Raw genomic sequence first — 72,089 nt, forward strand, 5'->3', positions numbered from 1 at the left:
TTTATAGTGTGAAGAGTGCAGATATCGGTCTTTAGTAGAGTGACCGAAAGTTAATAAAAAGGGATTAATTTAATTAAAGAGTTTAATTAATTAATCTTCTATCATTGGAGCTTTAATTTGTAGGCCCATAAGGTCCCCTTTTAGCTCAATAAAGATTGATGAGAATCAAATTAATTTTGGATTAATTTGAATTTTTCAAATTAATAAAAGGGAATTAATTGTATATGATGCAATTAATATAATGTATGTGATACATTATAATATAAAGTTTTAATGAGAGAAATAAATATTTGAATATGACTCAAATATTAATTATATGAATATGATTCATATAAAAACTATAGGTTAAAATTAATATGAATATGATTCATATTAAAACTATAGGTTATATTGATAGATTGTAAACTATATGTTATATTACATGTGATATAATAAACTATAAGCTATATATTATATGAGATATAATATATAGTTTAATTATATTAGATGGTTAATATAATTAAAATTGTTTTTGAATTTTTGAATTTAAAAACAATAACTCATCATGAGTTATTTTGATTTTGGGGATTTATTCCCTTATCTCTCGTAAGTGTGCCAAAGGGGTTAGAGGAAATTAGAACGTGAAATCATTTTTCTTGGACATAAGAGTTCTTTCCATCCTAGATCTCCTTTTGCTCTGCAAGTTTCTCTCCAGGAAACTTGAGACTTTGACATTTCTACAGACATCAACATTTTAAACATTGCATGATATGCTATATTATAGTTCAAAAATAAATTATTTACACATTTTTTTTCTCTTTATTCCACATTTATTTTTCTTAGAATAGAAAGATTCAAATCTTCGACCTCCTAGAGGTGAATACTTTTAACTATAGTTTGTTTTTATACATAACTACATTAATTTTTGAAGTTTTTTTACACTTGTACGATAACTTTGAAAGGAAAGATGTGAAATAATTTATTGAAAAAAGCCATATAAAAACCATTAACTGCACATTTTAAAATACTATTTGGAGATCCAAAATAAATTTATTCAGTAACATTATTGTTGTGGCTTAATTTTTCTACTAGTAATTTTATTAACAAAAAATGAGAAAAATAAAAACTAACAGGGTTTTCTAAATTTAAGTTCCATCTATAAAAAAACAGAACAAATTGTCTATTTAAAAGAAGCCTCTTTTTTTTTCTTTTAAATATATAATTTACTACCATCACCATCATCGTCAAAAAAAAAAAAAAAAAAAAAAAAAAAAAAAAAAAAAAAAAAAAAAAAAAACAAGTTAGGAAGGCTAATACTTTTATTGATAGTAATCTAGAGTGCATAAAACCCACTCATAATTACAAACATCACATAAAGTTGATTTTAAAACTAAAAACTATAATCAATCTCTGCTTAATTCTACATAATTACCCTAATATAGAATCAAACCAAAAGATTAAAAAAAATTAATGGAAACAATAATAAGAACAACAAATTAGAAGAAATAATTCTTAGGGACAAAAACCAAGTGTTTTCCCCTCTAGAAATCATGTTTTATAAATAGAATTTGAAGCAGCCAAAAGAGCAGCCCCAATGCCAGAGCCATCCTTGGTATGTTCAATGGCGACATTCTTAGCCAACTCTGTCCCCAAAAGTTCTGTTACTCCTTCTTTAAGGTACCTTCTGTATTGTGGATAATTCTCATACAATCCTCCATCCATGGCCACAACTCTCCTCTTTCCAACCTTTACATCTTCAAAATCTTCTATCTTCTGCAAGATTCCAACAATTCCTGCCCCTGCCAATCGCCCCCCTCGCTTTGCAATTGTGTCACACACCTCTACGACGATTTTTCTTGCACTTAAATCTGACTCGACCTGGTTTCATTCATCCAATCAGATTCAGAAAACTGAACAATATCTGGTTGGTTATTAACTCTTATGTTCTTGCATATTAGATCATCTTTAATTTCAGAACTGGTTTGCAAAGATTCGACGAAACTGTTTACCCCGAAAACATTGTACAAGATTGATCCGACGGCTTGAAGGTCATTGGAGACATCTTGTTGCATAGCACATATATCTGGTGTGCTGCATCAATTGTTACGCATTACAAGGGAAGATTAGTTCAGTTCTTATTTACACATTGAACATGTGTTAGAATGAATTCGTTATGAGGACAATATGAATGGAGGATCAGCTGCTAACAATACCTGAGGATGAACTGTGTTGACAACTTTTTGGGAACGGATTTGCCGAAAAGAGGGGAGAATTCAGCCATTGCCAAAAGCACTCTACGAGTAATTTCACCGAGGTACATTCCAGCTATTGTCTTCTCAAAGATCTGCCATCAGTCAAATACATAAATATATTACACTTACATTTAACTCCAAAATTAAAATGTCATAAAGATAACCATCGTATGGAATATTATTAAACTTCAATTTCACCTGCTCCCCTGGATTGATACTGGCAGCATCCATCTCTCTATCAAAAACAGTAAGAGGAAGACCATTTGAATATGCTCCCCACTCTGTGTTGATAATCTGAAACGAGCAAGTTTTTGTCAACAAAAAAACGATATTAAGTTGTGGCCGATAAAATAATTTACTAAACTAGAGGAATAGATGTCTCGTAGGTATTGGCACATACTGTTTTCCCTGAAGAAGATGCCTGGCCTTGCAACTTAGGAATAGCATTTTTTCGTTCTATATAACAGGCATTGGTTCCTGTACCTAAAATCACAGCAGCCACAACATCATCGTCGTAGTATCTTGCTCCAGCCAAGGTTCCAACCGTATCGTTAACCTGTTTTCAAATCAACAATCAACAATGCATCAAATGAGAAAACATTTTCCAAGGTTGGTTATAGGTGCAAGAGCATACAAGGGCCGAAACGCGCGTATCTAGTCCCCGCCTTTCCATAGCTTCATTTATACAAGCAACAACATCTTTCCCGGCCTATTATAAGTTTGAAACAATCAGTGGCAAGGTCACTTTGACATTGACAAATTAAAATCCTTCCATATTGACATTCCTGAAGTGAAAATATGGTGAAAATGATACCACTCCAGAAACAGCAAAACCTTTAGTCCACTTGATTAATATGCCAGAATCAATGGAAGTTTGTTTCACAGGGAATGAGAATGTGAATCCAATCTCTCTCTTTCTTCCAGGACAAAGGTGGAATCTGTCACCTTCACTCTCTACAAATTTTTCCAGACCAGAAGCAATGAAATCAAAGAGCTCCTTCAGAACAACAAGGAAGTTCATAGTTAACAGATGATGCTAAAGATATCAATAAATTATTAAATCCAGTTTAACATGATATTCTCTCCAAATTAATATTGATTGAGTTCTTCAAGTTTACGAGTATCCATAACCAATCTATTTATAGCTTTTTGATTCGGTGGTAGCTTAAAGTGTTATTTGACTTCTAGTAATGTCATTTTCCCCTCCAATTAGTATTAACAATCTTTTTTGAGTTTTATGCTAATTTTCAAGTTTACAAGTGACTGTAACCTATCTACTTAAAACTTTCTGATTAAGTGGTAGCTTAAAGTGTTATGCAACCTCTAGCAATGTCATTTTTCTCTCCAGTTAGTATTGACATTCTCTTTTTGAGTCTTGTGCTACTTTTCAAGTTTACGACTGACCGTAACCTATCTACTTAAAGCTTTTTGATTCGATGGTAGCTTAAAGTGCTGCTCGAGCTTTAGTAATGTCTCCAATTAGTATCGACATTCTCTTCTTGAGTCTTGCTAATTTTCAAGTTCACGAGTGACCATAAACTATCTACTTGAAGCTTTTTGATTTGGTGATAACTTAAAGTGCTATTTGACCTTTAGTAATGTCATTTTTCTCTCCAATTAGTATTGACATTCTCTTTATATTATATAAAATACTATTTTTTGAGTCTTATGCTAATTTTCAAGTTCACGAGTGACCGTAACATATCCGCTTTAAGTTTTCTGAATTCCATAATAGCTGAACATGTTGGATTGGATAGATGAAAATATGCTAAAATTTTGATGCAGAGTAATTGAAGAAGCAATGAACCTGAGATGTGGCAAACATTAAGTGCTGAGGAATTGAAACTTGTTCAAATTCAGTGGCAATGACACGTTCTTCTTTGCCACCCAATTGCACTCTAAGCACTCGAAAATTGGTGCCACCAAGATCCAATGCATAAAACAATCCTTTCTCATTCCTTTTCAAAAAATCCCATCAACAATCAATTTAAAACGACGCAGTTTTAAGCCAAAGGTCCGAACTTTGAAACTTACCCACTAGGGAGAGTGTCGACATAGCTAAGAATCATTTTCAGATCGCTGCCGCCATCGACGGCAAGCCCAGCTCGCATATCGTCGGCCATTGCATCGGCCACGTGGCGCAATACCGGCAAAGGGGTGTCGCAATCCTTCTGAAACTTAGTCAAAATTGGGGAAACAGAGACCGCTTTGGATCGGAAGGCCATGGTGAAGCGAGGGCGGCCGATCCACGTCGGAGATCTTAGTAGAGAGAAAGATCCAACGGCGGCGACCGACATTGTAAGAAGCGGTGGAAACCAGGGAGAGAGGAAAGGGGAAAGAGTTGATACAGTTGCAACAACCAACAGACAAGGAGGTGTTTTGAGGTGGGGTAGTTGAAACAGTTAATGTTACTGAAAAAGATCAAAACTTTGATTAAAGATCTTAATTTTTTAACATGGGTTCGGTCAAATCTAGATTTTTGGAAAGATGCAAGGATATGAAAAGAGGGGGCGGAGAAGACGAAGTGGAGTGGAGTTTTCAGCATATTTGGTTTGGTCAGTTGGAATACAAGACAAATTCTTAGAGCTTTTCGTTGGTGTGAATTTGTATGCATCTTCATGAGGTGTTTTGTGATCCACTTTGTCTCTTTTACAACACACTATCTCTCAATTGTCTTAATATGTTGTAATTCCAAAGTTTTTGTGATATGTTTAGTTCAAAGAATAGTTGTGATCGTTAACTCACTCTATTCATACATCTCACGACTAGAAAATATCAATACTTATTAATTCTTTATATTGTAGATTCTACAATTAAACAATTAAGATTTAACAACGGTCTAGTGTAAATAACTTTACTTTTTCGTCTTAATGTCGATAGAAATATTAAGGTATACCCAAAAATAGATTACAAGAAAATCTCAACAAACCCTATTTCATATAATTATTAGCTAACACCCTCCCTAAATATGTGGGTTGTCGAGGGTTTCTTGTAATCTATTTTGGGTATCCTTGTGCATATAAATACCCTATCCTTGTACTTACCAATATACAAAAATATAGAATACTTTAATATTTCTACATGGTATCAGAGCCCAAATTAAGCTTAAGCATACCATTGTGATCCATGTCCCCATTTGTTGCCATCAGTCCTTGGATTTCGTGTGTCATTTGTGACCCAGCATCTGATTTTTTTTCGGCTCCATTCATTTCAACCGGACCCCGTCGTTCGCCTCTATCAGATCATTTCACAGCTCAATCTCTCGTCCAGTAGATCGTGACCCACCATTTCGTCCGCTCTCCATTCTCCATCCGTTCGTGCATGAGCATCTCGGTTCGTGAGGATCCGTTCGCCTGTTCGTGCACAGCTTCCGTTCTGGTTTGTTCCGTTCGTGGCTACCATCACAAGATCTAATGGAGATCTGACTACGTTCTAGATCCGATTAGATCTGTCAGTTCTTTCGTTGTCGAAGTACTCGTTGTAGTGCTCTTTTGTCGAAGCATCTACATGTGGAGATCGCACCGAAGTCGAGCCATCCCTTCAGCTAAGCCGAGTCACACCGCACCATTCGAGCCAAGCTTTCTTTTCCAACCAAGCCACATCTTCTAGCCAAGCCGAGTCGAATCTCTCTAGCTGACCCAAGCTGAGTCAACTCGAATTGAGCTCGAGCTGTGCTGATAAGTTGCCCATTTTGTTTAACCCAGTTCGACTTAATCAGACCAATCTGGTTCAATTATCCGTTTCCGTTTGGTCTGGTTTATTTTTTGGTGCACTGGTTTGATTCCCAGTCTTGACTACATTAGTTTGCCCGTGGTTGCTCCACCATTCTCTTTTATAATGATGAAGCCTTCTGCATTACTTCCGTACAAAAATTGTGCATTATATGGTCACAACGTTGTTAATTGTCCTACAATTGAGTGTAGGTATTGTCATAAACATGGTCACATTTTGATCGATTGTCCTACTTGACCACCTCAACCCCCAAATAGATCCATCAAACCAAGAGATATGTCTCACGCTGATTCCTCACCTGTTGCTACAACTGCCTCCTCCTCTCTTGACTCTTCTTCTCTTAGGTTTTCAATCCATACCACTCCAGACTTCTTAGAACAGGTAATTTTCTCGAACTCTTCTGCTCTTGCAGCCAAATTAGGTAAAAATCTTGGCTTCTTGACTCTACATATTGTAATCATATGACCTATGATATTTCATTGATGCCTTCTCCCACTCATGTCCCATCTTTGCCTTCCATTTATGCTACTAATTGGAATTGCATGTCCATTTCTCATATCGGTGATGGTGTTAGTCCAACCTTCAATCTTCCACATACCTATCATGTCCCCAATTTGCTTTTCAACCTTGCCTCTGTTGGTTAACTATGTGATCTTAGTTTAACTGTTTCTTTTTCTCTTCATGGCTGCAGATTCAGGATCCGCAAATGGGATGAATAGTTGGTATGAGACGCAAGGTTGGATGGTTGTTCGAGCTCACCTCTCTTCAGCTTCTTGCTTCTCGATTTGTCTCTTCTATTTCTCAATCTATCTCTGCACCTGTTACAAAATCTGCCTTATATCAATGGTACCTTCGTATTGGTCATGCCTCTGAAAAACTTCGCAAGTAGTTTCTATCAGCAATTTAGATAATGTTTCAAAATTTGCTCCCTTTGATTGTGTCCATTATAAACTTACAAAACAACCTGCTTTATCTTTTCCCCATTCCTCTTCTTCTTGTGATGTACCTTTTGGCTTAATTCATTCTGATATTTAGGGTCTTGCTCCTACTACCACTATCAATGGCTATTGGTACTTCCTCTTGTTCATTGATGATTTTTCTCGTTTATAGGATATATTTTCTAAAAACTTGTTTTGCTTTATCCCAAGTCTACATTGATTTTGCAATGGAGTACAAAATCCTTCATACAGATAATGCAATGGAGTACAATGACTCAGTTCTTCTTTCTTTTCTCGCTCAACAAGGCACTCTTATTTAACGCTCCTACCCCACACCTCTCAACAAAATGGTCGAGCGAAGCGTAAACATTGTCATATTTTGGATTTTGTCCGTGTTCAACTTCTCTCTGTTTCTTATTCTGAGAAATTTTGGGCTGAGGCTACTCTTACTTCTGTTTATGTCATCAATTGTATACCTTCGTCTGTCCTTCAAAACAACTTCCCTTTTGAATGTCGCTACGATACTTTTACCTCTTATTCTCATCTTAATGTTTTTTGTTATGCCTGTTTATTCTTCTTCACCCTCACGAGCATACTAGACTGAGCATAAAGGTTTTCATTGCTGGGATTCTGTCTCTAAATGGTTACGTATTTCTCATTATGCTACTTTTTTGGAGCATTGTATGTTTTCCAATATCTTCTCCTTCCATACTCCTCTGTCTAATTCTCCTTTTTTCTTTACTGATCCCTCACATGCCCTTTTTCCTAACCTTTACCTACCCCCTCTATCTCTCCCCTCCCCGACCTACCATTGGATCCTACCCCTATCTTTCCTCTTCCTAACTCAACTTTGGATTTCAATGATACTTCATCCTCTCCCACAACCTCTATGCCTGCACAAAATACTCCTCTTCTTGATCATCCAGTATCACTATCTGTTTCTACTGTTGATTCTGCTTTCTGTCCGTCGCTCCACCCGAGTAAGTAGACCTCCGTCTCATCTTCAGGATTTTCACTGTTTCTTCACTATTCATTCTTTAGTTGAATCGTCATCTTACCATGAGGCTAGCACTAACTCTCTTTGATAATGAGCAATGGTTGAGGAACTTCAGACGTTATAAAAGACGATACTTGGGATTAGCTTATCTCCCCCTAGGTAAGAAACCTATTGGCTGTAAGTGGGTCTATAAAATCAAAACACTTTATGATGGCTCTATTGAACATTATAAGGCTCGCCTTGTTGCTAATGGCTACTCTTAAGAATACGACATTTACTATAAAGAAACATTCACTCTAGTAGCTCGAATGACATCTGTTTGAAGCCTTTTAGCTATTGTCGCCACCAAATAGTGGCCTCTTCTACAGATGGATGTAAAAAATGTGTTTCTCAATGGAACTTTATCCAAAGAGGAGTATATGAAACCTCCGTCTTGAAGGAACTCTTAAACAAGAGTATCTATGAACGAAAGCGGATCTTTCCAATTCATTATGACAGAATTTCCACATATACTTTTACACATACAGATATGCATTAACACTACTAAATTACTGGCATACTAACAGATAAATAAACAAGAGAACGAGGTGAAGGATCTCATATTTAAGAGTTCCATGAGCGCGCTCGGATCGGTCCGATTTCACCGTGACCGAAATACATATTATACATTCAACACAAACAGTTATGCAAACAAACTTAATTATCGGCATGCTAAGAACAAGATAAACAACAAGGGAGAGAGTTCTATACCAGTTGAAGATAGTCTTCACACTTTGGAACTCCAACGCAACGGAAAACCAACACGCGATCTATCAGCCCCCAACGGAAACATCGACTGTAACAGAATGAACAACGCGAACTCACGATCGCAATGGGGACGGCACCACCACTAAAGAGCCCCGGGTATTCACTGAGTGAAAACCCAAAGGGTGGGCTTTGATGAATTTGGTAGAGGAAGGAGGAAACACAAATCGTGTAGATGATAAGCAAGTGGAAGGGAAGAAAACCTATCGCATAGCAGAAATGTTTATCGTTTAGGAGGACCTACACGATCGTGTAGGATTTACTGAACGATCGTTTAGGAAAAGGTACACGATCGTTTAGTAAAACCGGCACACTATACGATTGTTTAGAGAAGTTATCCGATCGTGTAGAAAATAGCATCCGATCGTTTAGCGCGAGGTGGACGATCGTTTAGGTGGAGAAAAGCTATTGTATATTCTCTCAAGCGATCATTTACTTTCACCAACGCGCGCTTCCAAATCCTCTTCGGGCGATCTGACAACAGACGATCAAAATGAAAACCTTTTTCATTTTAATTCATCAGTTACATTAACCGACGCTCTCCATTAACCTACATCTGAACATGATAATTGGCTTAATTATCATATAATTAACCAATTAATTAACTAATAAATATAATCATATTGTATTTTTACTCTATAGTTTGATATCACATATCTACTATAGTATTTTCTCCTCTACTTTATATAAATCATATTTATATCTAATTTCCTTCAAAATAATGTATCTCATACATTTAGCCAATTATATCATATATAATTAACCAGTCCAATTCTATCATATATAATCGAACTTCCTCTTGTCAATTTGAACATTTAAAATTAACCCAAACACTGGTTCTCGACTTTATCCAAGCTACCCAGGGGACCTAATGGACCTGTGGCTCGAAGCTCCAACGGTACGTGAATAGTTGACTAAACTCTTTAGCCACGAGATCCACCATCTGTTAACTGTCAGGCATTCCACTAAAGACCAACAGTTGAACTCTTCTTACCACAGATATATTTCTGTGTCCATCGGATATAACCAATCATGAGTACGATGACCCTCCACAAATGCTCATAAGTACAGCTGGGCCAAATTACCATTTTACCCCTGTAGTTACATCTCACTCCTTAAGTACCATTTATTCCTCTAATGAACAATACAACATAGTCCAACTATGTGTGAAAACCTCTCGGACCAAGAGAAGGTATGTGATGTCATATCGTTCAAGCCCCGGAATCCCCTTGCCTCAAGGAAGGAGTGAATTCCATCTTGTGTAGCTGAGTTCCCAGCTCCCAAATCAGACAAATCCTCAAAATGAAATGGTAGGTTTGAATCGGCGAATTGGCCACTCGCACCCATACAAATCAAATGACCGCCCTCAATGGCAGGAGTTTCCAACTCACTCAGGATTGAGGTCATGTTACCTATGGTCATCCTAGTGAAGTGAAGTCTCTGTCATGAACAATGTTATATAACGAAATGTTAACACTTCGTGGTCAGGTTTTATACAAACTCTTTATGTTGGATGCCCCCGCTCGTATGTCCCCAACACGAATGATCAGAATCAGACCATCTGTGACAAGTAACAACACTTGTGACCATTCCACAAAACGGGCCGCATCCGCAGCATTACCAGGATAAGGTTTCCCTTCAACATCCATATACTACAGACTATTTTGGTTATCACTCAAGACATGATCCACTTGTATGTCACCACATACATGCTTAAGTCACATACAGATAATCAAGGATTTTATGTTTATTGGTTTGTGGTAAAGAAAATAAAACAAGTAATCAAGCAAAATACAAGATGTGAAGTAAATATCATATATTAACAACACAAGCATTCGTACAAACTGTTTAAAAACTATAGGACACGAGACTTTAGGGCATCAACTCCAACACGAGAAACATACCAGTTGAAGACTCTCTTCACTTGAAATCTTGCTCTCTCCACAAACGACCTTCTTGCACTCTCGCTAGAATAGCAGACTATTGTTCAGCAACACCCCGATCGTTTGTCACGAACGGCTTCACATGAACAATAGGAAATAAGGACGACACCACCACTTTGAGCCCTTAGTATTCTCGGAGTGAGAATCCAAAATGTGGGCTTTGTTCAGATTTAGTAAAGGTGAGGAGGAAAAAGATCGTGTACAACGATCAAGCAAGTGGGATAAGGCAACGACTATAGTCAAGATGCTTGATCGTTTAGGCGGATACGGGATCGTGTAGAAAAAGTTGGGCTATCGTCTAGACAATCATTTAGTTTAGCTTGGGCGATTAGTGAACGTTTAGTAAAAGTTAAGCAATCGTTTAGTAAAAGCGCGCGGGGGTGTAAACGGTCGTCTAGTAAGCTGGCGTTATCGTATAGACTCTGAATATAAGGATGTATGAACATGCAGCAGAAGCAACAAGGATCAATAAGCATTCAAATTCACTAATTTTGGCAGAAACTAAAGCATGCTCATCTAAATATAAGAGGGTTTGTAGTCATACCTTTGAAGAACTCTTCAAGATCTTGATCAACAATAGCAGTCTTCACCAAAGAACACTGTGAACCACCTCAAGATCTTTCCCACTATCCTCTTGGAGCTTTAGAACGAGTTTTGTGACTCAAAAAACAGCTTGAAGCAATGGAATTACAGAGAAAAGCTCACTACAGCACACTACTTGAAAAACCCTTCTTCTAGCCAAAATTTTCTCTAAAATTTCTATTAGAATGCATGCATCAAATTCATTACAATCTTCTTTATTTATTGTAGGTGAACATGCAAAGAAGAATGTTTTGCATGACTTCAAACTCATGCTTGGAGTTAATGAAGATGAGAAAATGGGTTTTGTGTGAGCATGAAGAAGATGGATAATGGAAAATCTCAATTTTTCATTTTGTGCATGTAATTTCAATTTTCCAATTTTTCTCAAAATCAAAACTTGATTTCAAAATCCATTTTGATTTTAAAACTAAAAATTTAATTTTATAAAAATTAATTTCATAAATTAATTTTTAAATAAAACTAATTAATTTAATATCAAATATTAAATTAATTTTTGCACAAATACTTCACAGGTTATTCGTAATCATAGTTGGGTCAAGATAACCGTTTTACCCCTATGAATACATCTTGTTCTTTAACTTCCCACTAACTTTCTAATGAACAATTTTGATTCATAATCCCTATGAATCAAATCCTTTCTCTATCATGAGAAGGCGGGGCCCTGCTTGTTCAAAACCTAGAATCAGTACTTAAGAAAACAACCTATCTGCTAACCCTAGATCGGGTAGGAGTGAATTCCATCTTGCAGAGCTATGTCCTCAGCTATTCATCTGGTCTTATCCCCAAAATGGGAAGCTTATTGAGCAATGTTGTTGGACTACTCTCACCGTTTACAGATCAAAGGATAATCCCGAACAAACAGGAGTTCATAGCTAGCTCAGAATTAAGATCGAGTTAACCTAGGTTATGTAATAAATGAAATAGTCTGTTTTAATAGTAATTAGTCGTTATAAAGAAAAGTGAATATTTTCGTGGTCTAGTCTATATACAAACTCATTGCATAGGTTGCCCCCACTCATATGTCTCAACATGAACGATTTGTGAATCACATCGTTTGTAACACTTTACAACTTCTTGTGACAACTACAGAGTGGGCCGCATCCAATAGTGTTACCAGAATAAAATACTCAATTTTATCCTTATACTTATTAGACCATTTAGGCTATATACTGTCAACTTGATCCTGTTTATGTCACTACATAAAGTTACAGTATTCAGACTATAGCCATGGATATGTTTATTGGATTTTCATAATAAGATGCAAAATCAACAATTCATTATTATTGATAAATAGAATGTTTAACATGAATTGCGGACATTCCCAACACTGAATTACTAAGCGATCAAATGCAAAACACTCCGTGAGCAATTTTTGCGTCTTCTTTGCAAAATGAAACCAATTTTCATTTTATTCTTCAGTTACGAAAACCGAATTGAACTTCCCATTATCATATGGTTACGGAGAAAATGTCGGGCAATTATCTCATAACTGTCCAATTAATAAAATAATAAATATAATCACATTATATTCATAACCTATAGTTTGATATCATATATCAACCATAGTGTTTTCTCCTCCACTAGATGTAAATCATATTTATCTCAAATTTCCTCCAATTAATGTATCTCATACATTTAATCAATCATATCATATATAATTAACAAGTTCAATTATATCATATATAATCGAACTCCCTCTTGTCAATTTGAACATTTCAAACTGACCCAAAAACTGATTCTCAACTTGTATCCAAGCTACCAAGGTGACCTTATGAACTTATGGCTCGAAGCTCCAGCGATATGTGAATAGCTGACTAAACTCTTTAGCCACAAGATCCACCATCCGTTAACTATCGGGCATTCCACTAAAGATCGACAGTTGAACTCTTCCTACCACAGATATATTTCTGTGTCCATTGGATATAACCAATCATGAGTACGATAACCCTTCGCAGATGCTCGTAGGTACAACTGGGGCAATTTACCGTTTTGCTCCTATAGTTACATCTGACTCCTGAAACACCATTGATCCCTCTAATGAACAATACAACATAGTCCTACTATATGTAACTATCACCAGCTTAGGTTTACTTCTAGTTCCCACGATACCGCTATTTTTACACGGCATACCCCTTACAGTATTGTTCTTCTTCTTCTCTATATTGATGATATGACCATTACAGATGATGATCCTTAAGCTATGTCTAACTTGCAACCCTATCTGGGAAAACACTTTGAGATAAAATATTTAAGACCACTCCATTACTTTCTTGGTCTTAAGGTCTAATCTCGCTCTGATGGATACTACCTATCTCAAGCTAAATACGCTTCCGATCTCCTAAGTCGATCTACGTTACTGACTCAGCCACATTATCAACATCACTGGATCCGAATGTTCGTTTGACCTCTTTTGACGGTATTCCTCTTGGCAATGCCACCTGTTATCAGCAATTGGTTGACAATCTCATTTACCTTACTGTGACATGATCGGATATTATATATGTTGTTCATATTGTTAGTCACTTCATGGCTGCTCCTCAGTCTATACATCTTACTACCGTCTTCGCGTTCTTCGATGTGTCAAAGGAATTCTTGGCATGGACTCCAATTTTCTTCTAAGTCATCTTTGGTATTATCTGGCTATTCTGATGTTGATTAGGTTGGTGACCCTACTGATCGTTGTTCCACCACTGGTTACTGTTATGATTTTCTTATCTCTTGACGAAGTAAGAAACAAACTTTTTCTAGATGATTTTCTTATCTCTTGGCAAAGTAAGAAAAAAAAACTATTGTCTCTCATTCTAACACTAAATCCAAATATCGTTCCCTTGCGGATGCTACCTCTTAGTTACTGTGGCTTCACTGGATTCTGGCTGATATGGGTGTTCCTTAGCAATCTACCACTATGCTTCATTGTGACAATCGTAGTGCCATCCAAATTGCCCATAATGATGTCTTTCATGAATGTACCAAGCACATTGAAAATGACTGTCGTTTTGTTCACCATCATTTTTTAAGCAATACACTCATCTTGTGATCCATCTCCACTATAGAGCAACCAACAGACATCTTCACCAAAGCTTAATCTCTTGGTTGCTTTCTTCAGTTGCTTCACAAACTCAAGTTGGCTGCTACTCTACCACCATGAGTTTGAGGGGGGGTGTTGGTTAATAATTGTGAGAAATATGTGGGTTGTTGAGGGTTATTGAGAGTTTCTTGTAATATATCTTTGGGATCCTTGTGTATATAAATACCCTACCCTTTTACTTGCCAATATACAAAAATATAGAATACTTTAATCTTTCTACAATGTTTTTGAACTAGGGATTTGAAGTTGGATATTTCTTATAACTTACTTCCATTAATGGTTATGATTATACACTTAATTTTAGTTTAAGAAACCAGACTTCATTCGAATAAATTTTTTATAATTAATGAAGGAACCTTTAGAAAGGGATCCTTGAGTGGAAGCGGATCATTCCAATTTCTCAATATTTTTACAGAATAATAATTTTACAGAGAAGAACAAGAATTTTGCATTTAATTCAGAAATTTACAGCATGCTCTCAAAAACTAAATACAAAAGAATAAATGGGTTCAGAACCCTTACCTTTGAAAAATCAAAACTTCACATAATTCCCTTCTCCAAAAAGTGACGAATAGAACTAAAACCAATTGGGCACCACCATAATGAAACCTCTATATTCTCAGGATGAGAACCAAGAAGTTGTGGGCTCTGACTATTTTGGTGAAGGAAGAGACTTTTAGAGATTTTGAGAGAGGAAGAGGAGGAAGAATTTCTTTTTACAGAACCTTTTCTGTAAATTTTGATTGTGTGTGTGCTCTATCCCAGAAACTAGAGGAAGAAGATGAATAATAACCCACCTCCTGCCACTAACATGATGGAGAGAAAAAAAAAAGAGGGAGTTTAACTCCCTCCCATAATTTATTTAAAAATAAATTAAATTTATTTATTTATCTAATATATAAATATATATATATATATATATATAATATATATATATATATAAATATATACATACATACATACATGTATGTATGTATGTATGTATAACCAGTCAACAGTATGATGACCCTTCATAAATTGCTCGTAAATACAACTGGGCCATCTAACTTTTTAAGTACCACCGATCCATTTAATGAATAATAAATCATAGTCCAACTATGACCAAACCCCTCTCAGGCCACAAGAGGGTGTGGTGCCACATTATTCAAGCCCTGGAATCAGCCCTTAAGGTGCAATTTATCTACTTATCCAAATGTTGTAATATAAGATTTGATACTGCAATCAAATCTTATGGCTTTGAACAAAATGTTGACGAACCTTGTGTTTATAAGAAAATAGTCAACAAGACTGTAGCCTTCTTGGTACTTTATGATAATGATATCATGCACATTGGGAATGAGACAGAATTCCTTAGTGATGTAAATAGATGGCTAACATCACAATTTCAAATGAAAGATTTGGGAGATGCACAATATGTTCTTGGAATCCAAATTGTTCGAAATCGCAAGAACAAAACGTTAGCGCTATCTCAAACATCTTATATTGACAAGATATTGTCAAGATATAATATGTAAACTTCCAAAAAGGGTATGCTACCTTTTAGACACAGAATTCATTTGTCTAAGGAATCATGTCCTAAGATACCTTAAGAAGTTGAGGAAATGAAAATAATTCTATATGCATCAGCCGTCGAGAGAAAGTATCATCTCATCAGGGAGATAATAAATCGATGAGACATGATAGACACGAAAATAGTCTATGAGGATAGTCTTGCTGATTCATTTATGAAGGTCCTCCTGGCTAAAGTGTTCACCTAGAAGGACTGGGACTACGAGCTTCATAAATTTAGGGCAAATGGGAGAATGTCAAGGGTATATAGATGCCCTAGTTTATTGTATTTTTCTCTTTTCTTAACATTGTATATCTATATATATCTGTAACCCACTGGAGTTTTAGTCCAAGTAAGAGATTGTTGGGGATGTCCTAAAACTCGCAGTTAGTAATTTTGGAAACATATTCTATTTATCAATAAAAGTATTGTTGAAGTATTTTTCAATAAAAATATTATTAAAATTGTGTTCTGTTATAAAATCCAATAAATGAACTCATGACTATATTATGAATACTTTAACTTTATGTAGAGACATAAAAGAGGATCAAGTTATAGTATATAGCCTAAAAGGTCTATAAGTATATGGATGAGATTGGGTACCTCATCCTAGGGACACTATGGATGCGGCCCACTTTATATATTGATATAAATGATTTGATCCTGAAATCGTTCATGTGGAGACATGCGAGTGGAGACATCCTATGCAAAGGACGTTTGCATAAGACTAGACTATGAAATAGTCACTTTTCTTTATAACAACCGTTTACTGTTAAAACTGACTATTTCAATTCGATGACCTAAGGTAACTTGATCTTAATTCTGAGCTAACTATGAACTCCTGTTTATTCAAAATTATCCTTTGATCTACATAGGTGAGAGTAGTTCAACAATATTGCTCAATAAGCCTCCCATTTTGAGGATAAAATCGGATAGATAGTTGGAGACATAGCGTTGCAAGATGGAATTCACTCCTACCCAATTTAGGGTTAGCAGATAGGTTGTTCTTTTAAGTATTGATTTCTGGTTTTAAACAAAGGAGGCCCCGTCCTCTCATGATAAAGAGGTACATGGCTTATTAGTTGGACTATAAAACAATTGTTCAATAGAGGATCAGTGGTAACTTAAAGAGCAAGATGTATTTATAGGGGTAATTGATAATTTTGACCTAGCTATAAATATGGACCTATGAAGAATCGATTTACTGATCATTGTTAAATCAAGTGGACATAAATATATCTACAGTGAAGGAGTGCAGCTATCGAGCTATAGTGGTATGTCTCGATAGTTAACGAATATTGATTAATTCGAGTTAAAGAGTTTAACCAATTAATCTTAAATCGTTGGAGCTCATGATCTGTAGGTCCATAAGGTCCCTCTACTAGCTCATAAGAGATTAATCTACATAGGTGAGAGTAGTTCAACAACACTACTCAATAAGACTCCCATTTTAGGAATAAAACTGGATAGATAGCTGAAGACATAGCCCTGCAAGATGGAATTCGCTCCTACCTAATTTAGTGTTAGTAGATAGGTTGTTCTCTTAAGTATTGATTCCCGGTTTTGAACAAAGAAGCCCAAGCCTCTCATGATAGAGAGGAACATGGCTTATTGGTTAGACTATAAACCAATTGTTCAATAGAGGATCAATGGTGACTTAAGGAGCAAGGGGTAAAATGGTAATTTTGACCTAGTGGTAAATACGAACGACTTGTGAAGGATCGAATTCCTTATCATGGTTAAATCAAGTGGACATAAATATATCTAAAGCAAGAAGAGTGCAACTATCGAGTTATAATCGTATGTCTCGATAGTTAATGGATATTGATTAATTTGGATTAAAGAGTTTAATCGATTAATCTCAAATCGTTGGAGCTCATGATCTATAGGTCCATAAGGTCCCTCTACTAACTCATAAGAGATTACACCTTGGATTAGAATATTGCGCGAATTTGAAGCGTTCAAATTCGAAATTTGGGTTTGGAATTTGAAATTCTAAAATTCAATTTTAGGGTTTAGATAATTATATTCGATATAATTAATATTTAATTTAGTTGAAATTAAACGTAATTGGAGAGTTCAAAATATTTAAATAATGATTTAAATATTGATTACATTTTTGAATTAGGTGTTTTATTAATTTCATATTTGATATTAAATTTATTTAATTAATTAATTATTTAAAATAAATCATTTTTCAATTTACAAAATTCATTTTTATAATTGAATTTTGGTTTTATTTAATTTGATTTTAATACAAAATTAAATTAAATAAAAATCTGAAAATTTCAAATTAATTTGTTTAAAAAGGTTGAAGTTTAAAGGAATCCAGCCCATGCAATCTGAATTTTTACAGAAATTCTTCAAAAATCGTTACTCTAAAAAACCCTCTCCAATCTCACCTTCAATTCCCTCTCAATTCAGAGTTCCACAACTCAATCCAAGGCTGAGGATAGTAGAGAAGATCCTCTTGGTGGTCTACTGAATATTTGGAGATTTAATTTGTGTAGATTGCAAGGATTTGAAGTGAAGCTACAAATGTTGTACATTTCTGAAACCCTCTTTGTTATATCTGTTTTTCAGCATGCTTTATACTCAAATTAAGTGTAACTATAGTGCTTAAAGATTCTGTTAGCTTCTATTTTATGCATGTTTACTCTATCAACGAACATATTTGATTATTTTGATATCCTTCTTTCAATAAATATCCACTCAAGCGATTGTACCACATATGTCCTGATTGTTTCAATCCATATAGTGATTATGTAACTTTATTGAATACAGTTCCCCGAAATTTGATGTATATGTTTTAGGTACCTTAAATCCTTATGGGATTCTCATATAAATTTTATAAGGGATCTATATAAATATGTTGTGACTACATCTATAAGATGCATATCCAGACTTTCATACACAATCAAATCAATTAAATATCTTAGTGTAGTTACGACCACCACTGAAGAATATGTCTCCTCATAATCAATATTAAGTCTTTGTGAAAAATCTTGTGCAACTAGGTTTGCTTTGGATCTCGTAACCTCATTATTTTCATTTCTTTTTTTCACAAATACACATTTGTATCCCACGGGTTTGACACCTTCTGGTGTTCCTATTACTGGTCCAAAGACCTATCATTTTGAAAATGAGTTTAGTTCTACCTTGATTGCTTCTTTCCACTGAAGCCAAACTTTTCTATATCGACATTCTTCAACAGATTTTGGTTCAGGATTCTCATTTTCAAATATATATCAAGAGCAACATTATACGCAAAAAATGTTTTCAATAACTACATTAATTCGATTCCATCTTTTTCTTGTCATGACATAGTTTATTGAAATCTCATTATTATCTTTAGGTATTTCACCTTCCTCACTAGTCATGTTGAGGATTTCTTCAAGGGTATTTATATCCTAGTCATAGATATTTTATTGGATTTAGACTTTACAAATGCAATTAATAGATTCAATAACAACTTTATTGAAGAAATATTGAATAACATCTTTATTGATAATAGAATATGTTTAATTTTACAAACTGCGAGTTTTAGGACATACAATCCAACAACATATACTTCACATCTAAAAATTCTCAAATAGGAAATATTTGGCTCATGGCTGACCATAAGCTAATTGTAATGGCGAGAACTTTTGATAAGCTACTAGTCTAATGCATACAAGTGACGCTACATGCAAAATAGCATGTCCCCATACAAATGAAGAAAGCTTAGCTCTCATAAGTAATGGTCTTACAATTAATTGCAAACGTTTTATAAATGATTCTGCTAAACCATTTTGTGTATAAACATGAGCTACAATATGTTCAATACTTATTCCAATTGACATACAATAATTATCAAAAGTTTTGGATGTAAATTCACCAGCATTATCAAGAAGAATGGTCTTAATTGTATAATTAGGAAATTGTTCTCTTAACTTAATTATTTGAGCAAGTAATCTTGCAAATTCAAGATTTTGACTTGATAATAAGCACACGTGTGACCATCCACTGGATGCATCTATTAATACCATAAAATATCTAAATGGTCCACTTGGTGGGTTAATAGAACCACATATATCACCATGAATTCGTTCTAAAAATGCAAATGATTCAGTTCCCATTTTAGCTGGTGATGGTCTAATTATTAAGCCTTGAGAGCAAGCATCACATGATAATTCATTAGGTTGAAGAATCTTCTAGCTCTTCAATGGATGTCCACTTGAATTTTCAATAATTCTTCTCATCATTATAGACCCTGGATGACCTAATCTATCATGTCAAATAACAAATATATTTGGATTCATGAACTTCAAGTTCATTGTTGCATATGTTTCAATTACTCGTATATGAGTATAATAAAATCCAGAAGATAAAGCAAGTAACTTTTTCAATATACATTTTTCATTTGAGACAGTAGAGATAATATATAGATATTCCACATTATTCTTACTGTTAGTCTTAATATGATAACCATTGTAGCGTATATCTTTAAAACTTAGAAGATTTCTCTTTGATTGACTAGATAACAATCATTCTGAATTGTAAATTTTGTTCCTCTAGGCAAAATAATATTTCCTTTTCCAAAACCTTCAATCAAGTTTGCAACCTGATATTGTATTTACTTTTACTTTCAACATTGTCAATTTGGAAAAGTATTTTTTTTATTTTTATGTATTGTTTGTGTAGTTGCATTGCCTGCTAGATATAGATCTTCTTTGCTCAATTTTGAGTCACCCAACATATGAAAATGATCCATGTTTCTTCATTAAAAGAAAATAATTATAATAAGAAAAACAACACTTAAAATATACAAAAGCTACTAAAAAAACATGAAGATAGATAAAAGAAAACAACAACATTAAGTCTAAATATTCACAAAGTCAATAAAAACACTTGAAGTTCCACCAACTGTGCCAATCTTCTCTTCGGAAAATTTAAAGAAGTCCGCCGCATCCAAATTCATTATATGGGATGGGTCAAATATGTCATTATCCTGGTATGCAAAATTTGCTTTCACATTTTTCTCTTTTTCCTTCAAGGAGGCTTGATAGTGGTCAACTAAATGTTGACGTACGACAAGTATGTGACCAATCCCCAGTCATTCCACATTGGAAGCATTTATCTTCAACACTTTTTAAACTCTTATCTTGTGGAGCTTTTTCTTTTTTATCATCATTTTGTGTGGTTCTTTTGAAATTTGAATGATTACAATGACCACCACGAAAATAATAACTATTTCTTCCTCTGCCACGATCACGACCTCGACTATTAACATTCACAGCATTCGCTTTAGGGAATGGTGTTGTTCCAATTGGTTGAGCTTCATGGTTCTTCATCAATAACTCGTTATTTTGTTCGGCCACGAGAAGATATGAAATTAGTTCAGAATATTATTTAAAACCTTTCTCTCGATATTGCTACTATAGGAGCATATTCGAGACGTGAAATATAGAAAATGTCTTCTCTAACATATGAACATCAATAACTCTCTCCGCATAACAACAATTTTGAACTGGTTTTAAATAATGTGAAATTGTGTTCACTTACTAATTTAAAATCATGTAGTCTTAAATGTATCCACTCATAATGAGCTTTAGGAAGAATAACTGTTTTTGTATGGTCATACATTTTTTTTTCATATTTTCTCACAAAATACGAGGATCTTTTATTGTAAGATACTCCATTTTTAATCCCTCGTGGAGATGATGACGAAGGAAAATCATAGCTTTTGCTTTCCTGACTGGATATCGTACTTTCTTCTTGAATTGTTTCTCCCAAGTTCATAGCATCCAGATGAATTTCAGCATCAAACACCCATGACAAATAATTATTGTCATTAATGTCAAGGGTAGTGAATTCTAATTTTGTAAGGTTTGTCATGGTAACATTATCACAAAATATTGTATTTATATTATAAATTTAATATGTACTAAATATGCAAAATAACATTTAATTTATTAATTATAATAAAGAGAAAAAAAAACCAACCTACCTTCAACGATGGAAGAACAAGAGTTTGTGCTGATAACGTGTTGTGAAATTGAAAAGCACAATGGATATGGAGAAAATATAATATAATAATAAATAAAATAATAAAATAGATTTAATAGAACTTTGAAGTGGATTTCTCACCAATGTGTGTAATTTTAAGATCCACCTAAGCAAAATGGCAAGTAGGATGCAGTCTTATATAGATACGAAGCAATAAGTATGAATAACTATAAGACACATGGACAACATGAAAATTGGCACATGACTTTGAAGTACTAAGCAACGGACATCTATTTATTTTTATAATATTTATAATAAAATATAATTTAATTTTGAATTATAGTTTTTAAAATTACTGTACCTGGGAATAAACTGAATCATGATTTTTTAAAAAACAAAAAGAACTTGGCAGTTGGAACTTGGCACCTACCACCTTGTGAAAAATAACAATGACCAGCTTGTGTTTGAGAGGCGATTCTATTCTCGCGTGTCCTTTTCGACTTCAGTGTTTGCAATAGAATAATATTATATATATATATATATATATATATATATATATATATATATATATATATATTATAGTTCTTTAACCCTATAAACAAGGAAAAATTCGAAACTTTGACTTTTTAGTTGAGATATTTACATGAAATTTGATTCGTAGAGTTGAACTTGAATTTATATTGATTTGTGTAAGTGTAATTTTATCATTATCGTTTGATCCTTTAATTCTCTTTGTTTGATGCATACACTTTAACCATAAAAGCGAAGTGCATGAAGAGACTTTAGTCTTCAAGGATTATTTAGTCTTTAGAAGCATTAGTTCTTAAATTTTGAAAATGAAGAACGTCCATCCATTTGTAGAGTCTTCATATACTAATGTGGACTTGGATGATCCTTGGGCTCAACTAATTGAATTTTAGACTTGATTAATATGTGGGTCATAATAGTCTAGTTTAAGATTCATTTGAACTTAATTAATCACAAATACCATGACTGGATTGGACCATACTAACTTATTCAATCCAACAATCATATAAAGAAGACACATGCCATTATAAGAATCCGTCAATTCTAGTTTTCGATTTTAATTCAAGATACATGTCAACTTACCATTGATCCCAAATTCAACAATTTTCTTTTTGTTTCTTGAAAAATGACATGACTATTTATAATTGATAAAAAAAAATTATTTAAATAAAAATATACATTATTATGTTAGTTATGGTAGGTTATAAAGTATATATTAACTTTCCCAATAAATGAATTAAATAAATAAAATACCTAATACCATAATGTTGATTAATTCGATAGAGAAAAAACCCAAATTAAAAAATAACTACGCATACCAAAAAGAATGAAAGAAAATAATGAGACACCAAAATGATATAAAAAGAAAGTAAGAATATGAATTATAAATAAGAAGAAATTAAAGGGCAGAGATGCGTATAAAAAGAGGAATAGATTACAAGCTTAATGAGTCTGCTAAGTATATGTTGATTAAAGTAACTACACAGTAGCTTTACTAAGTGAAAAAGAGGAAAGAAAATAGACCCCAGTGTTGACTTCAACTACAAGCATATAATTTTTTTCTCAGTATTCAAATTCAATTTCCAAATACATATATTATTTATATATAAAGTATACAGTATAATTGATACACTGAAGCCAACTGTTCAACTGTCACACTCTTTTGCCTCAAAAATTAACAGAATTCCATTAACTTGGAAGCCAAGAAACGAAGCTTTTCTCTACTTTGCTATTACCTCTAATATTTGTTCTTTAATAGTTTCACTCTTCTCTGTTTTTCTTCCTTTCAAAACCCAATTGCCAACTCCCTCTTCTTTCTTTCTCTCTTTTCAATCGGATGTTGAAACCAAATTGAAAGTTCGTCCTCTGTTCTTGTCACAAATTTGTAGAGATACCCCAAGTTTGATTTAATTTAGTTGGATTTTGTTTTTTTGTTTTTTGTTTTTTGTTTTTTGTTTTTTTTTTCCTTTTCCATTTTAAGATGGAAAATGGAAGTGTGAGAATTAAAAGAGCAGAGATTGATACGAGAAAGCCATTTCGTTCAGTAAAAGAAGCCGTTACGTTGTTCGGTGACAAAGTTTTGGCCGGAGAACTTTATAGCAACAGGATTAAACAGGTCTCCCTCTTTGTTCTATACCTTCTTTTTTTACTGCTCAAGTTCTTGGTTTTGTTCAAAGTAATTAAATTTATGTTCAAAGCATATAATATTTACCTCTCTCTTAGATTTTAAAATGGTTTGATAAGTTGATAAAATCATTTTTGTCAGTTTTACGATCACTTAAAAAATATTAAATTATTTAAAATCAATTTTAATCTCATAAAAATGTGTTTAGAAGTGTAAAATTGAACATTGAATTGATTTTGATTGATTAAAATTGTGTTTCGGAGTGATGTAAAACATTACAAAAATGATTCTAACCATTTCAAAATCACTCTCAAATATTTACATAATTATGTGGTTTTTTAGGTTCTATAGATGAGAGATTCAAATCTTAGATTTTTTGGCAGATGATACACAATTTTGTCAATTGAGTCAAATTTACTTTTGCAATTTTGTGATTTATGTCGTAAGGATATGGAAATTTGTTCAAAAACTCCTTGATGAAATATATATAAATATTTAGGGTACATATCAATTTATATTAAAATTGATATCAATTAGAACTGAAACTAATAATTTATCAATTTAAACACTAAATTTTCTTAAAGTAAATTAATTTTGACCATTTGTTAGTAATTTTGTAGTTATTTTTACTTGATTTCATTTAAAATCATCTCGATGAAACTATTATTCACCAAATTTCCTTCCTAATTAAAGTATAAAAATAAATCATCGTGTAATTCTTTCTAAATAAGTATAAAAAAATAAAAGACGTCAAATTTTAAGAATTACTAATGCCTATTTGATTATCACATTTTTCCTATTTTACGCTAATTCTTGTATTTAAAACAATCTTATACATGTCAAATATTATGTATTAAGAGTTTTATAATGAAATTCAACAAGGATAGATTTAAATGGATACTATTATTATTTTGAAGTTTTAATAGAAAGAACCCAAAGTTTATTATTCATACTTAAAAAAATATTTGGTTTGTTTACTGAGAGTAAAACTTTATTTTGGAATCTAGTTGTCCTCCTTGCTTTGGGTTGAAGGAAGATATCCTCAATGAATCATCAAATAGAATATGTTACAATATACATGTATCATATTGTTTTAGGTTGTTTTTATTTAACCCATTATAATTTATATAACATATTCTAAATTTTAGGTCGAAAAGTAGGAGATTTTCATAATTAGGAAAACCATTTACACAAAATATATAATTTAATCATCTTTGATAGAAGTTGATAGAGGGTGATAAATGTCTATCAGTGTTTTTCTTACTATTTTTATAAATAATTTGACATTTTTTCTATCTATGAAATTTTTCCATAAAAGTATGCTAATAAACTTTAAATTTTTAATTTTGTATTTAATAATTTTATGTTGTCTTTATTTATTTATATTTTTGCTACCAAACACTTGACTAATTCAAAATTAACGACGACAAAAACTCTTAAACAATCTTTCCTATCATGTCACATATGTATTCACTAGTCGAGAGACATATCAAAAATACAAAATTCGAAGTTTATTAACTAGTTAAAAACTTTGTAAAGCCAAAAGATAAGTACAAATTTACAAACACTTAACTCTTTACTCTTTGTATATAAACTTGAATTGAAAGTTAATTATGAGATGAGACAAAACTAGAGAAGGTTTAAAAACTTCATTTTTTGAAAATATAGTTTGTGTTATTGACATCAATTTTATACACAACTTCCGAAAGCTTAGACAATATTTAACAAATTAAGAAAATCAATATTGTAATTGAAAGAAGAAAAAGTATTTATGGCCTCAAGTCAGTAATAAATTTCATATTGCCCACCATTGAACTATTTATTTTTTTTGTACGTGTCAAAAGCTTAAACAAAAGTAACATAGAGACATAAGATGGGTTAGTAGTTTTTAGTTCATCAATTCGAATCTCTAACTTTTCGATCGAGAATACATGAATTTCTGTGGAATTTGATCGTAAAGGTTGGGTTTTTAATTAGATGCATGGGAACGATGAGCAACGTAAAGAAAGAAATGGGGAAAGCCAATTGAAGCTAGGAAATGTTGCAGCTGAATTAGAAGAAACAAAGCAAAGCCTTTCAAAAGCCAAAGAAGAAAGCATGGTAATGGCTCATTGCCTTTCATCTCTCCAAGAAGAGCTTGAGAAGACCAAAAAAGAGCTTCAACTCTTAAAGGAACGAGAATTATCTTCATTTTTGGACAACCATCAATCCGAAGATGTAAAACTTCCTGTAGAGCCTGATTCTATGGAATTTCAAAAGAAACGTTATGTCACTTTTGCCAACCCTCCTGTTGCCGTCGCTCACCTCGCCATTCCACCCCCCGCCGCCGTCGAGAAATTGGACAGGCTCTCCTCTCTTAGAAGGGAGAAGAATAAGATCAAGAAGACATTAATCCCTCTCATTTCCGGCATATTTTCGAAGAAAAAAGGAAATTAGAGACACCCACTGGCTCTTTCTAAGAAAATAATTGAATTCAGACTCTTTGACAGCGAATGAATTATGAGATTGGTCATGTAATAATAAATTCCATGCATATATATAAACTTCCTTTTTTTTCATTCATTTAAAATTACTTTAAAAAATGTTCGATATTGAAATTAGAGAACATATATCAAAAATACCAAAGAAGAATAAAATAACACACATGAATGGCAACACAACACGCTTAGAATTCGTTCCGAGAGCACGAATAAAAAGCGTAGAAATGAATACAACGATAAATAACACATAAAAAATCAAAGGACAAGCCAAATTTTCTCGAACGAGATAACAAACCTTTTTTTCATATTTCTACAATGGTTTGATATATTGTTCACTCAATGTGGAACATTTTAATTTGTTCTCGTGTATTCTCAACATTTATCATACCAAGGTGATTGGTTTTTGAGCTTCAAAAACTCCATCTTGCGACGACTTGTTGAAGAACTCGATACAATCAGCAATGGCCTCGTCGTAGTGGGAGTGGGAAGAGTAATAGGAGCTACATGATGTTTTTGGTGGATCAAACGACTTGTTGTAGCTTGTTCTTTGTCTCGACGATGACGACACTCGAGATGGGATCGAAAAGACAAAGCGTACGAGTATCTTACGGATTCGATGAAAGAGCTTCATGGAAGAGAAGTTTAGAGAGTTGGAAGAAGAAGAAGCAGTGATGAGGGCTTCAGTAGTTTTAGGCCTTTGCATATTTGTGTAAAAATTCTTATGGGGAAATGGGGAATGCTATAATGTGTGTGGTTTTTTGTGATTTATATACAGAAAATTTGAAGTTTATGTTTTGGTTGAAAAGAGGATATTGAGATTTTCTAAGGCGGTTTCTATGTGCCAAGATTTGAAGAGCATATAGTCAGAGCCAAATTAAAAAAATTTAAAAGATGCTGCCCAACTCTCCATGTGCTCAAATCATTTCCCTTTAAAAACAAATTCATGTAGCCCCAATCAAAACGAGTATTAAAGGAGATTTTTTTTCCTCATTAATTATGGTATTTGAGAATGTAGAATAAATATTCATTTGGGTTTGATTCAATGAAGAATTCCAACTCACGCAAACAAACAAAATTGAATAATAATAATAATAAAGTTCATTCCCTTCATTTCACTTGCTTCCAAGTTAGTTTTCAATGCAAGAATTAGAAAAGACTTCCAGAGAAGAAGTTGAAAATTTTTAGAGAAGTTTCCACGAAAATTGGTAACCTAATATGAAATTATCATGCTCTATATATATTGTATGTAATTAGCATACTCTATATATAAATATATCTAAAACTTACCTGATATGAAATTATCATGCTCTATCGGCATGTTTAGCATGCTCTCTCTCTATACATATATACCTAGCTAAAAATTACCTTATATGAAATTACCATACTCTATATATCATGTTAATAATCGACAACAAAAGATAAATAAAAAATGTAAAGCAAAATATAATCCAAAAAAAAGGTATGTAGCTCACTAATAATGAGTTATCTACATCCACTGAAAGCGTGAGAATAGTTTATTATTAGAGGAAATTCTTCAGAAAAACGCAAGGCATAGGTACCTTTAGGATCAGAGAACTTATATAGTGTACTTCTCAAAGTCATAGGGTCAAAATCGTAAATAATATATGCCAAAAATGAATTCAACAAGACCCTCGTACTTGATCACTCGAAGCGCCAGATATCAGATTTAAAGCATTCCAACATATCGACCAACTAAATTTTTTCTCCATTGTATATCGAGCATAATATAATTTCATATCAGATAAGTTCTATTTTGTTACCTAAAAGCTTGTTTTAACCCTTGCGTTGAAGAGTAATTTAAGCATTTGGTCCGTATAATCATGATTGTTTTGTTGGTAACCTCTTTCTCAAAATACAAATTCACTATCAGTGACATGTGAAGGTCGAGTAAATTTGTTTGGTCAAAGTTTATCCACGCTTAAATATTATGATTTTTCTTCTAATCTCATCTCAACTCTCGATACATATAAGATCAATGTTTGGCATGGTGGACTAAAAATTATAATAACGAAATATTCCCCAAAGTTATAATAGGCAAAAGATGCAAAGAATGATGAGGTTGTGGCCCGTTTGTTGATAAAACAAGTGTTAGAGAAGGCAGCTTTAGGGTGCAATGCTTTGATGTTCAAAACCTTTTGTGGAGCCCAAAATGATATTATAAGTTTAATTAAAAGAGATATTAATAAAAATCAGTGACGGGAAGTAAATTAGTAAATGGCTGATAATGAGAGGGGGGAACGGTCAAAGTGGTCCAATGGACTGAAATGCCCTATAATTGAGGCTGATTTTTAACCAATAATTGTGTACTGAAAATACCCCTTTTTGTAAAATGACAAATTATAAGATGAGGATATTTATTAAATTGGGAGGGACTTGATACAATGATTTCTGTAAGACGCTATAATTATGTCTCGTACTTTCTTTCTTGTTTTATAAAGCATTTCCATAATAATGACATCACAACCTCACTCTAATTTTTTTTATCTCATCTCTTGCTGAAATCCGTAACAGATTACAAGATAATATTAAAGAATTAATTACAAAATTAAAAATTATATATATTGCCTTTTAGGGAAAAAAAAAGTCTTATTATATAAATAGTAGCATTTCAATTTTCAAAAACAATAAAGATAAAACTAAAATAAAGAGATGATCTCAGATGTGGTGAAGGATTTAGAATTTTATCACAACGGTTCAAGTTTATTTAAATTTAGAAGTTTAAACCATGAAATTCCATATTAGAATTTCTAATACATTCATAAATTTTCGATTTTCGTGTTCAATACAAAAAAAATTGTTGAAAATTAAATGTTATATTCATAATTGAAGATTTCAACCTTTCAAGACTTTTATAGGTTTGAAATTTTAGTTGATGGAAATTTCTATTTACTCTCAATTTCTCGAATTTCAATTTTTTTAAAATATTTTTTTTAGTAATTAGTTATACTAGCTTAAAAGAAGTTCAATGAAATTTTTTCTTTTAAAAAAAAAAAAATCTTTATTTTCATGAAAATATGTAAATATTTTCTAGTGAATTTTCTTATATGTTCACCTTAAACTTGAATTAATGTGAGTTCTCTAATATTTCTTTCATTTTCTCTTAAGCTCTATCTATTTGTAGAGTTTTTTTTTTTCTTTTGTTCGATTGTGTTGTGTTATGTTTAATGTTTAATGTTATACTTTTTATATTCTCTTATGTTTAAGGTTATAATTTTTCTATTCTTATTATGGGGTTAAGTATAAAATTAGGGTTGTTTGCAAAAATGTTTGCAAAAAATTCATTGCAGAAATAAGGTAGTGTGCTTGTCTTTACTCATTTCAATCTTTTGTAAAGATTGAACCTTGATATGCCCTGCATGTGGACAGCTCTCAATCCATTGAATATATTTTTACCCATTTCACTGTTTTTTTTTAAATATAACACCCACTTCAACAATTTTTTTTAACTCTCCATCTTAAATGAATAAGTTATTTATTTAAGGTGGAGAGGTTAAAAAAATTGAGTTTGTATGTAATAATGGGCTCAAGAGTTGTATCCCATTTGATTTATAGTTAGTTATTCGAAATAATAAATTATATGCTTTTTTGTTTACTTAAAAAAATGCATATTTCAGTTTGTTTATGAGAAATTTTTTAGCAATGATAGCAACATAGAACATTTTTCAGAACACTATTATTTATGAAATTATTTATTAAATACGTAGAAGTGTTGTAAATGAGTTTGTATGCAATGGAATTTGAGGAAATATAGAGCATGGAAAAAAAATCAATTGGCCCAGCTGTTGTATCCAATTTGCTTTGTTATTTAGTTATTCATTTAAGGTGGGAAGTTAAAAAAAAATTGCTGAAATGGGTGTTATATGAAAAAAAATGGTAATTACAATTGATAGCATTTTTAGAAATAATAACTAAATGTATAATATCATTTAAAAAATTGCAAATATAATCAAGTCTATCAACGATAGACTTCTATCGTTGATAGACTCTTACCAGTGATATAGTCTATCACTGATAGACTCCTACCAATAATATAGTCTATAGCCATATTTATAATTTTTTTAACATTATGTTATATCTGTTAATACTTTGGATCTAATATCTATCAACTATTCACAGGTTGGAATTCTCATACTTCTATGAGCAAATTAAACTATATAGCTCAACATTCACTTTGAAGATTTTTTTATTTTAATTAGTTATAGGTAGTTGATCATGAATGTATGTTTACATATTTTTTTTATTTAGATATATAGATATTATAAGAATTTTTTAAACTAATCTTTTTAAATATTATGGATTACACGATTAATATGATTTTTCATCTTGTATAACAATTATATCTCAATCTTCTTCTATTTCCACTCTATTATTAGATTGAAAAAAAGGTATTTGTTTACTTTATTTAGTATAATATAATTATACATGCATAAAAAAAATTATTATTGTATAATGTTATATAACTTTTATGTAAATATTTAAGCATGTATGATTTTCTACAATTTTTGTTTAGTATTATTACATTTAGATTTGTTATAGATTCAATGCATGCATAGTTTTATTTTAGAGGTAGAGTATAGATTTCCAAACTCAATATGGTCAAATATGTTAGTCTGTAAATTATGTTTTTTTAAGGTTCCATGCACTTTAATTTTTTTTTTTTTTTTCTCGTTGATAATATGTTAAAGATTATATTGATTTAATCTTTGTTCTGAATAATCTCATTAGCTTGCTTTATATATATATATATATAAAAGATTTAGAGTTCAAAGTTTAAAATGCATTATTGTGTGATTTTGTTGAGGAAAGAACTTGGTTGAGTTATTGTATTTTTATAATAAGAAAAGAAAATGATTAATTTATTATATTTTTAGTAAGTACGAGGAATTATGTTAACATGCAAATGTTTTATATACATGTATGAATGTTTGTTCTTCAGATTGTGTCTTGTTTGGGAATATATATGAAGGCCAAATATCAACGGTATGAGATCATGGTAGTCATACGCGTTTTAAGTGCGATCGAAGTGGATCATTATTTTTCTTTTAAAACTATATTTATTGAACTCGAGATATTCATTTAAATATTTGGATAAATTGTGTGTGAATTTCAAATTGTTTTTTAAAAAGAAAAAAATAATTTTAAAATTCTAACCATTTCAAACTAATTTTGAACACATTCCTAATTAAAAAGTTGTTTTAGTTTTGTTTGGCCAAATGCAACACATTCCTACTTAATTCCTCATCACACATTTTAATCAGTAGGTTTCCTTATATGTGAGTTTGGAATGTGAGTTAGAGAAGAAAAATCCAACCAAATGATTATTACAAATACTTAATGAAATTCATATTTTCAACTAATTTTCAGCACATTATATTTTTATAAATACATTTTAAAAAATAAATATAAATAATTGTTCATACGAGATTTTCGAAGAAACTTGTTTCGTGGAGCTGAACTTGAGTTGATATTGATTTGATGCGATGTGGCTCGATCTCTAGTACTTGATCCTCTGATTCTCTCTCAGTTAAATGCGTACGCTTGACTTAAAGAAGCAGAGTACATGTTCTTAAATCGGAGTCTTGGAAAAGTCTTTGTATCTTCAGGAGACTTGTGTCTTTAAGGAGTGTGCTCTTTCAAAAGTCTAGGAGTTTTCTGATTGTTGGAGAATTCTCTCTAGGCTCTCTGAAATGTAGAATTACCCGATCCCCATAAATGAAGAGAGCTCCTCTATTTATAGAGTTCTTTGGTGGGCCTCGTGGACTTAGGCTTGGTTGATCTATGGGCTTCGCTCTTGAGCCCAATTAGTAGGACTTGGGCCTACATTGACATTTAGGTCTACTTTGGCATTTAGGCCAAATTAAGCCCATGTTTGGGATTAATTGGACTATAGCCCAAATTATAATATCAAATCGGGCCAAATTAATTTTACTCAATCCAATGCTTGTGAGAAGAACACGTGGTATCATCAGAATTTGTCTTCAACTTCAATTTAGGACACATGTCAACTCCTAATTGGTCCCAAATTTGATGATTTGGAATTTCATCATTAATTTAGTAAATGATATGACAATTTGTAATTGGTCCAAAATTTCTCTTGTCTTTCTTTAAGAGTCGGGCTACGCTTCTCGCCCTCATTGTGTTTTCTTTCAAATTTTGTTTCTTTTCCTTTGGAGGAAAATTTCAGCAGGGTTTCATGAATGACCATCGATTCTTTGGTGGTACTATCCACGATATGTTCAGTGTCCTTAGTTTCTTTCTTATCTTTTCTCCCTTCTAGGACTAGGAAATCTTTAGTTCCCCTGTTGGCGATGCTCAACTCCATGTCATGAGCGTGTATCGCTAACTCCTCAAATGTATGAGATTTAATTCCTTGTAGGACATAGAGAAGTTGTCTTGAGTGTACATCTCCACTGCAGATAATTCAGTGAGTCTATCTTTGCAATCCAAACTTAGAGCTCTCCATCGGTTGATGTACTCGATTACTAGCTCTCCCTTTCACTACTTGGTGCTTATCAACTCCATCATGTTGATGATACGCCTAGTGCTATAAAAGCGGTTGAGGAACTCTCTTTCCAATTTTTTGCAGCTGTCAATCACTTCCGGCTCTAGATCAGTATACCAATCGAAAGCATTTCCTTTCAAGGTATGAACGAACTTCTTGACTAGTTGGTCTCTTCTGGTTCCTACATTTTTGTAGGTTTCGATAAAGTGAGCAACATGTTGTTTTGGATTACCTTTGCATCAAACTACTGAAACTTTGGAGGTTGGTACCTAACCGGCATTCTCAGGTTGTCGATTCTCTTTGTGTATGGCTTGGAGTATATAAAAGAAGTCTGAGAGGGGCCTCCATATTAAGCTCTGATGAAGTTGGTGATCATATCCTGCAGTTGCTAGACAGACAAGGAGACAACGGAAGTTGATTGTTACAGTTGATTTTCCTGCAACACAGTCTTCCCTTTGTCATTCGCTTTAACAGCAGAACTTTGACTTGACTCAACAGCTTCACGAGCCTACATCTATTATCTTGAGGTTGTGATTTTATGATCTCACTCCTCTACAACTTTCATTAAGAAATTTATCTTTCTCTCCATCTCTGGTATAGCTGACTCAACCGTTACGTCAGCCATAATGACAGATACTACTTCAAGGTGTGATTCTTTCTCTGATTGATCAGAAGTAGGAGCATAGTTGTCGAACAAAGGATTTTCTTTGACGAAGATCCTCTCTTTAGAAGATTCTATAAGTTGTTTCCAGCTTTTCTTTGTGAGGACAAAACCTTGTTCTTATTCATGCATGATCTCTTTTGAATGGCTGCAGGTAACAAGTCACGTGTAAGTGTCACTTACGACGGTAGTTTTGGATGATGCTTTCTTTAGTGCTATTTGTTGATTTTTCTTACTTAAATGACGAGAAAGAGATGAGATATAGAGATATCCCACAAGACGTGCCAATTTGTTCGCACCATGTTTTCGAAGAAAGTTGTTTCGTGGAGTTGTACTTTAGTTGATGTTGATGTTGATATTTATTTTATGTGATGTGGTTCGATCTCTAATACTTGATCCTCTGATTCTCTCTCAGTTGAATGCGTACACTTGACTTGAAGAAGTGAAGTGCGTGATGTTCTTGAAGTTGAAGTTTTTGAAGAGTCTTTGTATCTTCAGTAGACTCGTGTCTTCAAAGAGTATGCAACTTCAAGAGTCTAGGAGTCTTCTGATTGTTGGGAGAATTCTCTCCGGGCTCTCTGGAATGTAGAATTAGCTTACCCCCACAGATGAAGAGATGTTGGAATTTATGTCTGAAATCTCATGTATCTTATGGCTTGTAAAGACAAATTACATATCCAATAAAATAAGAATTATTTTATTGACATTTAGATTGCATTAATTCAATCAAATAAACTAAGATCCAAGGTTATCTAATGAACCTTAAACATGTATGTGGAGATATACATGTGGATCATGTTTAAGTGATAACCTAAATGGTCTGTAATATATAGATAAGGTTGGGTACCTTATCCTGTGACATTACGAATACGACCCGCTTTGTAGATGTTATAATTGTTGTAAATTGCTACAAATGATCTAATCTTGATCATTCATGTAGAAGCATGCGGGCAGAGGTATTCTATACAAAAAGTTTGTATAAGATCATACCACGAAATAAATAGACTCTCTATATAACATTGTTACTAGAGGAGACTTACATTTCACTAGGATGACCATAGGAGACTTGACCTTAATTTTGAGTGAGTTGTGAACTCCTGTTTTATAATGACAGTCCTTTGATCTGTATGGGTGAGAGTGCCCATGATAATCGATTCAATAAGCCTACCATTTTGGGGATTTGTCTAATTAGGGAGTTGGGAACACAGGTACACAAGATGAAATTCACTCATTCTCATTCCTTGGGAAAATAGATAAATTGCTCCCTTATAGTTGGTTTTAGGTCTTGAACAATGAGGCCTCAACCTCTCACTGGCTCGAGAGATGTTAGTTTATAGTTGGACTATAAACTGTTTGTTCATTAGAGAAATCAGTGATACTTAAGGAGTTAGATGTAACTGTAGGGGTAAAACGGTATTTTTACCCAGCTGTAGTTATGGCTCATCTCTACCATATGGTTTGTATCTTCTATTATCACCTCTTCTCTAATGTTTTCCCCTTCCAGTGCAATTCCTCTTGAAATGCCCTTCCTTATAGCAGATAAAGCATTTCAAGACTGGCCTTTCTCTAAGCACTTTCTGATTCTTGTTGAAAGAGCCTTTCTTAAACTAATTCTTGCCTTTAGAAAACAGGGACTCAGCACCACCAACACTCTTACCTTCTATTTGAAACTCTAGTTCTCTACTTCTTAGGGCTCTAATTGAAGAGATCGAATCTCGCAGCGGAACAGTGTCCTAAGACACCTCAAGAGGTTGAGGAGATGAGACAAATCCCCTATGCATCTGCTATGGGCAACTTGATGTATGTGATGTTATGTACTAGACTTGACATCTGCGAAGTAGTGAGGATAGTCAGTAGATATCGATCTAATCCAGGATTAGATCATTGAACCACCGTTGAAAAATCCTCAAGTATCTATGGAGAACGAGGAACTACATGCTTGTGTATGACTCTAAGGATTTGATCCTTACGGGATACACAGACTCTGATTTTTAGACTGATAAGGATTCTAGGAAATCCATACCAGGATCAGTGTTCACTCTTAACGGAGGGGCAGTAGTATGGCGAAGCACCAAGCAAGGGTGCATCGCTGACTCCACCATGGAGGTTGAGTATGTAGCGGCTTGTAAAGCTGCTAAGAAAGCCATTTGGCTCAAGAAATTCTTGACCGATCTGGAAGTTGTTCAAGACATGTCAAAGCCCATCACATTTTATTATGATAATAGTGGTGTTGTGGATAATTTTCGAAAGCTTAGGAGTCATAAGCGTGACAAGCATATAGAGCGGATGTATTATCTCATCCAAGAGATTATGCAACGAGGGGACGTGATTTTCAATCAGATAGCTTCAAAGCACAACGTTGCTGATCCATTTACAAAGACCCTCACGACTACGGTGTTTGAGGGTCACCTGCAGAGTATGGGTCTATGGGACAAGCCACGTCTGAACTAGGGCAAGTTGGAGATTTGTACTGGACGTGTGTTATACCCTAGTTTATTATTTGTGTACTTTGTATTTTGACTATATTGTACACCTCACTAGCTTTAGGTCAAGTTGAAAATTGTTGAAGTTGATGCCCTAAATCTCGTAGGGTCTTATAGTTTGTAAACATTATTGAACAAACTCATTGTGTATTTAATAAAATATATGATATTTTATTCATTGTCTATAAAATATATGATATTTTAGTTGCATTAACAACAAACTAATAAACTAACATTCAAGATTATCTTTGTAACTTAAACATATATGTAGAGACATACTGGTGGATCATGTTTAAGTGATAACCTAAATGGTCTGTAGTAGATGGATGAGGCTGAATACCTTATCTCAGCCTCATCCTGGTGACACTACGAGTATGACCTGCTTTGTAGGTGTTACAATTGTTGTAAAGTGCTATAAATAATCTGATCGTGATCATTCATGTATAGACATGCGAGCAGGGATATTCTATACAAAGGAGTTTGTATAAGACTGAACCACGAAATGTTTAGTCTCATTATATAACGCCGTTCATAATAGAGACTTACATTTCACTAGGATGACCATAGGTAACATGACTTGAATCCTGAGTGAGCTGTGAACTCCTACTTATGAGGGCGGTCTTTTAATTTGCATAGATGAGAGGGTCAGATCGCCGACTCAACAAGCCTACCATTTTGGGGATTCGTCTGATTGGGGAGCTGGGAACATAGTTACACAAGATAGAATTCACCTCTTCTCTGAGGCAAGGGTAAGTAGATAAATTGCTCCCTTAAGGATTTCAGGTCTTGAACAATATGGCCCCACAACCTCTCCTGGGCAGAGAAAAGTTTAGTCATGATTGGACTATGGTCTATTATTCATTAGAGGGATCAATGGTACTTAAGAAGTTAGATCTAAATACAGAGGAAAAACGGTAATTTGGCCCAACTGTACTTACGAGCAATTTGTGAAGGGTCATCGTACTATTGGTTGGTTATATCCAATATACACAAAAATATATCTGTAGTGCGAAAAGTGAAGCTATCGGTCTTTAGTGGAGTATCTGACAATTAACAGATGGTGAATAATTTAATTAAAGAGTTTAATTAATTATTCATGTATCGTTGGAGCTTCAAGCTACAAGTCCATGAGGTCCTCTTGGTAGCTCAATAGGATTAATTAAGAATCAGCTTTTGGATTAATTTGAATTGTTCAAATTAATAGAAGGATTTAATTATATATGATGTAATTAAGTTGATTCAATTATATGTGATATAATTGTTATAATGTATTTGATATGTTATAGTTTAATGAGAGGAAATAAATATTTGAATGAGATTCAAATATAGTTTCAATGAATTGGACTCATAGATGTTAAATTTAATATAAATGTGATTTATATTAAATATCATATAAAAGAGAAAAGAAAATATAGCTTATATTGTATGTATTACAATATTAAAACTATAGGTTATATATGTTGTATTTGATATAACATATAATTTAATATATATATATGATAAGTTAGTTATCATATTTATATTTATATTTATATTTATATTAATTATTATTTTATTAATATGAGAGGGAGTTACAACTCCCTTCCCCTTCTTTTCTCTCCACCCACGTAAGTGGTAGGTGGTTATTTTTGGCATGTAGAAAAGAAAAAGTTTCTTCTTCTTCTTGGCTTAGCCTGTTGATCGATTGAGATATTGAGAAAACAACAGAAGAGTTCTGTGTGTTTGTTTTGAGTTTTGAGAACATGCTCAGTCCTTCCTCCTCAACATTAAGTTTTCTCTCAAAACCAAAATAGTCAGAGCCCACCACTCCTGAGTTCTCATCCTGAGAATACCGAGAAAACATTAATGGTAGTGTTCATTCTTGTTCGAGGTTATTCTTGAAGAAATTCTTCAAAGAGTTCGTGAATTGTTCAAGGGAATTCGTGAAGAAAGGTCTTCAAATGTGAGGTTTCTAAAACCTTTTCATTAGCTTGCTGTAATTTATAATTAAATGCATATTTTGTTTCTTGTTTATTGTGAAATTTGTATTCAATATAAAAATGGAATTTGGTTTATTCGTTTCCGCTCAAGGTTATCTCCCCAATAGAAATCCTTCAATTATATCATATATAATTAATTTTCTCAATTAATTTGAAAAATTCAAATTAATCCAAAATTAAATTGATTCTCAATTATCTACAAAGGGGACTTTATGGACTATAGTTTGAAGCTCCAATAGTAACTTTAAATTAATCCAAAATTAAATTGATTCTCAATTATCTACAGAGGGGACTTTATGGACTATAGTTTGAAGCTCCAATAGTAACTTTATCAATTAATTAAACCTCTTTAATTAAATTAATCAACTTCACTTTTCGCACTAACTAGTCAACAGTGTGATGACCCTTCACAAATGGCTAAACAACTAGATCAAAATTACCGTTTTGCCCATGTAGTTACATCTAACTTCTTAAGTATCACTGATCCCTCTAATGAACAATAAGTCATAGTCCAATCATGACCAAATACCTCTCGGGCCAAGAGAGGATATGGTGCCACATTGTTCAAGCCTAGGAGTCAACCTTTAAGGGGGCAATTTATCTATTTAACCTAATTTTGTCTTCTGTAGTTGTATTCTCAGCATCCCAATCAGACAAATCCCCAAAATGGTAAGCATATTGAGTTGGCGAACTGTCCACTCTCACCTATGCAAATCAAAAGACGGGAGGTGAAATATAAGTCTCTACTATTAACGGTGTTATATAATGAGACTATTCATTTCATGGTCCATCCTTATACAAAACCTTTTATATATAATGCCTCTGTTCACATGTCTCTACATGAATAATCAAGATTAGATCATTTGTAGAACTTTGCAACAATTGTAACATCTACAAAACAAATCGTATTCATAGTGTCAATAGGATAGGATAAGGTACCCAACCTTATTCATCTATTACAGACTGTTTAGGTTATCAGTTAAACATAATCTATTTAACATAATCCATTTGTATGTCTTTTAAACTTCAGAAGATAACATATGTTTGTTTATTGGTTTTGTGGATTAATGCTACTAAATGTCTAGTAAAATAGTTCAGATTTTATTAAATAAATAAATTGTTTATACAATATAATTACAAACTACAGAATCCACAAGATTTAAGGCATCAACCCCAACACTTTTAATTTCCAAAATCCTAATTTTTTTTTTTTTTAATTTTCAAATATTTATCCAAAATAATCCGAAAATTTCAAATCTTTATCCAAAATAATCCAAAAATTCCAAATCTCTTATAAAAATCTTTTTCAAATCTTTTCCAAATCTTTTCATTTTCTTTATTTTCAAATCTTTATCCAAAATAATCCAAAAATTTCGAAACTTTTATCAAAATAATCTCAAACCAATTAACTTCTCCAATTAACTTAATTTTGGCTTCAAACCAAAATTAAAAAAATACAATCCAATAGTTGAGATAAATTAATCCTTCCAAATATTTAATGAATTTGAAAATCACACTTTCCCCTAAGTAAGTTTTCTCTTAAATTGAATTAAAATTCCAATTCTTTACAAGTATCTTTTAAATTAATTATTTTGCCTTCTAAATTAAATTTTTAGTCCCATATTTTATCCAAATATTTCAAGATAATTTAATAAAATTACCTAAAAAATTTGGGATGTTACATCAATTATTGCAGATGGCTGGATCGATGAAATTAAATCCTTAGCTCATAATTTTACCTCTATTTCCTTTCAATTTTGTAATCGGAATTGTAATGGCATAGCGGATAAAGTTACAAAAAATGTCAGATTAGGTGATCTTAATGTCGATTGGTTTTCTAATTATCCATCATGGATATTAAACCAACTCCATAAGGACACTTGTACAAATTATGCCCATGTGGCAAGTTGAATGAAACATGCATTTCTTTTCAAAAAAAAAAAAGAAAAAGTGAAATTGTAGAAAAATATAAATAAAAGTATTAAAAAAAAGTATACCATAAATTTTCATTAGAGGGTTTAAAAAAAAAAAAAAAACTTAATAAAAGGTTGCGCCTTTTCTAAAAACACAACTTTGTATTAAAAGATTTATTTTCTATTTTATAATAATAATTTCCAATTTTATATGAAAGTAAATAGTAAATAACATCGAAAATAATATTTTATTTTATAGTACTCAAGTTCTGTATCAATTCTCCTTTTTTATATGAACAAGAATATCTTGATTTTAAAAAAAAAAAAAATCAAAACTAAAAGTTAAATTGTTGAAAAAATAAATAAAACTAATTGTTTTAAGAAATAGAATACCATAAATTTTCATTAATGGCTTAAAAACCCACGAACTTAATAAAAGGAGACACATTTTTTTTTTTAAAAGAACACAACTTTGTATCAAAAGATATGGCTATTTTAATTGATACAAGTAGTCTATAAAAATATAGAAAAAAATTTCCTCAACTTTCAATCTCTTTTATATACAAATTACTCACATGTTATAGTGTTCATCGAGTTCTATGGTTGAGATAGTCTTGCATTAAATGGTCATTAATTTGTCATATCATAGAAAACAATTGTTCATAACACTTTGAGCACCATAACAATATTTATTTTATTATTCTCTTATAAATGGTCTATAAAAACTAATTTATTGTATTTTTTCAATATATTTATTTTTGTTATTTTTTCTTTTAATTTGTGAATAATAAGTACAAATATTATTTCATCAATATAGGATTATAGAAATAAAAAATGATATACTTTTTATAATTATGTGTACTAGATGGGAAAATCATGTAAAAATAGTTCGATTTTATTTTTATAGAAAAAATATAAAACTAAAAAAAAAAGTCATAAAAACATATATTTTTTTATTTTTTAAAAAATAGAAAGCAAAAACAAAATTATCAAACATGTTTTTTTTAAAAAAAAACAGAAAATAAAATATAGTAACTAAACGTGTATGGTTTTTGTTTCTTAAAAACATAAAACTAATAACCAATAACTCGTAGCCAAATGATTATTAAACGAGATCTAACATAATTAATTCTTGGACAAAATATATTTTTTGTCCTTGAAGTTTAAGATTCATTTCTAATTAAATGAATAATATTTAATTGATTTTTCAATCAATCAAATATAGTTGACATGTGATCAAATACAATTAACATTCATGTTAACACATAATAATCCAGTAAATATCAAATAACTTAAAGTTAAGTCATGAATCATTTATAAGTATTTTGACATAAGTGAAGATTAAAATGTTTATTTTGAAACATTAGAAAGTCATAGACCAATAGATACCAACTCCAAATCTCAGAAATCAAAAAATACATTTTATCCAAAAATTAATTATGTCAATTCGAAATAAGCATAACTCAACGACAATTGACATGTAATCGTTTTTCTTTTTAAATTATGGCGTAAATCTTCATATCTTACATATTACACACATCACACATGTACTAAAAAAAAATATTTAAGTTTGATATTCTAATCTTTCCAAAAGTTTGAAATTTTTTCAACCATGTACTGAAGAAACCATTTAAATCGTTTACAAGCAGCGAAAGAAAAGATGAGGGGTATTTCAGGAATCTTTCATATTTTTCTTCTTTTTTTTTAATTTTGGTTAAAATATCAAACAACGATAGCCATAAGCCATGGAGATGATGAAGTTAAGAAGAAAAAGAGTATCGGGGAAAGAGAAGAAAAGGAAATTTATTATTTTTGTTTGCCAACTCAGCTTATTTGTAAGGCTCATTTAATTGTAGGGATTTTTTTATTTTATTTTATTTTTTTAGTAAGAAGGAATTTTATTACAGCCTCATGGGCTGAGCTTGATATACATTTGATTTGATTCAACTATAGATTGGGAATGGACTGGATAATCCCAGACCCATATGTCAAGTTTGTTGGGTAATTCTAGCCTCTTTAGTTAGAGTGTCAGCTAATTTATTACACAATCGATTTATATAAGTAAATGAGACTACTCTAAACTCTTCCTTCAGCATCCTAATTTCTTCGATATTTCTTCCAATTTCGTTTAGAGCCAATTGTTCTTTGTTTATGAGATTCACCGTCAGTCGACAATCTGTTTCGACTTAGATCGATTGAATACCCAGTGATTTGGCTAGCTTAAGGCCTTCAATTATTGCCATGAGATTCATCTCCGTTTGCTGCCAAACCAGTTACATCATCTACCATCAAATTTTGAGATCGTCGAATGTGATAAAACTGAATATCTCGTTGTGCCCCCCTAGATAGAACATCTGTTGCTGTAGGTTTTATCGGAGTTAATACATCTTCCTCTCCTGTCAATAATTGCACCCACTGTTACATAATTTGACTTCACCACAAAAAATAAATATACAACTCTAATCGTGTCTCTCGTAATCTAACCGTTATCGCACAGACCTCTACAAACTATACATCAAAGAAAATTGTAACTAAATTACATTGAATCGACCCTTTTGAAGTCCTAGTCGAGAAACAGATGCGACACAAAATTAAATATTACTTAATAGAGGATACTTCTCTTCGAAGCATTGACTTGAAAAATAGTACTGAGTTAATTAATATCGATTTTATGATCAGTTCCTTCTTGTCCCACCCTATATTTGGAACAAATTTGAGTTATTACATATTTGATTGATTTTACTCTTTTGGGCTAAAATTGTGTTTATTAATAGATATATTGGAGAGTCGAAAAGTTGGTTTAAACTCGAGTGATAGAGATATATACTACATTAATCCTTTGAGTGGATGAGTTTAAGGACCACAAACTTTTCATATCCTCACAATAAATATTATATAATGTGTTCTATCTTAAAACTAAAATTTGAGGTCTCGTTTTGTAACAATTTTGTTCTTTCCCAGTAAAATTCTAACAATAAAAATAAACTTTTGAAAACTATTTTTTAGGGTAAATTGCAAAATCACTCTTAATTAAAGTATGGTGATAGTTGCAATTATACTCTTAGACTTTCAATCGTAAAATTTAAGTCACCATACTTATATAAGTAATAAGATTAAACCTTCAAACTTACATAATTGTAGAAATTATGACAACTGTGTAAGTTTGAGGGTTCAATTTTTATCATTTAGGGACCTAATTTCTACAACTATTATTTGTTTGAGGGTCTAATTTTATTACTCATGAAGTTTGAGAGCCCAATTTTTATAATTGAAAGTTTCATGGTATAATTGCAACTACCACCATACTTTAAGGATGACTTTTTTCGATTTGTCCGTTAAAAAAAACTTGACTTGATTTGAAAACATTGGTAGAAAGTTAATAACCAAACATAATAACTTATGGATGAAAGTAATGTTTATAAGTTTAATTTTCAAAAAAATAAAAATTAAAAATCAAATATTTATCCAATAAAGCCTAAATACTTGGATGTATTCTAAGATGTACCCATCTCATCTCACCATTCACATAAAAAAAAATACTAAAATATTCTAAAAAAGAAAAAGAAAAAAATAAAATTTACCATTTGATAAATTATGATCGGACAATTTATCGAAATACTAAAGATAGTGATGCTAGAAATGCACCAAGTAGTTTTCATATTTTTAACTGCTTTTTCTTGGAGTACATACCAAGAAAAACATAATAGAGAAAAAGAAAAGAAAAAGATTGGTAGATACATAGGTGAAGAATAAGCCTAAAATAGAAGAGAAAAACAAAAGAGAAGGGGAAAATGGGCAGAAAAAACAAAGAGTATATATTATTGCTTTTGCTTCGGGTCATTCTTCCGCTTTAGATGCCGAAATGCAGACAGTAAAATTAGAATTACTCAATCAAAGTAACAGCTGACAGAAACAGAAACCCACAAGATCCATTTCTGAATCTGACACATTCTTAATTTTGTAGTTTTTCACAGAAAAGGAAAATAAAATTCAATAAAACCTTGCTTGGAAGTTTCTTCCTCTAAGTTTAATGGATCAATAATAATGGAAAAAGGACAATTAAAAAAAAAAAAACACAAGATTCATGCATCTCATCATCATTCCCTTCATTTGGGATGTGATTTGTTGTCAAATCTTACTTGCATGTCATCACAAAAATATGTTTTTTTTTTTAAGAAAAAAAAAATATGGAATTGACTCATACACTATGCTCCATATATTATATCTAATGAAATGGCAAGCAAAAAAGGAAACAAATTAAATTAGGATTGGCCAGTTGAATTGAGCTATGATGATAGCTTTTATTTTAACACAATCGTTAATTTGTTCTTCAAATTAAGACAACAAAATCTCTCTCTCTATGTATATATTTTGTAACAATATTATTTGGTTCTTCTTTTATATTGGATCTCCTCTCGGTATTTAATCCATTTGAGATAATTGTATGCTATATAGCTACACATTTTCAATAAGAAAAAAAGTATTTGTTGAGAAATATTTAGGTATATAATGTTAGATAGGTAGCAAGGCTCTCCTTGAAAATTGATAAACAAATATAACGCAAGGGCAAAAGGTGGGCATATAATGTCAATGATCAAATAATGTGTCATAGAAAATATCATTTTCCAATGCTCAATAATTCAACATGCATATGCTTCTTATTTTGATAATATAGGTGAAATGAAATGATGGAGAGTTGTCTAAATTTCGGGTCAATAAAGCTAAGCCAAAGACCTAGAAGGCCCACTTCTTCCTTCAAATGTTTCCCAAGAATCTCTCACGTGGACCCTCATCATTTTTTCTTTTCTCCTTCCTCCTTCATCATAAATTGCCCATAAAAAGAAAATAAACCCATCATTACCTACCAAAAATAATAATAAATAATAACAAAATTAAAGCGCCGAAAGAAAAATTCTTCCATTGATAATACGTACTAATTCACTTTAAAAGAGATGAAATATATATTTTTTTAAAAAAAACTTGTAAGGTAGAGATGAAGAGATTAAAAGAACATCATGCTAATTACTATTGAATTGAGCTCATATAATAAAAAAATAGATAAAATAAGTTATGACAATTAATACCCACAATTTCGATAAATACAACGTCAAAAGCTATGTACAACCGTAAAGTTAGCTACCCTAAAGAAATACATGATCAAATTTGTTTTAGAGTTTACATTTTAAAGTGCTTTATAATTGAACTATAGTTTCAAATTTTTCAATTTAACTTCTTGCGTTAAAAATTTTCAATTATAGTATTTCTATAAATAGATATTAAATGTAATCAACAATAAGCTCGTACCCAATGAGTCAGAAAAAAAAATTTAGAGCAAAAATTAGACCACATTAGAGAGAGAAATTTTCAATTTTCTTCTCTAGTGACATAATTTCTTATCTAAACTGAACTCATTAAATATTTGGATACCCTTATTTATTACTCACATTTAACATCCACAAGAAGGAAATAGTATAATTGAAAAATGTAAAAGAAAAGGCAAGAAAAGTTAAAAATTAAAAAAATTTAAAACTATAAAAGGAGTTAAAGGAAAGAAATACAACTAAATTAAACCATATATTTCTTCTAAAACGACGTCGTTAATTAGGTTTGGAGCGCTTCGTAGATGACAACGAAACAAGGAAGGATAGCCTTTGGATTGAAAACCATCAACTCCTCGAGATTCGAGTACAACCCGGAGTGTCGTGAAATCGAGTCGTATGAGGCTGCCGCCGCCGCCACATTCTCCTCCTCCGTCGCTGTCGCCGTCGCAGCATCCTCCGAGATCCGCTTCACTCTCCCGGCGATGACACGGCACACCAACATCGCCCGTCGCCGCCCGTCGCCACACTCAAACGAATCGTGGGCCCTACCACTACTAGCGGTGGTCCGTACACCAGGGGGCCCACCGGGGTTACACTGGAATCCATGACGGATAACACTGCAGACACCGCAACCGGGAATCGAGCCGCACAAGCCGGTTGAGCCACGTGAGCCGAGGTCGCACCACAAGGCGCTACAGTGGAACCGCAACAGCTCATTACCGTCAGCCGCACATCGCGGGTTTTTTCTGGTGCTTCCGAGTGCACGTGTCTTCACTGCGTCACGGCAATCCTCAAACCGTTGGATTGTGCGTTGGGTATTGTGGACCTTTAATATCCGTTCGATCTTACAAATTGGACGGTCCTTTTTAAGCCAGCTTGATTTGAAAATAATCTCCACGATGTTTCGACCAGAATCGTCAGGACCCAATTCCGATACTATAATAAATAATAATAAAAAAATTACAAATTTAATGGAATTAATTTTGACATATCTTTTTGTCGGTCAGGTCAACGGGTCGTGCAGGTTTTTTACTCTTAAGGTAAGAATTAAAAACATGACACGTCATACCACAGGAACCCAGCTGTAAATTGAATATTAATGAGCATTGAAACCTTGAGAGCAATGGTGTATGAGTAAAGGCAAAGTGCCCATGGCCATGAAAGCGATTTATGCTATTATTAAATTACCCTTTTCAACTGTATCAATAAAAGTGCTTCCTTCATTTTGATGGAACTCAAATTAAATCATAATATTTTTCGACCGACTCAATAATACAAATTTTTTTGCTCTTCTTCTTTACTAAATAGACCTATCAAAAGAAAAAAAAGGGAGACCCTTTTTTCTGAAACATGTAACAAAAATATATAGGTGCTTTTAAACGAAAAAAATTATTATTATAATTCTATATTATTATTGTTGGATTATAATAGTTTGTGTTTAGGGTGTAGATTATTTTAATTTGGATTAAAATGATATATGTTTGAGGTGTAAACTATGAAAAATAGTAAATACTATAATAAATAATAAAAAAATGATGAAGATAAAATAGTAAAAATTGTGACAAATAGTAAATATTGTAGTTAATTGAGAACTACAAAATGATATTGACTGTAATAACAAGAGGTGATTATTATAATCTTAGATAATCTTTGTTAAAAAAAAAACCTAGTTGAAGAAGTTTGTAGAGCTGAATTAAGAAGAAAAGGTAAAAAGAAAAAAGAAATAGGGAAAATTTACCAGCGTGACGAACTAATTGGTGAAGCTCTAAGCTTTCAATCTTGGGGAAGACCTCTCCACATTGAGGACATGGACGTATAGAACTCCTTGGAATTGGGTACCTGAATTTCAATTCCAATTTTCAAATTTTTTTCTTCTTAAAATTAAATATAAGACCTATGGCTAATGACCCGTTTTAGTAAACATTTAATCTTTTATTTTTTATTTTAAAAAATTAAACGTATACCCTTACTTTCATTTTTTTTGGTTACCTTCCTATCAAAAATTGTGTCAATTTTTGAAAATTTAAAAATAAAAATTAATTTTATTTTTTTCTTACAATTTTACTTAGAATTCAACTCTTAACTCTTATATTATGGAATATGCAAAATATAGTAAGAAATTAGAATAAAATAAATTTAATTTTCAAAAATTGAAAACAACAAATAAAATGATTATATGACGAAAACTTTCTACTCTATTCAACCGTTCGATTACAATTTGACGTATATATTTTTTTAAATATTTTTTTTCTAATAGTAAAAAGATAAGTATTCAACAAACAAGTTCAGAAAGCACCCACCTATTTATTGAATTAGAATGTATTTTGTTTACAGTGTTTAATTTTAAAAAAACAATTCATATTGAAAAATTTGAAGTGTTTAACCATCATTCAAAATAATTTTTTTAAATGTATTTTAAAAATGTTTAAATAAAAATAGATATCCCTCTATATACTAAAATTTTATTTTCTTTTATGTGATGACTCACATCCAAACTAACAATTTTAAGAACATAATTACTGACATGAACGCATCTCAATCGATTCAAGAATGAGAAAATACCTGCTAGGGTCAACGATGGTGTGGCATTCATAACACCCAGAAAGTTTTCGTAATTGTATTCCTCTAGAAGACGAGGAATTATACGAACCAGAAGCCGAACCGCCATTTTTGGTTCTGGCCGACACCGACGCCGGCGCCGTTAGAGAACGCGACGAAGAACCGTTTGCAGGTTTTCTAGTAAGCAACCTGGTTTCCTGTCCGACGGAGCTGCTTTCCGGCGAGTTGTCGGCTCTATGAACTACTTTAGCATTGCCATGAACCACATCTCTAAAGCTACATATGGACCTGCAAGAAGACCCCAATTTCGAGTACGCCGGTGACCGTTTCGCCGGCTCTTGAACTCTGGAAACCTCAACCTACAAAATCAAGAACATCATCAAATTTATTTAAAGAAAAAAAGATTATATGAGTGAAATGAATTAAAGTGAAGCAGAGTATACCTGTTTGCAGGTGATGAGATTCTTGATATGGTCCCATGAGGATTGGGCGGAAGAGGGCGGCGGAGTTGGGTTTGGGTGTTTTTTCCGGCGTTTATTGCGGAGGGGTTTCTTGTGATCTTGGAAGGAATTAGTTAAGAGCGCCATGAAAACAAATGCAAGTTCCTCTGTTTTTCTGTTTTTCCTCACACAGCGAGAAACAGAGTTAAAGAAATGGAGAGGGATCCAAGATATGTAATGAGGAAAACTTGAGAGAGAGTGGTTTTGTGGGCCTCCCTTCTTTTTTCTTTCTTTTGTTTTTTATCATCTCTTTTCATCATCATCGTTATTATTATTATTATTACGATTATTTTCTACTCTCTCTCCACTTTTGCGTTTCACCCTCACTACCCACGTAAACAATAAATTAAAATATTTTTAAAAAAATTATTCTATGATAAATTATGATGGAACAAATCAATAGAATATACCAAACAATTTGAATGCAGTAAAGTATGTATCATAGATATTTTAAAAAAATAAAAAAATATATATAATTTAATAAAGAAAACTTTTTTTTATGTTTTTCAAATAAGTTAAAATATATATATAATGTATCATCTAGGTAGCATAGATACTTCTAATTGTACAGAAAAATAGTATCAGATATGTATCTGTCACGATATGTCCAAATACGTGACAGATACGTGAATTGACGTATCATTTTTTATTTTTTATTTTTAAATATGCATATCTCCTTCTAGATAAAGATACGTTGGATTTTTTTTTTTTTAATTGTAGGGTAGATTTTAGGATTTGGTTTTCAAAAATGACAAAATCGGTAAATAATAAGATTTGTGGCAATTCCATGCACATGGTCACGAATTTTCAAATCCTTGTCCTTGTCTAGTTTAAAGCTTTTATTATCAATGAAACTACAAATATATGGTAAATATAGAATCATAAATAGTGACGGGTTTCAAGATTCGAAGAATAGCCAATTGCATAAAAGGAGAAGTAGTGAGAATAGCTAATTGTATAAAAGGAGAAGTAGTGGCCAATCAGAGGGTGTGACTTACAGAACGGTCTCAATAGAATTTTATTAATAACTAATATATAAATATAGTGCAAGTGGAGAACTTGATTAATAACTAGGATATAAATATAATGTAATTAGAGAGCTTGATTAATAATTAAATTGATCATATTATAATCTAACAGATTCAATTTAAAAATTGAAAATGAGTGACATCCTGTAATTTTCACCCTCTTTTGGAGTTTGAATTTATTTTTAATATTGAAATTAGATTTTTGATAACTTCACGAATTGATTTAAAATAAACCAATCTATTCCTTATTTTTCTTCCCTAATCGATTCAAATTAACTATATGTTCTGTTTTGATTTAGCTACTTTTAAAAAATATTCAGAATTAATTTATCTCTAATTTGTTTATAACTATATATCTATAAATTTTACATTATTTTATTCATTTTTATTATTTTAAATTCGGATTAATTTTTTTTATGATTTTACTTAATATTTTATACATACTATCGTTTAATAAACTGTATATTTGATTTAAATTTTTTTATTTTTATATTTTTTTAATCACTTTGTATTCATTATTATCTTATTATACCATTAATTTGTCTTTTTGACAAATAAATAAGTACTCACTTTTGTAATCTTGTTGTTTTTGCCATCGACTAAGGCGTCTTTAGTAGGTTTTGTGGTTGATGGGGTTATAAATGCAATGTGGTTATTAAAACTTAAATGAAAATGAAATTACGAATACAATGTAATTATAAATAAACAAACTTCCCGTTTTTTTTCTTTTCCCAAATTATATTTGAATTTATATTTTATTATCAAATTAGATTTTATCCAACAACTTATTGAATTAATCACGACAAACTTTATGAATTTTCTCCCCAAATTATATTTGAATTTATTATTTATTATTAAATTTGATTTTATCTAACTAACTTTCTATTTGTTTAAATGTTTGCTACAAATTCAGTTGTATTTAAATATTTTTTCATTGTTTTATACATATTTTCATCAAATTAAGTTGGATCTTTTTTTTTCTTCATATTTTGTATGTTTTCAATTTTTCATATTAAAACACGTAAAAACGACTTGTTGTACTTAAAAAACATATAAATGAGAATTAAACTTTAAATGTTTGAAATATATATATTCAATTTTTCATATATAAACACGTAAAAATGATTTGTCGTACTTAAAAAGAAACATATAAATGAAAATTAAATTTTAAATATTTGAAACATATGCGTCTATATATATATATTCAGTTTAATATTAATATTGTTGTTATTATTATTATTAAAATAAGATAACAAAAAACCTAAATCTCATCTTTTTACTTAGTCGGCCCCCAAAATCTCTTTTTCTCTTTCTCAATCTCATGTCTGCAATCGTTGATTCAACAACCTTTTCTTGAATTTCATCGTTTTGGCTAGCTTTTGACGATTACCCTCGTCAAGTCGCCGACCTTTTTGGCTCACACACATTTTTCTTACTTTTGTTTATAGTTTAAACACAATGACGGTTTAAAATTGGCTTTCAAAATCCTATGAGCAAAATAGTCACATAGAATGAAGACGATGAAACTCTCCACAACTGGTTTGATGTGAAACGCAATCATATTTCCAATCATCACATCAGTCTTGAAGTTGCAATTCTTTCAAATACTGACTTGTCAACATCAACTTCACTGGTACTATCAATTTTGCTCTTTCTCACCTTGAGAAAATTCATGTAGACATTCATAAGTTTCTAATGACACTCATCGTTTGGTCCTCATCTTCCTTCGCATACATACATTCTTGTATACGTATCTATGTAAATTTATCGTAATACTACGAGGATAAAATAGTTGAATATAAATTTAAAAATATACATGTTTCTTCGTAAATATGAGATACTGGTATAGTTTAATAGATAAAAATATGTTTTAAATAAATTTTAAAAAAAAACTTAACCTAAATTCAAAATTTAAATATTTATTAGAAACTTCTTTAATATAAAAACTAAAATAAACTGAAGTAAAGTATATATAGGGTAACTAAACTGGCAATCTGGTGGGTCAAATATACAACTTTACTAACACCACTCACATTCATTAAATTCCCTTGGAGATTGCACCATGAGTATGACGTCATACTTATAGGCAATTTTGTGGAGTTGAAAATTAATGTGGACAACTATGGTATTTAATCTTATTCAACATCATCGACATATTTTTTTTAATGGTAAAAAATTCATAGAACATAAAAAAGAAATAAGGTACAAAATTTTTTTAAAAAAATATCTATTGACTTCGATATCTTCACATATATTGACATTTTAAGCTTTAGAAACAACTGGAGAAGTGGAATTTTTAATATGAAAATAGAGAATTAGATTAAAAAGATAATGTAAAGACTGAAAGGGGGTATGGGCAAAGGAAATTAGGTTAATTGAGTGTGAAGTGAAGAAACCAAAAAGTCAGAGATCTATAAAGAAATATAAATTGAGGGAATAGATGGAGATGGTTTCCAGATTCCAAGGAGTAGTAAAAGCTGAAGTGAATAAGGCCAAAGACATAACAAAAAGAAAAACAACCATAAAGAATTAATAACAAATGGACCAATTTTTTTGCTTCTTTTTGTCCCTTAACACAATATTCTAATCTTCTTATAATGGATAGTGGAATGTGAGAGAGATGTGGCTGCTAAGGGGAAAAAGAATACTATTAACCTCAAATTCCCACATGATTGTTTTTTTCTTCTAATAATTTTAGTGAATTCTCATATAGTTTCAAATTTCGATCAAAGAAGCTTCACAAGTCTTAGTCTAATCATCTTATGTCTGACTTTAAGTATTATAGCAAGCTAGACAACCATTACATCAATGATTCTCATCTTTTCATTTTTATTTTTATTTTTTTTTTAAAAAAATACAGTGGGCAATTTGACGATTTAATTATTAGATGTTAGTTTTGGGCTCAAATTAGTACCGATCACCAACACGTTAGTTTTTGGCCGTTGGTTGATTATGGAGATAATGAAAAAAAAAATATGAAAAAAAGAGATAGAAGAAGAAAAATAATTGATCTGTAGCCTCTCCCTCTTCCAATCTCATCGTGTCTTTATTTATTGTTTTTTTTCAATAAAGTCTATCTTTGGGTTAGTCGAACAAGGTCTCGATCTCTAGATCGGTCAATTTGAGCTCCATACTATTTATGAAAGAAGAAATGTGTGAGCCAAGCTTGTTAACCATGGACCCTGCAGTATCGACAATTGTTGTGGAAAACCTTCTACTACCACCACAAGAATAAACAGAAAAATAAGAAAGAAATTAAAAGAAAATAATAAAACTAGGAATACAAAAATTAACATGAAAAAACTCCAAACCGAACAAAAAACCATGGACTAGAAAATTTTCAATTATTACAGTCACACAATAACCTCTCGTCAATTCCAATTACAAGAGCACTCCCTCAAAACATTATACCACTTGCACAATTGATCTAGTATATTAAGCTCAAAATGCTTCAAATTGGGATTGTTAGAAACCAAAGACATAAGCTCTTCAACTTTTTTAACTTTTCAGATGTGATATCTGCATTTCTAATATTTTGCAAAAACCAACAGCAACTTCGTCCATGTAGACATCACCAATATGACACATGTCTCAAGCGAGTGTGTCAGACACGGAAGCCTATAAATAGCCTCATTCCACCACTTCATGAGATAGACATCAAAGCATACTCAACACCACACTGAAATGAATTTTGTGATAGTCATCAAAGTATACTCAACACGATACTGATATAAATTCTCTTGTAGATCAGCTCGAGGATGAACAATGTGACTGAGATGTGCACACCAACCAATATATTTCTTATAAACACCCAACTCTCAAATGATTAACAGAAAGGTGATGTGACCAAAGAATGAGTGTTGTAAACCTCTCTTCGACGATAAAATAATATTTATTATAATTTCACCGAATTGACTACTTATACTACTAGGGTACAAGCGACAGGTCCGGGGTCAAACCACATGGAGCTCAATATACAATATCCTCTAAGCTAAATTAGTCTTTGAAAAGCGGTAAAAACGAAGGCTTTTGTGTTTGGTTTGACAGGAAAGACTAGATGTGGAATTTAAAGTACGAAAAAGGAAGATATATTGAGAAAGAGAGATGATAATACGCGAGATTACCCTCGCTGATTTAGAGACCGTTGGGCTATCTATGAGTTTATTCACCGATTACTCATGTAAACATTCATGGATTAACTATTTCTCAAGCCTAATTGAATGTAAGGATGACCTCGACAACCTCCCTATGGAAAATCAACATGTCGTCGATTCCTAAATTAATTAAATGTTGTCACACACGCCTCTTCATTTAGTTAATTGCATTAATTTCTTAGATTGATTAGAACATTAAACAAGAATGGTCAAATCTAACATAATGCATTTCCAATCTTAGGTTTCGTTATCTCTTAGGCGATCCTAGAAGTCTAGTAATCAAGTCATAATTATAACTAAAACCTATAGCTACTGAAATTAAGCATACTTTCAATACAATTAGATACACTAAAAACATATAGTAGCAAGGGTAAACGAAAATATATGCGATTAAGTCATCAATTTAATCTACCTATATGTTCATTCTTGAAATTCAAACAAACATAGGAAATCAAAAAGTAACATAAAGATCCCAGAAGAATTCATCAAAAACTCATAAAATTCAAAGAAAACATCGAACAAACCTCAAAACCAACGATTTGACCTTCAAATATTCATCGAATCCGAATCATGATGCCGAGATTCAAATTAAGATCAAAATACAAAGTAATCTCATGAGTTTTGGCCCAAAATAGCCAAAACCGAGCTAATGCTCTCAAAATCGACCTAAAACTTATCCTCTCTTTTTACCTAAATCGAAAATTTGTATTTATATCAATTGCGCAGGGTTGCGACGCTCTGTTGAAGCATAGATCTCGCGCGTAAAGATACCATAGCGATGTTCGAGGGTGCGCACCTCTGCTCTTTTCCGTCAAAATACGTAATGTCGCAGCATCGTGTTGTCTTCGTTTTCTCCAAAACAACATTCTCTGTCTTTGAGCATAGTGTTATGCTATGTAGAGCGTCACTATGTTCTCATCAGGGACTTTTTAGTCGTTTTACATCCTTTAAAACTTGGATGCTCAATTTAACTCTTAATTACTCTAAATTAATCTTGAATGGATTGAAATGGAGGATTCTACTTCCTTAATATCCAATACGTAGGAAATAGGATAAGAAAGATTAAAAATTCATAAACCAACCTAAATGAAGTTAAAGGGAAATAAGAGTTTTATGAAGGTATCAAAAGGGTAAGGTGGGGTAAGTGGGAGGTTCTATGGGAAGAAAAATGGTTGTCCGACCAGATGGGTTGGGAGGGCATAAAAGAAAGTGCCAAATATTTGTCGCCATGCTCTTTGGTTTGATTCAAATTCTCCATATGCTCAATTGCTATAATCCTCTTTTATTTTTCCTCGTTTCATCATTTTACCTTTTTATGTGGACGACCCTTCCTCTGCTCAAATCAAAGTTTGTGCAGCTTTCATACTTAATCAATTTCCACGCTCACCATGCATCTCTTTTTTCAATTACTTTTTCTCAATTACCACTCTCAACTATTTCTTCCAATTTTAAATACCTACCTTTCATTTTAATTCCTATTTCATTGTTTTTTTTTTTTTCTTTTCATCTTTTCTACTTTTCAATCCGTTTCACTTCATTACATTTCAGATAAATGCCCTTTCTCATTTTTAAAAGCATTTACTTACAAAGATGAAAGCTTTTTTTTTTCCTTTTAATTTTAAGATTTAGTCCCTATTATAAAAAATCTCTTTAAAATTATGAGTTACCTTTTATCATGTAATGTCTTAATTTTTATAGTTTATAAAAAAAAAATTATTTTCGATCAATATAATGATCTACATGTGTAAGAAATAATTTCATTAAATCATAAGAATACAAAGTGTAAAGTATACACACTAAATTGTTATTTGTTAAAGTTGAAAGATTAAATTGTTATAAATTTAAAAATAAAGTGACAAAATCATGAGTTGATACTTTGAATAAAGTTGAAGAACTACCAGTTTTTTTTTTTTTTTTTTTTTTTTTTTTTTTTTTTTTTTTTTTTTTTTTAACTAAGGTAACTAGTCTCACATGATTAGAGAGTAAATGGAAGTCTAAATTACATTTCTAACCTCGTTCTATGATGTTACCGTTTGAAATATTTAACTTTTTATTTGATTTGAATGGTAATATTATAAAAAGAAAATCAATACAAATTTACATTGACAATACAATATTATATTCCTGCAAGGATTCCAAGGGGGTCTATTATTCTGAAACTAACCATAAATATTTCTGTTTTGTTTTGTTTTTATTTTTTCTCAATAAAAGGTGGTGTTCCATTATAGCAAAAATTAAATGGAGAAAGTCAGCAACTAGATTTACTATTGGTATTAATTTAGATCATTAATAATTGAAAAGTGGAATTTATTTGAATGTAAATGTGTAGTCAAACTTTCAATTAAAAGATGTCACACCCACATGCAATTCATTCAAATTAGTCTTATTACTGGTTCATATATGCTTCCCTTACCAAATTAAATGTCAACTACCAAAGCTAACATATAAATTAAATATATATATATATATATATTTGAGTGCATTTTTTATGGCACCTATTTTTTTAATCTATCTCGACTATACCGTAAAAATATATTTAAAAATATTTTTGAAAATAAAAAAAAATTGTCACATGACAATAAATTAATTATGACTGGACAATTGAATGTACGAGAATAAATTTCAGAAAATGTAATGAGCTAATTTACTAAATCAAATAAATAATAGCAGACAGATAAGCTACAAAGCTATAACATTTTTTTTCCCATTTTATTAAACAGAAAATCCATTTAAATGAGTTATTATTATTATTATTATTATTATTTATGAGGGAAAAAATAAAAAACCTTTCAAGAAGTTCTTATAACATACTCGAGATCCACACGAGCTTGCAAGTCCAACCTACATTTAATACATGAATTTGTTATTCCAAATATAAATTTATTGATTTCATAAACTATACATAGACCTAGGATTTCGAAATATTCTATCACTCAAACTTTAGTATTGATTTTTCTATAAACATTATAATACATATTATATGCGAAGAGAATTCAAACCTATAATTTCTCGAGATATTATAATTACAAATTACATGATCTGTTAAGTCAATATATTTTATTTTTACAGATGAGTTGTCATTCATTATTATTAATTAAAATCGTTTTTAAATATAGAAAAATAAATCTAAATATTTACAAATATAGTAAAATTTTATCGTCTATCATAATCTATCATAGATATATTGTGATATTTTGTTATTACTTGTAAATATTTTTAATAGTTTTGTTATTTAAAATAATTTTTCTTAATTATAATTAATTATGGTAACATAAACATATAACCAAGAGACTAGATTCCACTCCACCCCACATCACATTTGACCTAAAAAAATATATATAACTTGTTACATAAATGTAAACTTTCAATACAAGAGACTATGCAACTCAAATTTGTTAAAATTGTGAACCAAATACATCTAAGGAAAAAAAAAAAAAAACTTATCAAACCCATATTTGTTGGAAAGAAAATATTGAAAGAGATTAGGGGTGTTGAATTAATTATAATAGCAAAGTGGGTATTTGTATTTTATTATATTATATATATATATATTTGTAGGAGTGGTTAGAGAACAGCCATGGATTTGGCCAACCAATTATATTCTGCTAAAAGTATAGTGTTCTCTTGTCTTCTTCAACCTCGGCGACCAGACATTAATCTACTCCATACATTAAATTAATCAAACTAAACCTAAACAGTCTCCACATTTGACATGATGAAATGGGATCATTTATATTTATTGATTAAACAACCTTTTTATTCACTGATTAATATATAGTTTAAGGCTTACAGATTATTATATATTGGTCCCATCAACAATAATTTATCTATTTACCTGTGTGCGTGGTCATAATAATTATATAACATCAGTATTGTAGATCTTTAGAATACCATATTAACTATTTAATTCATAATTTATAGATATAATGAGTATTATTTAATTCAAGTAGCAATATACATAAGTATAAATTCTTTAAACAGATTTTGAGGATTTTTTAAGTATAATATGGATGGTTGTTCATCTCTACCGAGTAATAAAATAGTTTTTCAATTATATTTTTATAATTAAATTTGTGATTTGAATCATTTCATATCTTATATAGGATTTGAAATTTACACAATTGGATAGTTTTATTAATGTTGAGGATTTGAAATTTATACAATTGAACAATTTTATTAATGTTGAGGATTTAATTGTATACTTTTGAAATTTAGAGATTAAAAACGACTTGTATTATCTAAATCTAAATTTTTTTTTAAAAAAAAAACATTAAACCAAAATAATTTAAAAATCCCATGAGTTTCAAATTTTGAAAATTGTTGCATTATAGCATATGCATGTCACATGTATCAAATTCTGTTAGAAGTGAAATGAAAAGACATGTTTGAAACTATATTTTTATTTTTAGTATGATAATTCGAAAAACGTGCAACCCATTAGCATAATATATACCTAATTATATAATGGCTAAAAAAATAGCTATGTATAAAATTTGCAATCAAGGCCCGGGTAATTATCATTTATTTTTTGTTTTTGTTTTTGAAGATTAAACCTATTTCATTCATATTTCTTATAATAGATTGTATCTTTTTTAAGTACAATGATTGAATTCTTAGTTAAATTTAAAATAAAAATTATTTTTTTAATTATCAAAATTTGGCTTGGTTTTTTAAACTATTAGTGAAAAGTAGATAATAAAAAAAAATGTAGAGGTGAAAATTGTGTGCATAGGTTTAATTTTAAAAAACAAAAATAAAAAATCAAAATGATTACGAAAGGGACTGAAAGAATTACTAATTTATGTGAAGTGTATTATTTCCAATCTTTTTAAAAAGAAAAATCTACAGTGGTTGATAATAAATAAAAAATAATAAATTTTAAAAATTATTTTGAAAATTTTTAATTAAGAAACAGTTAAGAGATAATTATCTTAAAACCGTCAATTTAAAGTGACTAGCTGTAAGAAAAAAAAAATATATTTCTTTATTAGTAAAATCATTTTTGAAGGAAGTAGTGCAAGTGCAAGAAAGAAATTTATCATTAACAATGCCTTTTTAAAAAAATTAAGTGTTATTAAAAATGAAATGAATAATTATTTTCTTACGAAAAAATAATAGATAAAGCGAAATTCAGCCTAAAACAGGGAGCCTCTAACCAAGGCCATAAAGCAGTCAGATGATAATTGAAGAAAGTCCAAGTGGTTTTCTTTTGTCCAAGAATCTTGGGCCTGCAATAGCATTAATTCTACCCAAATTCACTTTTTATGCATTAATTGAGATTTATTTTTATTTTTATTTTTCTTTGGTATAAAAATGTGAACCATGGAGATTTGAATTTCTACTTTAATATATTAGATATAAATTAGAAAATTTTTTATCGATAAAAAAAATATCAAACTATTTATAGAAATAGCAAGAAAACACTAATAGATACGGATAGATTTCTATCAGCATCTATTAAAAAAGATTAAAGTTTTACTATTTTATGTAAATAATTTTCCTTATTTTTCTATTTCCGAAAATCTCCCAATAAATTACCTGATTTTGTCAATATATATATTTACTTTTAGTACAGTAATTAACATATAATGTTTTTTTTCTTCTTTCTGTAACTAATATTATTATAATCGGGGGAATTAAAATTTGAACCTAGATCATGAAAAATGCTAGTGAATTTTTTTTTTTTTTTTTTTATCTATATACGTGCCAATTTTGATCCAAATTCACCTTAAAACTTTCATTAATTGGAATTCTAATTTTAAGTTTTAACAAATACTAATATTAGAAACTCCAAAAACCCACTAATTTTACAAAATTCAAGTAATGTACAATGATGGTGCGTGATTAATAATGTACTACTATCAAATAACTCCACCAACATTTACAAATTTTAATTAAAAATTAATTCTAGTACGGTTTTGTCTAAATCCTACAAATTGTATAGCAAATATATGTTTTATAATTCATTGGATTTAAAATAAATAAATAAATAATCAATGATTTCTCTAACAAAAAAAACTAAGCCAGGTATAAATTGCAATAAAGTTTAATGTGTTGAACCACCTCCAAATTTAAAGTGCAAATGGAATAAAAAATTAGACAATTACACTGCAGAAGAATATCTTCATAAACAAAATTCAAACGAAGAAAATATCAAAATTTGCATTATATAATAATTATTTAAAAGGGAACACGTCAATTTGAAAATGTCATGCAACTATTTCAATTTGTGACCACTTTTAAAAAATAATAATAATAAATTAAAGAGGCACTATTATTTACCCTCCTTCCCTAATTTCAAATTTAGGTCATGTTTAGTAATACCAAACTAATATTATTGAAATGGATATATATTCATATATTAATTGTAACGAGCTTCAATCGTAAAATATATTTGATTCATTTGACAGTATTTATTATGAACTAATGTAATCACACGAAAATTTAATTTGTGTTGTTTACTTCTATAGGGAAATGTAATGCAATGCTATATAGATTATTACCAAAATACCTATTTATATTTATAATTAATTAAAAATAGTAACTACATGAGATGTAATAGGAATTGGAACACTATTTGATCAATTTTTTATATTTTTAAAAAATTAACACTATATTAAAATTTAATTGCATAATTTTAAAAAATAAAACAATAATACAAATTTATATTCAGAAAAATACATACTCTTTAAAAAAAATTAAGAAAAACACATAATGTTCGTATAAACACATAAAATAAACCAATTTTAAAAAAAAATGTATCATTGTTGAATGAGAAATTTTAGACCAATCACAAGATATCACGTCGTTTGCTAAATTAACGACGAATTTCCAAATCATTGAGTTTGGGTCCAATTAGAAGTTGACACATGTCCCGAATTGAATCAAAGACAAGTTTCGATGACGTCACGCGGATGAATTAGATGGGATTAAATTGGTCCAATTTGATATTACTATTTGGGCTTAAAGTCCAAACTACAAAAAAAAATTGAATTGGACCCAAATTCCATATCAGGTCCAAAACCAATTAATTAGGCCCAAGGGTCAGGCCCATGGACCAACCAAGCCCACCTGAGAACTCTATAAATAGAGAAGTTCTCTTCATTTGTAAAGACAGCATTTTCTACACTCAGAAGACCCAGAAAGAATTCACTAACAAGCAGAGAACTCCCAAGACTCCTGAAGCTGCACTCCTATAAGACAGAAGACCTTTGAAGATACAAATACTCTTCCAAGACTTCTACTTCAAGCTTCCAAGACTTCTACTTCAAGCTTCCAAGACTCCTGAAGCTGCACTCCTATAAGGCAGAAGACCTTTGAAGGCACAAATACTCTTCCAAGACTTTTAATTCAAGCTTCCAAGACTCCTGAAACTGCACTCCTATAAGGCAGAAGACCTTTGAAGTTACAAATACTCTTTCAAGACTTCTACTTCAAGCTTCCAAGACTCCTGAAGCTGCACTCCTATAAGGCAGAAGACCTTTGAAGACACAAATACTCTTCCAAGACTTCTAATTCAAGCTTCCAAGATTCTTGAAGTTGCACTCTTATAAGGCAAAAGACCTTTGAAGATATAAATACTCTTCCAAGACTTCTACTTCAAGCTTCCAAAACTCCTGAAGTTGCACTCTTATAAGGCAGAAGATCTTTGAAGACACAAATACTCTTCTAAGACTTCTACTCCAAGCTTTCAAGACTTCTTCTTCAAGAACGTTCGGTGCTTTCCTTCTCCAAGTCAAGCATATTCACCCAACTAAGAGAGAATCAGAGGATCAAGTATTAGAGATCGAACCACATCGCATCAAATCAACTCCAACATCAACACCAACTCAAGTTTAACTCCACGAAACACGTTTCTCCGGAAACCTCGTGTGAACAAATTGGCATGCCTGGTGGGACATCTCTACATCTCATCTCTCTCTCGTCATCCGAGTCAAGAAATCTACAGATGGCACCAAAGAAAGTTGCATCCAAAGCTACCGTCGCAAGCAACACTTACATAAGCTCTATCATCACGGAGGAAATCTGGGGTCAGCTGATGGAATTTTCTAAAGGCGAGATCCTCATAAGAGAAAATCCCTTGTTTGAAAACTATGCTTCTATTACTGATTTATCAAAGAAAAAATCACATCTTGATGTAGTGTCTGTCATGATGACTAACGTAACGACTGAGTCGACCATGGCAGAGATGGAGGTAAAGATAAATCTCCTAATGAAGGCTGTAGAGGAGCGAAATCATGAAATCGCTGCTTTAAGAGATCAGATACAGGCTCGAGATACTGCTGAATCAAGTCAATCCCCAGCTACAAAAGCCAATGACAAAAGAAAGACTGTCTTGCAGAAAAGTCAGCCACCACAATCCACCTCTGTTGCCTTCCTGTCAGTTCAACAACTCCAGGATATGATCACAAACTCCATAAGAGCTCAGTACGAAGGACCGTTGCAAAGCTCCTTTATGTACTCCAAGCCATACACCAAGAGAATCGACGACCTCAGAATGCCAGTTGGGTATCAACCTCCAAAGTTCCAACAGTTCGATGGAAAGGGCAATCCAAAACAACATGTTGCACACTTCATTAAAACCTGTGAAAATGCAGGAACCAGAGGAGACCAGGTAATCAAGCAGTTCGTTCGTACCTTGAAAGGAAATGCTTTCAATTAGTATACTGATTTGGAGCCAGAAGTGATTGACAGTTGGGAACAACTAGAAAGAGAGTTCCTGAACCGCTTCTACAGTACAAGGCGTATTGTTAGCATGATGGAGCTGACAAACACCAAACAGTGGAAGGGAGAGACAGTCATTGATTACATCAACCGATGGAGAGCTTTAAGTCTGGATTGCAAAGATAGACTTACTGAATTATCTGCAGTGGAGATGTGCACTCAAGGCATGCACTGGGAGCTTCTCTACATCCTACAAGGGATAAAACCTCGTACATTTGAAGAGCTGGCAACAGCGCTCATGATATGAAGCTGAGTATTGCCAATAGGGGAACTAAAGATTTCCTAGTCTCTGAAGGGAGAAAATACAAAAATGATGCCAAGGGCACTGAAAAGATCGTGGGTAGTGCCACAAAAGAATCTATGGTCGTTCATGTGACCCCACTAAAATTTTCCTCCAAAGGAAAACAAACAAAATTTGAAAGAAGGCACAATGAGGGCGAGAAGCGTCGTCCAACTCTTAAAAAACGACAAGAGAAGGTTTATCCATTCCCTGACTCTGATGTGGCAGATATGTTGGAGCAACTACTAGAGAAGCAACTTATTCAGCTACCGAATGCAAGCGGCCGAAACAAGAAGGAAAAATAGATGATCCTAACTACTGCAAGTATCATCGGGTCATTAGTCACCCAGTTGAAAGGTTCTTCGTGCTGAAGGAACGAATTATGAAGTTGGCTCGTGAAAAGAAGATTGAGCTAGATTTGGATGAAGTAGCTCAGACAAATCACGCTACAAGTAGCGGTGACTTCAAATGTTCCAATACTGTCTGTGTCCCATGCTCAAAGACAAAGTTCCGATCCAGTTTGGAGAATTCAAACCTATAGTTGTTCGGTTCCAACAAGAGATTCAAACAGCAAATTCCGAAAAGAAAGATGAGCTTTTTGAAGATGACAACGAAGGGTGGATAGTAGTGACTCATCGAAAGAGAAGACAACCAAACTCCACCCAAAAAGAGTTGCGTTCCTATCGAAGCTATAGAAGAAGAAACAAGACTCATAAAAAGAAAGGCAAAAAGATGACACGGAAGCCTAAGCCTGCTAAGAAAGAAGACAAAGACTTCCCTCAATTCCGACGGCCGGCAACTTCGGCAGAATTTCTCCCAAGAAGCTTTCTCAATAATCATCCAGAGAAAGTATCAGAAGTTATTGCATGTCACACTGTCGGCATAGTGGAAGTCGACAACAATCATGTGACTGCTGAAGAAGTCAAAGACTCAGAAGAAATGAAGAAAAGAACTTCTGTCTTCGATCGTATTAAGCCTTCAAGTGCTCGATCTTCAGTCTTTCAAAGATTGAGTATGGCCACGGTACGAGAAGAAGACCAATGTCCAACGACTACTTCTGCTCGAACTTCAGCCTTCAAAAGGCTAAGTATATCCACATCAAAGAAAGATCAACCTCCAGCATCTGCTTTTGATCGTCTCAAGACAACAAGCGATCAACGTAAAGGAAGGATGAAAATCTTGAAGCCAACGTCATTCCATGAAGAAAACAACGACGAAAAGATTCACAGTCGTGTCCCTTCACGCATGAAGAGAAAATTTTCTGTTGACATAAGTACAGAAGGTTCCTTGATAGTGAAAGCCAAAACTCATCATATTGACGAATCCTATAAATGAAGAGGATAATCAAAACCATGATGAAATAAGAGCTTCTGAAGTTTAAATGAAAAAGCTCCTCATTGCAAGAAGCCTAAACTGCATGATGCTCCTAGCCTGCATGAGCTTAAAATGTGAACGGCCCAAAAAAAAATTGTATGAACTACGTTACGACTTGATCCCTTTCATTATAAAGGGTACGTAGGCAACTTAAAGAAATTTAAGTTCAGTCGCGCATAAAAAAAAAATTCTCTTCGAACTACATTATGACTTGATCCCTATCATTAAGAAGGGTATGTAGGCAGCTTGAAAGAAACTTCAAGTTCAGTTCAGTTAAAAAAAAAAAACTTGAACTACGTCATGATTCGATCCCTTTCTTTAAAGGTACGAAGAAACTTAAAGAAATTTAAGTTTAGTCCATCAGAAGAGGTACCACAACCACCTAAGTATAATACTACAAGATTGATGTTGATCATCCCCGTCAAAGAATGACACTTCAGATTGAAGATGTTCATCCCTATTGGGGGCAACACAATGGGTTGAAGATGTTCATCCCTCGTAGGGAGCCAACACAGAAAATAAAAGGCACACACTTGGAATGCGCTTCGCTTCCTCTTTAAAATCTTAAATCTTCAAGATGCTCCTCCATCTTCAAGTTCAGAGGCTTCGTCATGCTCTTCAATCTTCAAGTTCAGAGGCTTCATCTTCAAGTTTAGAGGCTTTATCGATGTCATCTTCATGCTTCATCAAACTCAAATGCGAAGAATTTGTCGATGCTTTGTCAAACTCAAGTGCGAAGGTCTCATCGATGCTTCTCCATATTTAAGTTCAAAGGCTTCATCGATGCTTCATCTTCATGCTTCATTAAACTCAAATGCAAAGAATTTGTCGATGCTTTGTCAAACTCAAGTGCGAAGGTCTCGTCGATGCTTCTCCATATTTAAGTTCAAAGGCTTCATCGACGCTTCTCCATCTTTAAGTTCAAAGGCTTCGTTGATGCCTCTCCATCTTTAAGTTCAAGATTGGCATGCATGGCCCCACTTCCATCTTCAAGTTAAAGGTCGGTGCATGACTCCGCTCCATCTTCAAGTTCAAGGTCGGTGTGCATGGCTCGGCTCCATCTTCAATGACTCGGTCTACAAAATCATGATGCAGCTTCGCTTCATCTCCAAACTAATGACGGCTTCACTTCATCTTCAAAGTCGTGGCGTGGCTTCGTTTCATCTCCAAACTAATGACGCGGCTTCGCTTCATCTCCAAGTCATGGCGTGGCTTCGTTTCATCTCCAAACTGATGACGCGACTTCGCTCCATCTTCAAAGTCGTGGTGCGGTTTCGTTTCCTCTCCAAAATATTGGTACAACTTCACCTCTTCTCCAAAATTTGTGTAGCTTCACTTCCTCTCCAAAAATGTGGGTGTGGTTCCACCTCATATGCGAGATCAAGTTTGGTTTGTCTAGCTCTACCTCATATGCGAGGACGACTCTAGTCCATCCGGCTCCACCTCATATGCGAGGACAACTCCGGTCCGTCTGGCTCCGCCTTGTATGCGAGATCAACTCTAGCCAACCTGACTCCGTTCAAAATCTTGATGGCACATTCTTCTCATCTTCAAGGTTTGATGGTATATCCGCCTCATCTTCAAATACTCAATGGCATATTTCCCTTATCTTCAAATTTTGATCAAGGAGTAACATAACAAGGCAAACCTTTCGAGGATCCTCCCTAGGGTGATCGAATGGGAGAGTTATATGCCTTTGTAGGGCCCCTTCCCATGACGATCAGGATACACGAGCGGCGCTACAAGGTAGACCTTTCCGAGATCCTCCCTAGGGTGATCAATGGGAGAGTTGTAAGCCTTTGCGGGGCCCTTCCCATGACGATCAGGATACACGAGCGCACCAAAGACGGGTCGATGAGATTAAAAAAAAAAACTTGTTTTGTTGCGCTCCTTTGGTTGCACCGTAACTCCTACAAAAAAAAAATAGTAGAAATAAAAAAAAAAAAAAAAAACATGTGAAAAAAAAAGAGAAGTGTGAAAAAAAAAGAAAAAAAAATATATATGAAAACAAAAAAGGAAGGGAAGCCCTAATTCCCCATCTTTCCTTCTTTCTCCCTTCTCCTCAGCTTCCTACTGCAATTCAAGGCTGATTTGCAATCCGAGTCCGATTGACAAAGGATGTAAAGAACGTAAGATCGAAAGAGAATCACAATTCAAACTGCAAAGGACGTAAGAACGAAGGAGATCACACTACAAGATGAAGAAGAGCATGCGTCCTGCCAGTATTTATATAGCTAAGTTCGATGGGATTTTTTTCTACTAATCAGTTGAAATCTGATAAAATCACGGGTTACTCGAACTGAATACTGTTTATTTTGTTGTGGAACTCCGATTCTTGCTGAAATTAGTTAAGAGTCAACAAAAAAGATCATGCTCGATTGGAGGCTGCCTGAATTAGGGGTCACGGTGGAGTTTTGAATCCCCAGATTCAATGGTGAGGAGTTTTGAGCTTAAGACTTGAGAGAATCTGGCATAAGCCAACAGTATGGAGAAGGAAATCTCGCTAAGGCTGGTATCGCTAGCCACAAAGCAGACGGCTGCCTGAGATTAAAAAAAAATTAATAATAATAATAATAATAAACAATCTCGCTCGAAATCTCTCGGAGAATCTCACAATCCTCTCTAGGCTCGGAGCTCTCGCTGATCTCGCTCCCCACAATCTCGCTCTCTCCAGTGTCGCTCTCTCTCCTAAAATCTCGCTCTCTCCACTCTCGCTCTCTCCCACTTTCTCGCTCAAAATCTCGCTCTCTCCAACAAACTTCACGTGCTAATTGCAAGCACTGCAAACAGAAGATTATGAAAGGAGAGGAACTTGTGAACTTAGTCACCACCTTGGTGCCTTCAGAGACAACATGTTTGGCCAATTCTCGAAGATATCGTTGATGAAGCTGTTCATGATACCCATGGCCTTGCTGGAAATACCGATGTCTGGATGAACTTGCTTCAGCACCTTGAAGATGTAGATCTTCTACGTTTCTACACTCTTCTTCGTCCTCTTCTTCTTCTTGTCTCCGGCAGCAGAGTATCATTCCTTCTTCAGCTGTTAAACGAATCGAATTCGATTCTCAAATTAAGTTCCTGGTGAAGTTGGTAGGGTATCACCATGAAGTTGGTAGGGTATTGCTGGTGATGGCTTGGTATCGCTGGTAATGGCCTGGTATCGCTAGTAATGGCTTGGTATCGCTGGTAATGGCCTGATCTCGCTGGTAATGGTTTGGTATCGCTGGTAATGGCCTGATCTCACTGGTAATGGTTTGGTATTGTTGGTAATGGCCTGATCTCGCTAGTAACGGCTTGGTATCGCTGGTAATGGCCTGATCTCGCTAGTAATGGCTTGGTATCGCTGGTAATGGCCCTCGCTGGATGATTTGGTATCTCTGGTAATGGCCTGATCTTGCTGATAATGGCTTGGTATCGCTGGTAATGGTCCAATCTCGCTAGTAAGGCTGTCTTCCAATACGTTGGCTCTCCAAAATCTCTTCCATTTAAGTTCAAATTCATATTCCATTCAAATTGGAATTAAAATCAACTGTTATTCCAAATCTCAGTCTAAAGCTTCTAATCCAAATTTTTATTCTAAATTCAAGCCAGCCAAATCGGGTGAGATAAATGTCAAATCCGTCCCAAATTAAAATTTGGCCATATCCCAAATTTTATCAATATTCGAATGGTTAACCTTGATATTGAGTTATGAATAAAATGTCGAGTCAAAATTTGGCTATATTCCAAATTTTATCTCAAATTTAAATCAACCTTAGTTTCTATACTCATTTCCAAGTAAAATTGAGCATATCCCAAATTTTTATCTCAAACCAAAATTGATCAAGATTCAATTTCACCCCAAATTCTATTCCGAATTCGAATTAAATTAAATTTGCAATCAAAGTGGAACATAAATTCTACTTTAGTTCAAATTAAAGTTTACTTAGTGAACGTGTGTCAAACGAACAAGATTTCAAATCAAAATTTTGAGCTAAATTCTCATATTTTGATCATGATGATGCATCAAATTAAAAGAGTCAAAAAATCATACTTTGATCTCAAATTACATTTTTTTTCGAGATTCATCCACCCATATACGTGCATAAATCTCGAAAAGGGGTATTTGTTGAATGAGAAATTTTGACCAATCACAAGTCACCACGTCATTTGCAAAATTAACGACGAATTTCTAAATCATGGACTTTGGGTCCAATTAGAAGTTAACATATGTCCCGAATTGAATCGAAGACAAGTTTCGATGACGTCACGGAGATGAATCAGATGAGATTAAATTGGTCCAATTTGATATTACTATTTGGGCTTAAAGTCCAAACTACAAAAAAAAGTTAAATTGGACCCAAATTCCAAATCAGGTCCAAAACCAACTAATTGGGCCCAAGGATCAGGTCCATGGACCAACCAAGCCCACGACGCCCACTTGAGAACTCTATAAATAGAGAAGTTCTCTTCATTTGTAAAGGCAACATTTTCTACACTCAGAAGACCTAGAGAGAATTCACTAACAAGCAGAGGACTCCTAAAGTTGTACTCCTATAAGGTAGAAGACCTTTGAAGATACAAATACTCTTCCAAGACTTCTACTTCAAGCTTCCAAGAGTCTTGAAGCTGCACTCCTATAAGGCAGAAGACATTTGAAGACACAAATACTATTCCAAGACTTCTACTTCAAGCTTCCAAGACTCCTAAAGCTGCACTCCTATAAGGCAGAAGACCTTTGAAGATACAAATACTCTTCCAAGACTTCTACTTCAAACTTCCAAGACTCCTGAAGCTGCACTCCTATAAGGCAGAAGACCTTTGAAGACACAAATACTCTTCCAAGACTTCTACTTCAAGCTTCCAAGACTCCTGAAACTGCACTCCTATAAGGCAGAAGACCTTTGAAGACACAAATACTCCTCCAAGACTTCTACTCCAAGCTTCCAAGACTTCTACTTCAAGAACGTTCGGTGCTTTCCTTCTCCAAGTCAAGCATATTCACCCAACTGAGAGAGAATCAGAGGATCAAGTATTAGAGATCGAATCGCATCAAATCAACTCCAACATCAACACCAACTCAAGTTCAACTCCACGAAACATGTTTCTCCGGAAATCTCGTGTGAACAATCATTATTTTATTTAATAAGACACATTATTTAATTTATTTTTAAATTACATTTTTGTAACAAACTATCCAAAAACTACAATTTTTGCATTCAAATGTGTCAAATAATGTCAAAAATCACGTATAAAAACAAAAATACTAACTTGATTAACGTCCTCATAAACATTATGTAATAAAAATACAAGATGAAAAAAGAAACCCAACTTTTTAATTATGGATACTAATATAGATTTTTAATACAAATTATGGATATTGGTTATAGATATAGATTATTGGTTTTGATTACGAAGATTGATACTAATACCAATATTAATTATCGATACGAAGACTGGTACAAATTATCGACAATGATACTAATATAAATATGGGAATGGATCTAGATAAAATGGGTAAATAATAAAAAATTAGTAAAAAAGATGGTTTACATCCCACATAAATAATCAAAGATAATTTGATTGATGAACATCTCCTCCGCAATTAGATTATGAATTTTGTTGTGTGGTCTACACCTCATTATGATATAATTAACTAAATCTCATTTTTTTATATTATCATTAATTGATTACGTTTAAGGTGAACTATGAAAAATAAAGAATAAACCCCCCAACTATAACACTCATAATATTGTGCTTATTCCAAATTTTGAATCATTTCAAAATATTGATCAAAATGGTTCTACTAGATATTACTCTAACAAATAAATCTCTCTCTCTCTTTAAGAATTTTATAATGACGCTATTATATTTCATACCTACTAAATATTTAGTCCTCATTCAATAATCATTTAGTTTTTTATTATAAACACCACTACTTATTATTTGCATGTTTTACTATCTACTATCTACTATTTAAAACATTTTAAAAATCAAGCAAAAGTTTGAAAACTAAAAAGATAGTTTAAAGAGATTAGCTTTTGTTTATTATATTTAGTTCAAATTTCAAATATACTTTTAAGGAATAAAAAAAATAAGAACAAAATTATGAACAAACAAACCAAATTTTAAAAAATAAAAAATGAAAACCAAATAGATTATCAAACTAGATATTTAGTTAACTATTTTTATAATTTTTTTTATTCAACAATTTGCTAGGGTGAAAATTCGAACATTTTTATCACTTAGATTTTATTGTCTTAATTAGTTAAATTATGTTTAACTAATTGCAACAATTAATTGATCTTCGATGATTGATTAGCGGGGTAGGTGGCTGCAACGTCTATAATAATCTCACCTAGCATTCAAAACCATAATTTTCCAACTGAAAATGAATAGGTTAATAATAAAATCTCAGCAGCAACAAAGTCCAAAATTTTCGCTAACGTGACTATGGGATGTGATTAGGAAAGTTATATTAAATCCCAAAAAGTTTTCTCAAGTTTTCCCACTCGTTTCTTTCATAAGATAAGATATCCCACTCTGTAATGGACCATCCCTCAACAACTTAATAATTATTTGGTTAAGTTTCGCTTCTTTTTTTTTTAATTTAAAAATAGGGTGACATAACTATTCTCATATTTTGTTGTACGAGAACCATTTGATTGAGATTTTGTACGAGAACCATTTGATTGAGATTAACTTTATTTAACTAAATTACTTCATTAATTAATTGGTGGAGCCAATCGGTTTGATAGTTTATGCCTGAATTATATCCAACAACTTTTCAATTACTTTCAACAAACCTTTTTATCCATCTATCAAGGAATAATTAAAAAACATCTAAAGGAAACTTAAAAAGGAGCCTTGTCAATTAGAATTCAATTAAATGGTTGAACAGAGAATTCTCAAGAATCTCACTTCTAAGAAAAGATTTGAACTAAACAAATCTTTTGTGCAAAAAAAAGCACTTTTGGACAGAGGCCTGAATTCAGGGCTATATCAACAATTTATCCAACCGATAGCCAAAGTAGGTGTTTTTTATGCCAACATTGTAATCATGCCATGGAATTTTGACAAGTACTGCAAGATATACCAAGTACTATCACTAGACCGACCATCGGTTACCGTCCAAAAAATAAAATCGAAATAGAAACAACAAATTTACATGAATGCCAGGATCAGCAATTCAGTACTGATCAATTGTTCCATCTCCTGTTGTTCTAAGGGGCTAAGAAGAAAACTGAGATTTAGAAACACTGTGCCGCTTTTCAATGGTTAGCACCTGAACGGGTCTTTCTCAATCTTGCACGAGTTACTTTTGTGGGTTCTTCCATGACGGTTTCTTTTGGGGGAGGATTTCTGTTATCGTTTACTACTGGTGGCATTGATTCGATTGACATTGGCTCGACTTCGGATGGTGAAGAGTGGCTGCTGCTGGCTGGTTCAGATGCTGCAGCAACTGCTTTTTGAGCATTAAGAACTTCGATTGAGGTTGATGGTTTCAAGCCTTTGGGAGTATTAGGAGCTTCCAATGAAGTTGATGGTTTCAAACCTTTTGGAGTATTAGGAACCTCGACTACGGTTGTTGGTTTTGACACTTTCTGAGTATTGGGAACTTCAAATGTGGATTTTAGTTTTGAAACTTGTGGTGCACCCACCTCTTCAGCTACATCTTTTTGTTGTTGGCTTGAAGATGGAGATGATGGAGGTTCAATTCGCACTTGATTTGACGTGGTTGCTGAGCGTTTCGGTGCAACATTGTCTGGTGGAACCCTTGCCCCTTGCTGTCGCTGCAGGTTTAGAAAAATAAGTCGGAGATAGGTGCCATGAATGTCACGATACGTATGCTAAAAATTCAGCCATATGCACTGAATAAACAAATATGTTTTATGCATGTAATGAAAGCGATTCTTTACATTGCATTCCCATTTCTCCACTTCCACTAGATTCCAAAGAAAAAGAAAAATATCAAGTCAAAGCAGGCATGTATTGCTGAAAAATCATTCAACACATTTCAGAATCTGAGAATAAGATGATAAAATCAATACATGCTCGCAAATCCCTGGGGTCTAGGTGAAACTTCCAATGCCTACCGTCAAATAG

The 72,089-nt window shown here is 32.4% G+C and overlaps 5 protein-coding genes across 5 annotated transcripts in view; 1 reads left to right on the forward strand and 4 right to left on the reverse strand.

Annotated features, from left to right (window-relative positions):
• Positions 1-1,280: 1,280 nt before the first annotated feature.
• On the reverse strand, positions 1,281-4,915 carry HXK3 (hexokinase 3). Its single transcript, XM_039041163.2, has 9 exons — positions 4,266-4,915; positions 4,039-4,189; positions 3,046-3,228; positions 2,866-2,940; positions 2,632-2,787; positions 2,430-2,525; positions 2,193-2,323; positions 1,989-2,070; positions 1,281-1,857 (listed from the first exon to the last, which is right to left on the reverse strand). Exons 1-9 carry the CDS (start codon positions 4,526-4,528, stop codon positions 1,528-1,530), a joined length of 1,467 nt encoding a protein of 488 aa, XP_038897091.2. The 5' UTR covers positions 4,529-4,915; the 3' UTR covers positions 1,281-1,527.
• An 18,637-nt stretch (positions 4,916-23,552) lies between these two features.
• On the forward strand, positions 23,553-26,594 carry LOC120086587 (WEB family protein At1g75720). The gene is made up of 2 exons (XM_039043313.2): positions 23,553-24,016; positions 26,003-26,594. Exons 1-2 carry the CDS (start codon positions 23,882-23,884, stop codon positions 26,459-26,461), a joined length of 594 nt encoding a protein of 197 aa, XP_038899241.1. The 5' UTR covers positions 23,553-23,881; the 3' UTR covers positions 26,462-26,594.
• A 152-nt stretch (positions 26,595-26,746) lies between these two features.
• On the reverse strand, positions 26,747-27,352 carry LOC150034021 (uncharacterized). Its single transcript, XM_090317409.1, has one exon. The coding sequence runs from the start codon at positions 27,206-27,208 to the stop codon at positions 26,888-26,890; it is 321 nt and encodes a 106-aa protein (XP_090173535.1). The 5' UTR covers positions 27,209-27,352; the 3' UTR covers positions 26,747-26,887.
• Positions 27,353-45,086: 17,734 nt separating this feature from the next.
• Positions 45,087-48,795, reverse strand: LOC120087248 (C2H2-like zinc finger protein). The gene is made up of 4 exons (XM_039044178.2): positions 48,388-48,795; positions 47,948-48,303; positions 47,124-47,224; positions 45,087-46,321 (listed from the first exon to the last, which is right to left on the reverse strand). The coding sequence occupies exons 1-4, from the start codon at positions 48,529-48,531 to the stop codon at positions 45,666-45,668; spliced, it is 1,257 nt and encodes a 418-aa protein (XP_038900106.1). The 5' UTR covers positions 48,532-48,795; the 3' UTR covers positions 45,087-45,665.
• A 22,178-nt stretch (positions 48,796-70,973) lies between these two features.
• Positions 70,974-72,089, reverse strand: part of LOC150034022 (uncharacterized) — a 3,482-nt gene continuing 2,366 nt past the window's right edge. The window contains exon 7 of the mRNA XM_090318089.1: positions 70,974-71,776. Within this exon, the coding sequence (XP_090174215.1) occupies positions 71,255-71,776 (522 nt within the window). The 3' untranslated portion in view covers positions 70,974-71,254. The remainder of the gene's footprint in view (positions 71,777-72,089) is intronic.

This window comes from Benincasa hispida, chromosome 9, assembly GCF_027475165.1.
Source record: "Benincasa hispida cultivar pf3 chromosome 9, pf3_genome.v1.1, whole genome shotgun sequence".
Classification (NCBI taxonomy): Eukaryota; Viridiplantae; Streptophyta; class Magnoliopsida; order Cucurbitales; family Cucurbitaceae; genus Benincasa; species Benincasa hispida.

Bases quoted from the DNA above. Each gene is read 5' to 3' on its own strand.
- HXK3 (XM_039041163.2), bottom strand. From the start codon at position 4,528: ATGTCGGTCGCCGCCGTTGGATCTTTCTCTCTACTAAGATCTCCGACG. The intron at 2,941-3,045 runs GTATCATTTTCA...AACTTATAATAG, and splicing joins GTTTTGCTGTTTCTGGAGTG to GCCGGGAAAGATGTTGTTGC. The intron at 2,526-2,631 runs GTATGTGCCAAT...TGCTCGTTTCAG, and splicing joins CATCTTCTTCAGGGAAAACA to ATTATCAACACAGAGTGGGG.
- LOC120086587 (XM_039043313.2), top strand. From the start codon at position 23,882: ATGGAAAATGGAAGTGTGAGAATTAAAAGAGCAGAGATTGATACGAGA. The intron at 24,017-26,002 runs GTCTCCCTCTTT...GTTTTTAATTAG, and splicing joins ATAGCAACAGGATTAAACAG to ATGCATGGGAACGATGAGCA.
- LOC150034021 (XM_090317409.1), bottom strand. From the start codon at position 27,208: ATGCAAAGGCCTAAAACTACTGAAGCCCTCATCACTGCTTCTTCTTCT.
- LOC120087248 (XM_039044178.2), bottom strand. From the start codon at position 48,531: ATGGCGCTCTTAACTAATTCCTTCCAAGATCACAAGAAACCCCTCCGC. The intron at 48,304-48,387 runs GTATACTCTGCT...TTGATTTTGTAG, and splicing joins ATCTCATCACCTGCAAACAG to GTTGAGGTTTCCAGAGTTCA. The intron at 47,225-47,947 runs GTATTTTCTCAT...ATTGAAATTCAG, and splicing joins ACCATCGTTGACCCTAGCAG to GTACCCAATTCCAAGGAGTT.